The sequence below is a fragment of the Urocitellus parryii genome, unplaced genomic scaffold (genome assembly GCF_045843805.1).
Source record: "Urocitellus parryii isolate mUroPar1 unplaced genomic scaffold, mUroPar1.hap1 Scaffold_105, whole genome shotgun sequence".
Taxonomy (NCBI): Eukaryota; Metazoa; Chordata; class Mammalia; order Rodentia; family Sciuridae; genus Urocitellus; species Urocitellus parryii.
The window spans coordinates 478,828-548,360 of record NW_027551821.1 but is presented as its reverse complement, the minus strand read 5'-3'; the positions used below and the strand labels follow the sequence as shown (position 1 = coordinate 548,360).

At 46.6% G+C, this 69,533-nt stretch overlaps 1 protein-coding gene and 1 pseudogene across 1 annotated transcript; one reads left to right on the top strand and one right to left on the bottom strand.

Annotated features, from left to right (window-relative positions):
• Positions 1–17,116: 17,116 nt before the first annotated feature.
• LOC144251543 (ubiquitin carboxyl-terminal hydrolase 21-like) lies at positions 17,117–30,487 on the top strand. Its single transcript, XM_077794398.1, is given in 7 exon segments — positions 17,117–17,171; positions 17,491–17,746; positions 24,889–25,427; positions 26,544–26,638; positions 27,485–27,587; positions 28,535–29,989; positions 30,414–30,487. Coding segments are annotated over 7 exon segments (2,577 nt in total).
• Positions 30,488–41,209: 10,722 nt separating this feature from the next.
• LOC144251542 (leucine-rich repeats and immunoglobulin-like domains protein 1) lies at positions 41,210–63,925 on the bottom strand (annotated as a pseudogene).
• Positions 63,926–69,533: the final 5,608 nt, after the last annotated feature.

Here is a 69,533-nt window from a genome sequence, read left to right as displayed (position 1 = left end):
TCAAAAACTTGGCAACTCAGAGATGTCACATGCCTCAATTATGTGCATGTTTAAGAACTGTATCAATTCAACACACACTCATTCAAATGCACATTTTACTGAGCACTATACCAATACCAATGGAGGTCATAAAAGCATTAAAATACTCTCCCTATCATGGAGGATTTTATAGTCTAGTTGGAAATTCAAGACCCTATAAATAGAAGCAAACAAAAATAAGTGCATAAAAATGTAGCTTAAAAGAGAGTCACAATATTGGTGGGTGCTTAAACAACATTTTTTGGCTATGAATTAGCTTTATTATGGCTTCATTATTGCATTAGCATTCTTCAAATATAATACCATGCATAAAAAAGAGCATAATTTCATTTAGAAAAACAACAACAATAACAAAATAATGGAAAATAACTTTATTCCCAGAGAGTGTTATTAAAGTCAAAACACTGAATAAATAAAACTATACAAAGTATTCTTTCATGTAAATGCTAAAATTAATTAAAACAAAATAGTCATGTTTAGTAAGGAGAAAGATAGCAATAAGTTGTAAAAACATTGAAACTAATGTGAATAGAGAAAATCATCAAAGAGCAGCATTTGTTTTCATTAAAAAAAAAACCAAACAGTTTCTCCAATTAATACTTATTTTGAGTTTTGGTGACTGGGAAAAAGTTCCAAATAACAGAGCTAAGGAAGAACTTTTGGAAAGCGTCATCATTAGAGAGAAATGAGGAAATCACAATAGGCGACATGGTCATGTCCTGCTCTTTCGTTAGAAAGGCCTGGGGACTCATCCAACCTGAAGGCAATGGAGGAGCCTCTGCCCTGCCAAATGAAACTCTCACAGCATTCAGATCTCACAGACATTCTCTTTTCATTTCCATCCATTTTGCATCTTCTTTTTCTTTCTAATCTCATTTCTACTAGAATTTTAGCTTTTCCAGTGAATTGTTTTACTCTCTCCATCTTTCATATATGGTTTGGTTTCTTCACTGGAATTTTGGTTTCTCTTTTATTCTAAGATGCATTTCACTCAAATTTATTTCTTATCTCTAAATACTACTTTCAGATTTTAAGCCCAGTTGTGCTAATTTTCTTTTGATTTCTATATCTCCTATCAAATATATTTCTCTGAATTTAAGGTCAGAAAAGTTAGGGGTAGCCTCCATTCTGCTTAGTCTGAAATATTGACACTTCCTCTTGCAAGCTTGTGTTTTGCTGGTGATCAATACAAAAGAGAAAAAAACAGCAGAATTAATAAATTGATAACTCATTGCTATAAAATGTAAGTTCAGTCTTAAAACCAGTTCCAAAATAAAAATATAGTAACATAAATATGTACAAAAGATTTGATTTTATTATCATATTTTAACTAACTCATGTTTTCATCTAAAATATTTTGACAGGTCTCCAAAAAAATCAATCAAAGTGTACATTTATATTAACATCAGAAAACTCTTTCTATTTAATAAGATGTCATCCACTCAAACTCATTTCTATCTCTAGTGTGGTGCCTTAAGGCCATCATATTCGATAGTCCTAAGAATAAATTTGGGATGCTTTCTTGGGAACTTTTAAATACTAGAGATATGTAGAAATAATTTTGGCTTTGAGAAAAGAAGGCTATTCCTTATTTTACTATTTAGAGAGTACAATTAGTCTACATTGCTTTTCCCCTAGGATACTATAATTTTGGCAACTCTTCCATTCATTGTTCTTACCCAAGGTACACGTAGGCCACAGACTTTGAAATAGAAACACATGCTACATTTGGAGGACAAAGGTTTGTCCTAGTCTAGCCTCAGTGAAACTTACAAATGTGGGGGCTGCAAGCTGGGGATGTGGCTCAAGCGGTAGTGCGCTCGCCTGGCATGCATGCAGCCCGGGTTAGATCCTCAGCACCACATACAAACAAAGATGTTGTGTCCACCAAAAAACTAAAAAAATAAATATTAAAAAATCTCTCTCTCTCTCTCTCTCTCTCTCTCTCTCTCTCTTTAAAAAATGTGTGGGCTGCATCAAGAAAATTGGGCAAAAAAATTGAAAGAAAATAAAAACCATTCTTAGTTCACTAATGGAATGAAGAAATAACTTTTAGTGTTTTGTTTTTAAAATGGGGGGCTATCTCATAATCTCTGAAAACAAGCACAATGTCAGAAAAAATATTGCTTAATAAAACCACAGCAACAATCACAGCTTACTAACAAAAACTCTGAGGTTTATTTTTGCCCTTCTCTAATCCAAAGAGTCTCTCTCATTTTTGGAGCATAGTGCTGTCTCTGGCTAATACAAGTTTCCCTGGCCAGTGCCTCTCACGGACAGGTAATCTAAAATGGCAGAAGGCATGAACACTGTCATGCTAGGTTCTTTGCATGGCTTCCCATTACACAGGAAAGTACCTCTTATCTTCTCTGGGACTCAGTTTTTCTCCTCTTAAATTATAATAATAATTAAACTTACTTTCAAGGGTTTCTTGGGCAATTAAAATAACTAGTAGAAAGAGTGATTCTTGAACTTGGTAAATTAGTTTTCTTACTTCCCTCTATTCTCTCTGTATTAGTCAAGGTTCATTAGAAAAACAGAATCAATAGATTGTTTGCATATGAGTGTGTGTGTGTGTATGAGAGAGAGAGAGAGAGAGAGAGAGAGAGAGAGAGAGAGAGAGAAAAGAAGAAGAAGAAGAAGAAGAAGAAGAAGAAGAAGAAGAAGAAGAAGAAGAGGAGGAGGAGGAGGAGGAGGAGGAGGAAGAGGAGGAGGAGGAGGAGGAGGAGGAGTAGGAGAAGAAATAAAAGGAGGAGGAGGAGGAGGAGGAGGAAGGGGAGGGGAGGGGGAGGAGTGGGGATACAGCTTTAGTTTAGTTTTAGGCATCTGCTGAAACTGATAATTCTAAAGTCTGCAGAGAAATCCTGTGGGCTAGAGAAGAGATGATGATGTAGTTTCAGCCTAAAGGAAGTCTAGCAGCAGAATCATGCTTCTTTAGAATAACTCAGTCTTTTCTCATAAAGCCTTCAGATGATTGGATCAAATTATGACAGGTATTTTGTCTTACTGAAAGTCTATTTAAATATCAATTGAATCTAAAGAAATCTTCATAGCAACCTCTGTATGGGAATTTCACCAAAATTTCAGGACTTATTCAAGCCAAGTTGACACATAATGTTAAGCATCACACTTCAATGTAGCAAGCAGTAACCACATTTCAAGGCAAATGCAATCCATATATTCTATACTCTTGTATAGCAGAGAGTCTATTCCATTTTCTCAAAAGTAGGTGGGAAAATTCAAATCATAGGATAATGATACCCCCTTATCTTAATGTAACTAAGTTTAATTAAACATTTTATTGACCATTTTGTTAGATATTCCCCTCCTAAAATTAATTGGTATATCCCTTTATCACCAGACAATAGGAGGAAGTAAACAGTAGTATGGGAAGCGTGTGTTACAATCGTTTTCCTTATTTCTGTAATAAGCTTTCTTTATCTTAACAGAACCCGATAAAGTTTGGGAAGTCAGGAAATGTCTCACTCAGAAGATCCTATTTAAGACTGGGGATCACATAGGGCTATATGTTCATTACACGTTGGAGGTGGGCTGACAGAAACTAATATCCTAGTAAAGGAAAAGCTTATTCATGGACTCTGAGGCAATTGTGAGCCAGCAGGAGATGGGGATAAAGAGAAAAAAGAGCCTTTCCACCACTCCAACATTAAGAGAAGGAGTGGGGCAGTGGGAGGTCCTTTGGGAAAAGCTACGAAAACCTGGATTTTCCTGAGGTTTCCTTCTTTGAGGAACCAAATGTCTTTTAGGACCTGTCTGCTTTGAGCACCACTTCAGTGACTTCAGACCATTACCCCCGCTCCAGGGATTGCAATTGTTACCTGCAGATATCATTACTAGAATGAGAAAGACCAATGTTCTTTTTTTTTAGAGAGAGAAAGAGAGAGATAATTGAGAGAATTTTTTTAATATTTATTTTTAGATTTTGGTGGACATAAAATCTTTATTTTTTTTTTTTTAATGTGGTGCTGAGGATCGAACCCAGCACCCTGTGCATGCCAGGGGAGAGCGCTACCACTTGAGCCACCTCCCCAGCCCACCAATGTTCTTTTTTTACATTTTTTGTTATAAAATTGTTTAAATAATTGGAAAAGTAGATATAATATGACTACAAATACCTGTGTTCTTGCTTCTTGGCATTTAGGATCTCAAAATTTAGGACAACATTGCTTCTAAGCCCTTTCTTTAGGCAAAACAAGGAAATACATTTGAAAAGTGATGAATTCTTAGAATGTTAATTCAAATTTAATTTTTTATATTTTCATTTTGTCTCTAACAATGAGATTCTGGGTTTCTAATAACAATAACATATAACATGATATATTCCAACAGGCTTGACTTTGATTCTGTTTCTTTAAATTTATTCTCTGTTCCATTATAGGTAATAGTTTATATTTAGTTTGGTTTTATCATTATTTCTTTTTTTAATATGAGTATAATATACATGTATTCTACTTATTTTTCCTTTTTAAAAAAATGTTATAATATAGCTGTGACCCCTGCTTGTAAATATAATTATGGATATTTTCAAAATATGGGGATAAAAGGCATCTCTGCACATCATTGAAAATGACTTACTTATTGCTGGTTATACGATTTGGTATTTACCTTTGGTCTAACAATTTAAGACAAAATTACTTGTTAAGAATTTGTTTGATCACTTATATTAGTAGTTATCATGATTGTAAGGTTTATAATCTTATGGTTCTCCTTTTAAAATTTGACTACTGAAAACGAAATACTGTAATGAAAGACTTTTATAACAGCATGTGTCTAGATACAGAAATAAAGCCATGCATACTGGAAGAGGGGCAGTTATGTTCTACATGAGCTTTCATCACTGTGTCTTGGAACACTACTCACGATGTAGAAGACTTTGTCACCTAAGCTGATGAAGGCTTTATGGGTAATGCCAGTTATTTATAATTATCACTGGTGTTAGGATTTTCAGCACAAGGTGGAAGATAGCCATACAAAGAGTGGTTGTGTAAGATCAATGTGGGGAAATTGGAAATGGCACAGCATCCAAATCCAGGCATTAGTGTCATAGTCTTGGGTATTGGAATGAGAAAATTATTTTAAATCCTCAGCAGGTGTAGACACTTCAGCAGAGGGCTTGGAGTTTTCAGTCTAGTGCTGACACCTTCCCTTTGGTTGCTTTAGTCTTAGGCCCAATGCATGCTTCTGTATTTTGCTTACACCATGTTATGGCCTGCCTCTCTTTGACTTCTTGCAATATCAGTGCCCATCGTCCACTGTGTGATGCCCCAACCAGCATGGCCAAACTAGTAGGTTCCAGTGAGGGACAAAGGGGGATGAGAAAAATAAACACACACACACACACACACACACACACAATTTGCTAGGCTTTGGATTATCTGTTGAGTATGATGATCCTGTGTTTCAGTCAGGATGTCGAGGAATGTCACTTAAGTGGAAGTGGTTCCCCTTAAGAGAAGCTGCAAGTATTTATTCATTCAGCCGCCCAATAAGTAGTTTTTGAAGACTTATTCTGTGCCAGGCACTGTGATGGGTCCTGGAAATATGGCAGTAAGCAAAACAAATAAAAATACACATCTTCATGGAGCCAAAATCCACTTGTGACAGGAAGCAAACAAACTTGGAGGGTGGAAAAAGCCGTGCAAGTGAATGGAGAGGATAACCGTGTGGTTGCAGTTTTATATCAGTCTCACACATGGCATGACTGACAATCATCTGTAAGCTTTCTGATTTCAGAAGTTAAAGCAATGCATTTTTAAATTTTTACTTTCTAAAAATTTTCCTTAGTTTAGGAATCAGAATGATTTTATAGTACTCCCCCTAACCTGTGAGTGATATGTTCTAAGACCCCAAGTGAAAACTTCTGTATATAGGCTGGGTTTTTCCATGTACATTAATATTTATGATAGTTTAATTTATAGATTAGTCACAGTAAACGAGTAATAATAACAAGTAAAATAATAATAATAATAATAATAATAATAATAATACATTTTAATAGTTTGCACTTTGGGGCATTAATGGTTACTTGAACACAAGCATCTGCAATACCAATTCTGTAGTGGATATGGTTACTGAGTGACTAATGGGTAGGTGGCCCATGCAGCATGGGTATGCTATGCAAAGGAATACTTCATGATCTGGGCTTGATGGAAGGAGATGGTGAGATTTCATCACACTAGTCAGAGTGCAGCATAACTTAAAACTTGTGAATTGTTTATTTCTGGAATTTCCTATTAATATGTTCAAGTTTTATTTAACCAGTGAGCACTGAAACTGTGGATGTGGGGACTACTATAGTAAGAAAAACAGTGGAACAGAACCTGGGAGACCTGTATTCCTCCTGAAATTCTTTAACTGGGAGACTGTGTTTAGCTTAGCAGGTCCAGATGGTGACATCTCTCCTCTTCTGTAAGGTAGAATGTAGGCTGAGATGGTTTCCAGAGAGAACTTTTGGTCCAATTATGTGACTAGAGATTCTTGATATCAAACATAAAAACCAAATCTTCCTTTTCTTTTGTAGGTTTGTGTGGTATATTCCCAGGAGCCAAAGTGGTGGTGCAGGGCAGCTTCTCTCTTCTCCACCTTCCTTTCTGCAAAGGGCATATGGGTTTGGGCACTTTGCTTTGCGTCTCCTGGAGCCTTCACCAGCTGGTCTCTGTTGCATTCCCTCAGTTTGCTCCTGTGATGGAGCAAGTCCTTTAGGGAAGGGTGGCTGCAAGAAAGACAGTAACAGGAAGTAGAGAGGAACACTTATCTCCCCAGAAGGGTAGGTTGCTGGTCCGGCCTCAGGTTGCAGAGGTCAGATTGTGTGCTCAAGTGTGTGTTCCTTATTCTCCTGCTTATCAGAGTGGCTTAAGGTGGAGAGAGGGATCATAATGAGCTGGTAACTGGGTGGTGACTGGGTAGTCTTCACTGACTCTGGGGCCACATGTCACATTTATTAGAAAACATGAGCAACAAGTCAGTCTCAGCCTTTTGTGATAATGTTTCTAGTTTCCTTCTCAGAGTAAGAGATTGTCAGTTTAATAAATAACTCTGAGTACTCTTCTTCTACTGAAGGAGGAGCGATACCAAGTAAACTTCAGTTGCAATAGGAGGGGTCTCCTGAATAGAAAGAACAATGTGACAGCAGGAATTTCCAGACATTGGGGATTTATAGGTACTTAAGGAAAAAGTAGATCCTTTTCCAGCTTGTAATTCTGCATGTTTATAACCACAATTGTTATCAAAATAACTTGTTTTGAGCTCTTGGGGACTTTCTTTTTGTATTTGGTATTTTGATCTAGGTTTATTGAGACAGGAGAATAAGATGATAAAATTGGGCAACCACCTTTTCCTAAACTTTATGAGACAAAAGATGATGTAAATACAGGCATGATGAGGATCCAGGGAAGAGAGCAGTTCACATTGAAATAATCTGGTAAAGTGGGCTGTCATTGGCCTTAATCTGAAGAAAAGCATTGTACTTTTTTGGTACTGGTTTTGTTTTGTAATATTGAACCCATGCATGCTACCCTCAGCCTCATGCATGCACTCTATCACTGAGCTGCATACCCACCCCCAGCCTGATATTGAACTTATTATCCAATCTCAGTATTTTACTTCTTTGTGAAAAATTGGCAAATACTAATTATTGCAAAATCCATCTATTTACAGAAACTTTCATGTAATTCTGGTCTTATACTGATGTTGATATTTAAAGATCATAAATAGAATTTCTTCACAGATTTGTTCATTATGTCTCAACCACTAAATCCTCATTGAAACACTTTTTTTTCTTAAATTTTTGGGATTCTTTGTTGAAATTTCATACCAACATGTGCTCACCATCAATTTATGTACTATATGTATATTTGTGCTTTTTACATAAAAATAAAGATTTTTTGTCACTTTTCAAGAAAGAGCTTTTGCCTTGCCTGTAGTAGTGCCATTAGAAACAATTATTTGTATGTGTTTTGTTTCACATTAAGCATAATAATTATATAGGTATATTTTAAATGACTATATTATGCACAATTTTTATTTGTAATGGAACTATCTCTGTTTCACTTTTAAGCAGCTGGGTTGCTGTAGAATCTTTTATGCAGCTTCACTATAGAGGAAAATAATTCAGACAGTATTGCACACAACTTTCTGTGAAGACAATGCTGAAATTGTGTAAGTACCGCTTCTTCAATAGTTTGAATCATTAAAAAAAGTCTTAAGTGTTTATTTGAAATCTGTTCCTTGGCTGAAATGCTCAGAAATTTGGAGGTCTCTGTTCTGCAAGAAGTGGCTTCTGAGTCACTGCCAAATCTGGCTGTGCAGCGGAGTCCCCTGGGCAGCCCCATCTCCAGAGGCTTAAGTTGGGGTTGGGGAATGAAGAGAAGGTCTATGTTGCTTGCCCTTTCTAGTATTTTTTAACTTATAAAAAATAAGAAGTTATCTATAAAGAAAATATACAACAGAATCATGGCCATGAAAGATTTATTAACCAGGCATGGTAATGCATGCCTGTTGTTCCAGCTGCTTGGGAGGCTGAGGTAAAAGCATCAGTTGAACCCAGGAGTTCAAGGCCAGCCTGGGCAACATAGGCCCTGTTACAACTAAGCAAAAACCAAATATTTACGGCATTCCTCTCCAGACCTGTGCCCTCCCTCCTATGAGGACTTGTGGTCTATTAAACATCTCAGCAAAAAGATTTTTAATTTTTTTATGGATCAATAAAATTTTTTAATGTATTATAAATTTGCTGTAGCTGTTATGAAGGCAATGTTTTTACCTGTGCATTTTTTCCTAACTGGTTGTGATACATAAAAAACATACATAAAAACATTTATTTCTATATGTTTATTTCTTATTCAGATACTTATTAGTGCTTCTGTTTATCACTTGCTTGCTGACTGGAAATTTCCAGTCCTGCCTAGAGCCCACAGGTCCCTCATATTAATGTTTTAATTTCTGTGATTGGCTAGCTTACATGACGATCAGCAAGTTACTAAGTTGTAGGTTTTGTGCTTATATTCTTCTTGGATGGGCCAGAAAGCTGCTGTCCTCCCACAGAGGTTGAGTCTCTGTGGTGAGTGACAGTCCCTGGCCAGGTAAATAAAACTCTCTTTTGATTTGAAATTCAAACTTAGTGTGCTTCCTGGAGTGCCTCCCCATAACACATCCATTCCAGCAAAAGCCACAATTTCATTTTTCTTTATGGCTGAGTAATAAGGAATATATATATTTGTTACAATGTGTTTTTTTCCAAATTAATTTGTACAGCTTCATACATGTTCTTTTAAAATCCCAACATGATTTCTTTAAAAAGTGAGCACTTTGTGTAAAACTCCAAAGTTCATTTAGATGATTAAATTCTAAAAATATCTAATCGTTCAGCTAAAATTTTGGGGCCAACAGAGGTGAGGCAAAGAACCTCACCCCCCACACCCCCCCACCCCCCTGGTACAAAGACCTCTCCACAGGTGTGGCTGTATACTGGACCGGTAGTCAATGACGGGTAAGATCCAATTACAATGGTACCAACCTAAGACAGGAGGCTGACGCCCTGAGGTCAGCTCATCCGAAGACGGGTAAGGACCATATGTAGTATTGGACAACCTAAGGCAGGCACGGTCCCCAAGCCACATGCTTGTTGTTTAAACAGAGAGGGGGAGATGTTGAGAGCCACAGCCAAAGGGGCCCCAGCAAACTTCCAGCTGCCAGCAATCTTCCAGCTGCCAGCTGATAAATTGGCTCCTGTGTGGTGATGCTCATTGGGGGACTTCTTTGGCTCCGCCCATGAAACCCAGCCTATGGGCCTCAAGAGCAGGAGGTGGAGAGGCTGGTGTGGGGGAGAGAGGCTTGTGGAAGCCGGTGGTGGCAGTTGGGCTCTGAGGGTTTTTTCCTGAGGAGCTGTTTTGTTTGGCCTTTGTAGTTCTAAAAATAAAGTTAGTTTCTTTTGACAAGTGGCTCCTGAATTGTGCCCAGCCAGACTGCGGCATTAAGGAAGAATAACACAAGTTCAGAGTAGACTAGTAGTTACCACAAGCTGCAGAGAGAAGGGAGGAGAGATGGGAAAGGTCGGCAAAAAATAAAATAATAAACATCCAAAAGTGATTTTTAAATGAAGAAACTTCACCAAGTGAAGCAAAGCAATTTATTGAACAAGATTTTTTTTTAAGAACAATTCACAATCCAGCAGCACAAAAGCAGAAGAATAGGGCCAGAGGATCAGGAGGCATTTACAATCAGAAAAGAGATGCAAGGTTCAAAAACAAAAACTCAACTGGTTACAAAGTCAGCTTTGCAGGTTGCAAATGGTGTTTGTCTCATTGGGTCAGTTCAGACCTCCCTACTCTGTTAAAAAAGAATTCTCTTGGCTTCATTTCAATCCCTTAAATACTAAAATAGATGGCAAATGGAGGTTCACTTCACAGTAGCATTGCGGGTGGGAGGGCCAGAGAAGGAGAATGTGAACACAGAAGACATGGGCCACACTATCCCTCCAAGACTCTCTGTTTCCACATGGAATTGTAATCAACAATCCAGGACTTTTTGTTTAAGGAAATTAGACCCAGAGGAGCTTCTGAAATAATGTGACCTATCCCCCACTAACCGTCAGTCTTGATGGTTGCAAAAATGTTGCAAAAGTGTCCACGGGTATGCAGAAGACCAGCGTCTAGGGAAAGATGGATTGGGTGCACCTGACTTCATCACACACCTCCGCCCCAGCCAGACCATGCAGCTGTCTAAGCTGTTACATGGTGCTCATGTTGTACGGGTACTCTAGGTTAACATTCAGATGGCTTAGAAAATGCAGAGTCACTCCACCCCACCCCTGGAGGCTCAGGGGGCCTTCAGCATCGCCCCCTCCTCCTCGGAGGGAAGGGGTCATTTCCGTGGCAGGCCTGGAGGTCTCTAGACGTGCATGAGGCAGCTGGCCAGGGGGTCGAGGTGCCGAGGACTTCCGTGGCTAGTGAGCACACAAGCATGCCCAGGCCTCCTCTCCCAGCCTCTGCAACTGGCTCTGCGCTCAGGTCTACCACCGCGGGCAGCATGGACAGCAGCCAATTGGTGCACTCTGGCTGGCTGAAGAAATCGCCCCCAGAGAAGAAGCTGCGACTCTGTGTGAGTGCAGGCGGGTACTGGGTGCTGGGGAATGGGCGGACAGTAGGTGGGGCCAGGCGCCTTCTCTACACACTCTTCCCCGCCAGCCTCCCTGGAAACGCAGCCACTTTCAAAGTTCACATGGAGGGTTTTGGAGGCGAAGTGTGGATTTCCAGGGCGGGGTGCCAGAGTTACCACGGAAGATCAGGCTGAGGTTTCAGCAGGGAGCAGGGTCCAGCCCTCTTGTCCATGCCCTGGTGGTCACTTCCAGTGGTTCACAGCTGCTGTTGGCCCTGCGCTTGGGCCATTCAACTTTGTTATTTCAGTATTTTTCATCCTGTGAGCAGGGCCTTCTAGTTTTATCCTGTTTCCTTTCAGATGTTTCAGCATGAGACTCTGGTGACTTGTCCAAGCTGCTGTGTGTCAGCAGTGCATTTTCTCTTTGTTAAGTGGTATCCTGGTCCATGGATGGACCCATCTCATGGCTTGACCATTGACCCACTCATCTTAGTTCAGGAATCCTATGGCAAAGTACATTGAACACATTCCTTGTGACTGTATTCTCTTTGAGCATAATGCCCTCAAGTCTTGCCTTTTTCTTTAAGGATTGTTTGTTTTTGTTTTATGTTGAGTTTTGAGAATATCTTATATATTCAAAACAGAAGTACTTTGCTCAAAGTGGAGTTTATATTTTTTTTTCTTTTTTTCTTTTGGGGGGGGTATTGAGAATTGAACCCTAGGGCAATTTACAAATGATTTACATCCTCAGTATACATATTTTTAATTTTTAAGATGGGGTTTCAGGAAGTTGTGGAGGCTGGCCTTGAATTGAGCCTTAGGCCATCCTCCTATCTCAGCCTCCCACATTTTTGGAATGACAGGCATGTTCATTCAGTCTGTAACTTATATTTTTATCCACTGAATCAGGACTTTCACTGAACAGAAGTTTGTTAATGTATTCATCTTCCCTTTTCTAGGTTTCATTTCATTGTCAAATCTGGGAATGTTTTGCTTAACCATAGATTCTAAAGATTTCCCCATTTACTTTAGTTTTGTTTTCATAAATGTCATGGTTTGGGTCTAGAATGTTCCCCAAAGCTCAGGTGGCAGTGCTGAGGTGTTAAGAGGTGAAAAGTCTGGATTACAAGGGCCCTGACTTCCACCAGTGGGTTAACCCTCCTAATAGATTGATAATTTGCATGGAGCAGGCTGGTTTATAGCTCTTGTAGAACACCAGCACAGCGTGTGTGAGGCCTTGGTTTCCATCTCCAGTACCAACAATAAAACATAAATTAATGACTGGAGTGGAAGTCATGGGAGGTGTTGAAAAGGAGAAGCATGTCAGGTTGTCTGTAGAAAGTGGGTCCCAGGGTGGGGCCTGGAGGACTGTAATGTCCCTTACTGTCTCTCTCTCTCTGCCTGCTTCCTGGAGGCCAAGAGCTGAGCACCTTTCCTCTTTCATGCTCATTCAGCAGGAGGTTTCTGCAGTGGAGTTGGCTGACCACACCCTGACACCCTGAGTCAAAATGAGCCCTTGCTCCTCAGAGTTGCCCTCCTCAGGTATCTTGGTCACAGTGACGAGGAGCTGACCAACACCCTGTGCCTCTGTGTTGTGTTTTCTCTCAGGTCCGTGGCCCACTTTAATAGTTGTGACTTAGGATTGTGACTTAGCTCATTTCCTTTCGGCTAGTGGATGATGTCTGTTGCCCCTGATACCCATGGTGGACCAAGCTGCCTTTCCTTCACTGAATGGCTCTCTTGGCTTTGTGCAGAGTTGTCTGGCACATTTCTCTGGCTCTCCTGGTGCTCTTTTTCAGTCTATTGACCCTGTCTCTCTACCTCTGGTTGGTGTTTATGACTGTGGAGATGGGATGAGTCTGGAAGTCTGGTGGACCAACTCCTCAGCTTATTCTTGTTTTTAAACTATTTTAGCTGTTGTCATTCTTGTGCCTTATCAATACAAAGTTGGCAGTGATGTTGTTTTGTCCAAAAAGTCTTGATGTGAATTCCATAGGGATTTCTTTGCTCCATGTTTCCTGGTCCTAAGTTTTTTCCTACATCAAATGGTGTGGTGGCTTTTGCCTTAATCATCAAACCAGAGTCATAAGACCTGTGGAGGAGTGCCTGTTATGTCAACATACACTTCTGTTTGCCGGGTGCTTTCTTCCTGCGAGTCCCTCCTCTCATCAGTCCTTTCTGCACAGAGACTTCTTCTGACCCTTCCCTGGGACAGGTTTGCTGGTGGCAAGTCATCTGTTTGCCCTCACTGGGAAATGTCTCCCTCACCTCTTTATTCTGAAGAGTATTGCCAATGGATGGGGGATTATGAGAGCTCTTATCTTTTTGAAATTGAAAAATGTTTGCCAGTTTCCTTTGGTATTCATCTTTGTGATGAAAAGTTCATTGTCATTCAAAGGACTGGTAGTGTAGGAAATGGTTTTCCTGTGAAGAGGACTAGAGAAATTGGGCCACAGCTGGAGAGGACCATTCCATCAATGTCAAGCCTGTGTTGTTTTTCTAGGAGAGGAGAGGTTTGGTACCATGAGCCGACTGCAGGTTCCACACTCCCTAGCCTTAACTTAGAGACCCAGGAAAATGTGGAAGCCCTTGGCATGGTGGGTGGTGACCACGACTGGAATCCCAGCAGTTCAGAAGGCAGGAGGAATACCAACCCCAGGACTGCCTGAGCAACTGAGGGAGACCTTGTCTCAAAATCAACTTTAGGACAAAAACCTTTGAAATAATGAGTGAATTTCTTACTTGTTTTTACTCCTTCCTGGTGGGATTCAGGCCTGGAGGAGACGTTGGTTCGTCCTCAGGAACAGCCAGGAAGGCAGTGACCCAGCTGTCCTGGAATACTACAAGCACGACCAGTCCAGGAAGCCCTTGCGGATCATCAGCCTGGACCTCTGTGAGCAGGTGCATGCCTACGTGACCTTTCATGAGAAGGGGCTGCCACGTGGCTTTGTGTTCGACATTCAGACCAGGGATCGCACCTTTTACCTTGTGGCACAGACAAATGAGGACCTGCGTAAGTGGGTGCAGAGCATCTGCCAGGTCTGCGGCTTCCAGCGGCTGGTGCAGAGCAAAGGTACAGAGAAACTGGCCTTCTCTGGAGGCTGAGATGGCCCTTATGTTCCCAGAAATTGAACTCAGGTCCACTGGGCCACTGAGCCACATGCCCAGCCCTATTTTGTATTTTATTTAGAGAATATACTGTAGGAATATACTAAAAATAACAGAATTTTGCATTTTGAAATGGTGGTATTTATGGCATGTGAATTACATATAATTTTTTAAAAGAATTTCTTCAGGTTACTGAACACCAACCTGTTCAGGACTTGGAACCAACTGGGTGGACTGTGCCCTGAGCAGGAAGATCATCAACTCTGCCAAAATGCAGAGTTAGGTAGTGAAGAGGTACAAGGGCTGCAGTCATGCCAGTCCTTCTTGCTGTAGTTCTGAGGTCCTGTGAGTTTTGAAAGGAGGGAACTGTGTTTTCATATTACACCAGGCCTTAGAACGTGGGTGGGCAGTGGGCCTGGGGTCAAGTGCTCTCATCTTCCTTGGGATGCATCACGAGTCCATTTCCTCTATCACTTCATGAAGAGTAGCTCAGCTTTTCAGTCAGTTTTAAATTGCCTTGTGTGGTCTGTGTGGTGGGAAGCTCCTTGGTTCTCCATGCATGTCTTCCACCATGTTGTATCTGATGCTGCTGCAGATCTGCTCAGCTGACTCCAAAGTCAGTTGATTTGGGGACACGTTGGTGTAGGGACAGGTGTCAAGCCACACAGTGTTGGTGAGTTTATTGCCAGGGCAGGGACCCTGGCTTGGGTACCAAGGGCTCAGTGAGGTGAGGTTTTGCACCATCAGGAAGATTGGTAATGGAACGATTGAGTAGTTGGTCAGTATCATGGTCTTCTACAGAGTGTGTTCCCTTGGGCCCTGGGATTCCTGTTCACGAGGGGATGTTCTGTTAGCTAGCTGCAGGTTCAGATACTCCATGGAGGACATGAGTGGCATGTGAGAACTTCAGAACTCTGAGGTGTTTCCTGAAGAGAGCAGGTGATATGTCCTCCTTCTCAGAGGAGAGTCTAGTGTGTTTACCTTGAGCAGCTTTTTTTGGGATGCTGGAGATTGAACCCAGAGCCTGGTGGATGTGAGGCAAGTCATCTACCAACTGAGCTGTATGCCCAGCCCAGCAGCTTTCTTAAAAAGTGCCCAGTGGCTACAAATCCTTCCACCGTGTCACCACTCATGTTTCCCAGCTGGGAGTTGTGAAGGAGCAAGGAGTCAGCATCTGACCTCGGTTCATGGGAGAGCCCGTTTGATTAATGTTTCTGACACGAGTTTCTGGTTTTCTATTGAGGAAGCTGTACTTACTGACTGTCTGACTCTGAACCTTTGCAGAGCTGACGATCTTTCTACTGGCCTGGGCTGTGTGTTCATAGGCACCCCACTTCCATTGCCTCAGACTCACTTGAGGAGCCCCCTTGCCCGGCTGGGCCTGTCGAGAGCCTTCCAACATCTTTTCTCTGGATCCACCCCTGTGGTTGGTGAGGAGAAGCCCACACTCACACCAACCGTCCACGGTCACAGAAGGATGTGACGGCAGCTCTGCCTGGAGCTTCTCCCTGAAACCAGAGACATGATATAAGTCCAGCTCACAGGTCATAACTCACAGAGTCTAGAGCTAGCCAGGACTGACTCCAGGACGTATCTCTGGGTGACAGTGGGATTCTGCCTCAGCCAGGTAGGATATAAGTTGTGAACCTGACTTCTGCCAGAACCATTCCTGAGGGCATCAGCCCCTTTGTACTGGAAGCTCCCCCTGAACCCTTCCACCAGGTCCTGCCCTGACCCTGGCTCCCTCCTCACTGACCCATTTGGCTCAGCATTCTGAGGTGAACCTGCTGAAATTCACATCACCTCCCCAATAATAGGAGCAAGTCTTTGACAGAGGTTCTGACTCTTTCTGTCAATTGGATCAAATGCTCTCTGCTCTCACCCAGTGCTTCAGGCGTGCACCATGGGGTCTTTAGAGTCTCTAGTTGGTATTCCTGAAAGACGGTTCTGTGGAGGAAGAGATCCTGCATCTCTCAATCCCGTGAGACACTTCTGCAAGGTCCCAGCAGACACACCCTGGTATCATTCATTCCTTAAGGGAGGCATCAGGACCCACCACGACACTTGTTTCACTGAAAAGATTTTTGTGGCGTTTGGGATCTTTTTTTCTTTACAAAAATTTTGTCTTGAGGCTGGAGTTGTAGCTCAGTGGTAGAGCACTGGCCTAGCATGTGTGAGGCCCTGGGTTCAATTCTTAGCACTTCACATAAATAAATGAATAGAGTAAAGGTCCATCAACATCTAAAAAAATTAAAACAATTTGTCCATTCTGTTTTGAGTTGGTCTCTTCAGGTTTCACCTAGGCTGGCCTGAGCTTCTGGACTTCATCCTCCTTCCACCTTAGCCTCTTGAGTGCTCAGACAAGAAGATGCTCCTCCTCACTCAGCCACCTCTTTTTAACCCTTCGAGCCAACCCTGTATTTTTATTTCCTTTGCCACTTTCCAGTTCCTCATATAACCCACAAAAAAACACCCAAGATAAAGCCTGCAGGATCAGGATGAGTCCGGGAGGGACACAGTTTGACTTCAGGTAGCAGGAAACAATTTCCTGACAGTGCTTCCCTTTGTAAAGAGTCTGGGGATGATGCTCACAAAGGAGAAACAGTTACCATAACAAATATGAAGATTCTGTATCACACGTGGGGTTTGTTTCTGGGATTGTTTTGGAGGGTGCTCTTCTGTCCCTGGGGCGTTGCAGGGATAGGCGGGAGGGACCTAGGTGACATACATAGCAGGGCACATCCTGTGACCTGGTGGAGGAGGCTGATTAAGCATAGCTGGTATCAATACGGGAGTCCTCCCTGCCCAAGGCTGACCACACACCTTGGGGCTACTTCAAAGCAGAAAGAGATACATGACCAAAGAATCATCATGCTTGCAGGGAGGGCAGGAATATGTGAGGTGTGAAGGTGAGTCTGGGCGTCACCGTGATACTTAATATCTGTCCTTCTGAGGACACACTTTAGGACATGGCCATCTTCTCACCTCTCCTTATTTTTTTTTTTTGGTACTGGGGATTGAACCCAGGGGTACTCTACCACTGACACATATCCCCAGTCCTATTTTGTATTTTATTTATAGACAGGGTCTCACTGAACTGCTTAGCACCTATAGGTTTCTGAGGCTGGCTTTGAAATGTGCCCCTCCTGTCTCAGACTGCAAAGACACTGGGATTACAGGCATGTGCCACTGTGCTTGGCCCCACCTGTCCTTACTTTTTATCCACAGACTCCCTGACAAATGATTCCTCCGCCAGTCAGCGCTCCATTCCATCCACAGCTCAGCTGAACCGCTCATGTCAGCAGCACCTCCAAGAAAATAGACGCTCCACCCTGGCACACTGCAGGAAGCCCACGCTGATCACACGCAGCTCCTCTGTGGGGGAGGAAGGACGGCCCAGATGGTCCTCCAGAGCCCCACAGGAGTTCCTCCACCAGTACCTCCACCTGGACCAGTGCATGAGCCATGGCCCACAGAGTGCAAGGTAGGGATGAGTGTCAGGGGCTCCTGTGTCCCTGCCTGAGGGCTGTAACATGGGACCAGCATGCTACTGTGACCACACCATCCTAGGGGCACCTTCGCCCCTGCTTTATAGCTGTAACATGGGACAAGCATGATCTCATGACTACACCAGCCCAGGGGATCCTGTGCCCCTGCTTTATAGCTGTAACATGGGACAAGCATGGTCCTGTGACCATACCAGTCAGGGGCTCCTGTGTGCCTGCTTCATAGCTGTAACATGGGACAAGCATGATCCCATGATCACACCAGCCCAGGGGCTCCTGTGCCCCTGCTTTATAGCAGTAAGATGGGAGAAGCATGGTCCTGTGACACACCACCTTAGGGGATCCTGTGCCCTTGCTGTCGAGGGGTAACTTAGGACAAGCATGGTCCCGTGACCACACCAGCCCAAGGGTTGCTGCATGCCTGCTTTAGAGCTATGAGTTTGATCAAGCATGGTCCTGTGACCACACTGGACCCAGGGCTCCTGTGTCCCTTCTTTAGATCTGTAAGATGCGACAGGCAGAGTCCTGTGACCACACTGGTCCAGGGGCCCCTGTGCTCCTGCCTTACAGCTATAAGATATGACATGTTTGGTCCTATGACCACATTAGGCCAGGTGCCCCTGTGCCCCTGAAGAAGCTGGAACAAACATGTCCAGTGACCACACCAACCCTGGGCTCCTGTGCTCCTACTTGGCCATTGTAAACCCCAGAGGGAAGACCTCTCTTCAGGTAAGCACACAACAGAATGTCATCTAAATTAACCCTCACAGTTGCTTGGCAGTAGCAAGTGATGATTGGGTCCCTGAAAATGTCCTTTTGTCAAGGATTACAAACACATCAGGGTCTGGAGTTTCAGAACTGAAAACAAAACCTGGCTGTCTTTCCCTATGCTGGTAGGAACCAGTCCTACCATGCTTCTGCTTAGAGCTGTGCCATTTCTTGTAGTGACTGCTATCCACAAGTGCTTCTTAGATTGAAAATGTTTAAATTAAATGAAATTTAAAGTCCAGAGTCTGTCCAGGCAGAATGGCTTATGTCTGTCTTCCCAGAGCCTTAGGAGGCTGAGGTAGGAGGATGGAGAGTTTGAAGCCAGACTTAGCAACTTAACAAGGCCTCGATCAACTTAGTGAGATAATGTCTCAAAATAAAACATAAACAAATGGCTGAGGAATGTAGATCTATGTTTAAGCACCCCTGGGTGCTCTCCCTGGTACCAACAAATAACATAACATAAAATGACATAACATGCTACAAAATAAAATGAAATCCTGAGCCTCAGTGGTGACAGCCACACTTAAAGCACTTTGTGCCTCATTTGGCTTGTTCCACCTGCATGGACTCCCCGCCAGGAACAGTCCTCTGTTTTCCAGCCCCAGCTGCCTCTCACAGGCACTGTGCCTGTAGCCTGCACACACTTATATTTCCTTTTATTCCCATTGTTTGAGCAATAAAAGCCATGGAGCTGCTTGGCTCTGCCAAAGCTAGTTCTGGTTTGCTCCCAGAGCCAGCAGATCTCAAGTCATGCTCCTTATCAGTTGATTTAGAAATATTTAACTTATGTTACAAAGATTAAGGCAGATGGAGGTGGCTCACTTCATGTCATCTGTGGGAGTGTTTTCCTACACAATCTTTCTTGAGCCACCAAACCCTGGGCCTTGGTCACATTTCATGGACAGCAGTGTCCAGGGCAGGACAGGTTCCATTGCAGCATGGCCTCAGGTTGGGGATGCTGGCTGCCAGAGTAGGGGCTACACCTCCTATTTGTCCTCATTTTACTAGCTGCCAAGCCTGGCCTAGGATCTGAAGTCCTCTGTCTCAGAACCTTGAGTAACTGGATCACGTGCACACACCACTGAATTCAGCTTAGACCCCATCTGAGGGTAACTGATCCCCTGGAAAATCCCTGCACCTTCCTTCTGATGGTCCACAGCTCAGCCTCCAGCACTCATGGAGAGAGGGGCTAAGTCCAGGACGAGAGGGCCAGCAAGTCAGGGCCCCTGTACTAGGCAGCTCCCTGGTCCTGTGTCGAGGGTCCCTGGGGCTTCTGCCCAGTCATGGTGAGGTCCAGATTCAGGTTCTGTCGTTGTCTGTGATCATGTTCACTTTGTCAACTCCTTGACTTCATCTTCAGAATGGGAATAGCGAATGCCAGGCTTTCCCAGGACCATCAACTAGTCCATGACAGATCAGCCCTGTCTCCTGCTGTTCTCAGGCTGTATCCCCTCCCACTAATTGCCAAGGAGGGGAGAGTTCCAGGTTTTAAAATCACGTTTCTGTACAAGGTACTCAACATTTATGCCTTGAAACTAATGTTCATGTCATGCCCCTGAGGATTTGTGGGATGTTCCTTTTGATGCAGGAAGATGGGGGTCCTGAGACCCACCTTCCTGGGAGTGACCGACATCACTGTTGAGCTTGCTGCAGATCACACCTAGTGCAGAAGGCCCAACACGATGTTGGCACTGCACTACTCACTCCTGAGACCCTGCTCATGGGTCATAGGGCCGATGTGCAGTGTCCCTGCTGGAGCGGGACGTCAGGGTCCTCTCTGTGTCTGCTTCCTCTGTAAACCTCTGTTATCTTTCCAGCTGGAATTCACCTCCTCTCTGGATTACCCTAGTCAGATTCCTTGAAACAATAGTGAACAAACTCAAGGTCTTGTGCATGCTATGTGAGCATTCTACTGCTGAGCCACATCCCAAGCCTTTTTAAAATTTTAGTTAGGAGAGAGGGTGTCACAGAGTTGCTCAGCTGGCCTTGAACTTGAGATCTTCCTTCCCCAACTCCTTCAGTAGCTTGGAATACTGGTGTGGCCCCTACTCTAGCCAGTTTTGATGACCTTTCAGAGAAATTGAAACTTTCTGCCTGGTATTATGGATTTTATGTTACTGTTACAGCTCTGGGAAGACAGGAACTCGGGACAGATGATAGATGAATGATAGACATATGGTCCATGCCATCGAAGGAGTGTGGCAGAGGACCTGGACCTACACACAGCTGTGGCAGCATTGCTGGGCCCAACGACTCAGTCTTTCAGGATTATCAGATGCACTAGCAAACTAGACATTAAAGAGAGTCTTCTAGGTTACAGAGTTAAGACAACACACCAGTAGATGGTTGGTTGGGAAGTTATCTCAGTTTTCAAAACTGTGTGTTCAGTAGAGACACCAGGAAGCCCAGTCTGTAAGGCTGGGCTGTGATTCTCCTTTTCCAGAACCTAGTGAGGAATCTTCCCTGATGGCAGGGGGCAGATTGCAGGTGGCAAGGGGCACACCTACGTGCATGATAGTCACTAAATATAGTCACCTCCTCTCTGAGTGAAATGTCACAACCTGTGGTGAGACTTCAGGTGGTGAACCACGTGTCACCAGGGGAGGCCCATGAAGAGTGCAGTGTGACCTCAAACAAGCTGCATGTGTAGGAGCAGCAGGAGGTGGCCCCTGCCTGCCATGTGGGTGTTCCTGTCTGTGCTACCCTGGGCTCTGTCTCCTGGTGCTGCCTTCCTTATGCTCTAGCATAACCATGCAGAGTCTGGTTCTGGACATGATTGTGATTTTGCTCTGATTCTGCTCTTCAAGAGCAAAATAGCCCCCAGGGTCCATTACCAAGCCACACAGAAAAGTCTTGGACAAAGATTAACTGACACACCCAGGCGAGACAGATACCAGACACTCTCCTGCAGAAAGAAAAATGTCCATTCTCACAAGGATTATGACAACCCAGAGTCCACACAGCAGGCCCGACACAGCATTCAGGACAGAATCCAGACTTTCTCAACATACAGAGATGCAGTGATATGAAAACAGTTCTTAAAGGAAGGGGCAGAGGCCAACCAGACTCCAGCCCAGACATGGGAGTTGTCAGATGCTGCCCCTAAAGCCCTGTTTAACAGCACTCCACATGAGAAAGGAAACACTCCTGAGATTAATGGAAAGATGGAGAGACCCTCCAAAGTCTGTCCTGTGAGAGGACCCTTCAGGTATGTAAAAACAAAGACGTTCTCAGGAGAAAGAGAGCTGAGAGAGATTCCAGGAGATCTGCCTTGAGGGCATGACTGACCAGGGCACTCTTCAGGCAGAAGCAGGGGACCAGAAGGAAAGGTGGCCCCAGGAGTGTTCCTGTCACAAGACAGAGAGAGCCCACCTCCTCTAGGCCCTGCAGTTCATTTAAGCCATTGTTTTCCACACAGGACACCTATGAAAAGTGAGCAAATATGCATCATTGATGGTCACTTTGAAATAAACGCTGTATCCTTAGAGTTCTCTTCTATTGGTAAAAGTAAGAGGAGAATGGTGGCAGCGTTTATATATTCCACGGATTTGGAAAATACATATAAAAGGTAGATACCGCTAGAGTCTGATTGTAATGCACCTGTGTTCATTTCATTGAAATATTCACAAGACTGAAAATCCAGGGGACTTAATGGATTAAAACATGTATGAAAAGCACAATTTATGAATCATTGAGTGAGGCCTCCTCTGGTTTCCTTTCTTGGCTCCCTCACCTTCTGCAGCCACATGAGGCCCCCGTGACACATTGCCCATTTGTCTCATGTAACTTCGTGTCATGTTCATTTCTTCAGTTCTGGCGATTGAACCTAAAGGTGCTTACCAGTGAGTTCACCCAGCCCCTCTTTTATCATTTTTGATTTGTTCTTCTTAGTTATACATTAGATTAGAATGTATTTTGAAATATATATATGGAGAAGAACCTCGTTCTTCTGGCTGTATATGATGTATAATCACATTGATCATATAATCATGTATGCATATAGGACACCCCTTCTGTATAAATTTTGAGACAGTCTCACTATATTTCTGAGGCTGCATTGAGGTTGCAATCCTCATGCCTAAGCCACCTGAGTCTCTGGGTTTACAAGTAAGACCGCCATGCTTCAGCTTTGGGATCTTCATTTTATGAGAGACTCTATTGGCTCCAAATTTCAAAACTGATTTTCTTTTGGCATGAAAAGAGTTCCACGGTACAGCCTCCTGGCCCCCATTGATTCTGATGGGCAATCAACCTTATTTTGTTCTTAATTCTTTCTCCTTATGAATGACTTTAACTTCTTTATAAAAATAACCTTTGAAGGGCTGCAGTTGTAGCTAAGTGGTCGAATGCTCACCTAGCATGGGTGAGGGACTGGATTCGATCCCCAGCACCACACAAAAATAAGTAAATAAAAATAATGGTAATGTGTCCACCTACAACTAAAAACAATATTAAAAAATAAACTGTGAAAAGCACAACATAAGGTTGACCATCGTAATCCCCCACAGATGTTGATCTGTGCCTGGGACATAAGGAAGTCAGAGGCCTAGGGAGGCCAGGAAGCCTGGGAACAGAAGTGGCGCTTCCAACCATCAGGGCTCACGTTGACAGGAGACAGCTCGGGCCTGCACGCCTGCCAGTCTTCTTACACGCTGGTGGCTACTTCTCTATGTGACCTGAGAGCTGAGGACTTGCACTAGGCAGATGTTCTGTGGGTAGGCCTGAGAGGCCCTGCCCTCTAGAAACAGCTGCACCTTGGTGTGTTTCTGAGATCTCAGGTGCATCGAGACCCTTGAGGCCTCCAATAGCTGAGATGCTATTGTGAATATTGACTTTCTTCCACACAAACAAAATCCTATTAAGAATCCTGACATAAAGGATGAAAAAAGAGACCTGAAACTCAGAAACTTATGGTACAGTTCCCCAAACCCATATTGAAATGAAACTTTTGTGAAGCAGAAGATGTTGTGTAGGGGGACCGGGAGGTTCCCAGAGGGTGCTGCCCAGGATAAGGACTGGAGAATGTGGAACCTGACAGAGTCTTGCGTCTGTGTTCTTCCTTACCACTTGAGTTTAAAAAATAGTGATCCACACCTTTTCTAACCTGAATACAGTTCCCAAATGGGAAACTTTGCTATAGATTTTTACATTTTATGGAGAGGTATTCACCCCTCTGAATGCCTCTTCATAGACTGTGACTCATGATAGAAACCAGATCTGGGGCTTGGTTCAGACATCCCCTAGTGTACTGAATTCTAGCCTGTGAGCTGGATCCTGTGAACACTTAGAGGTGGCAGTGCTTGCTGGATGCTCTCTGACACCATATCAGGTTGCTTTCAACCTCTCAATATTTGCCTTCCAGTGTGTCTCCTCCATGTGGTCTAACAGAGCATCCAGGTAGTGTGAGTGGCTAGGGGAAGCCTGCTGTGGTGCAGGAAAGAGTGATCCACAGTGAGCAATCTGGCAGTGTGAGGGTTGTGTGGACACCCTTCTGGGGTGCAAGGATGGCAGTGTGAGGAGTGTGTCTAAACCTGCTGGGGTTTAGGGAAGACTGACCCTCAGTGAGAAAGCAGTCTGTGTGAGGGGTGTCTAGACCTGCTGGGGTGCAGAGAAGACAGCCACAGTGAGCAAGCAGGCAGTGTGAGAGGGGTGTCTAAACCTGCTGAGGTGCAGGGAAGCCTGACACTCAGTAGCAAGAAGGCAGTTTGAAGGTTGTGTGGACACCCTTCTGGGGTGCAAGGACAACAGGAAGTGTGAGGGGTGTGTCTAGACCTGCTGGGGTGCAGGGAACACTAGCCACAGTGAGCAAGCAGGCAGTGTGAAGGTATGTCTAGACCTGGTGGGGTGCAGGGAAGACAGCCACAGTGAGCAAGCAGGCAGTGTGAAGGTGTGTCTAGACCTGGTGGGGTGCAGGGAAGACAGCCACAGTGAGCAAGCAGGCAGTGTGAGGGGTGTGTCTAGAATGTGGACATCCTTTTGGGGTTCAGTGAAGAGTGACCCTCCGTCAGCAAACAGGCAGTGTGAGGGGCATGGAAACACCTGCTGGGATGCAGAGAAGGATGACCCAGCTTAGCAAGGTTCATGGGGTGGTGAGGCAAACACTGGCTGAGTTTCCACACAGTGGAGGCACAGGGGTGCAGTTCAGGAGAACATCCCACATGTTTTGAATCACGGGTTGCCCTGGTATCCTAGGTGGGGAGAGTCACAGATGAGCAATACATGTCCCAGGTAGACGTCAGAGCTGCCAGGCCTCAGCCAGCTTCCTCCAGTCCAAAGGGGTGCCTGGGGCTTTGACACCCCCTGATTCCTTTCTGGAGTCAGTTCTGCCCTTCCCTTCTTCCTCTTTCAGGAGTGACAGCTTCTCTCAAAACTCGAGGACTTCATTCCAGATGAGGAGTGACATGGCCAGCCAGAAGCTTGCCCAGGGCAGTGGGCCCTGTGTTAGCGGGATCTGTGGTCATGGCCAAGACCTCTGCGTCCAGTCCAAGCCTCGGAGGCCGAGCCTGGACTTCAGATGTCTCAGTGGCAGTTTGTCCCAGCACCTGACCTCCAACAGCCACACCACAGGCATTCCCACACGTCCTGAGAGACACAGGGAGGATTCGTCCTGCCGCACAGCACTCAGAATCACACCACTCTCAGCCTTCCAGATCCTGAAGAAATCCATGATGGAGGGACGCCACAGCACCATGGCAGCAGCTGCTCCAGGCAATCGTGTCATGGCTACGCCCTGCCAATCCCACCACACAAGCCAGGCAGAAACACCTCGGCAGAGCTGTCCATCGCATGACCCTGTGGTCAGGAAGAAGGACCGATCCTTGTCTTTGGCTGCCACCAGACCCAGACACAGAGACTTCCCTGCAGTGGACAGCAGCCTCCTTCCACAAGGTCAGTGTCAACCCCAGCTGGGTCAGGGGAGTGGGAGGAAGGACAGGGTACTCTCCGTTTGCTGGCCCTCAGCACCCAGGCCCTAGGAAGACATTTGGGTGACTGACATTTGGGATGCAGGCCTTCCATGCCACCCCAGCTGTTTCTGGGAGAAGTTCCTGGCCCTCCTGGTTAACCACAGTGCAGTGTGTCACAGGCTTCCTTGTGGCTCAAATCATAGCATTTCATTCATTTACAAACCAAACCAAAGACTTAAAAGGAAATCTACCTCAGCACAGATTGCAGGCAAACCTGGAAGTACTCATACAACAGCATGAGAAACTCAGGGTGATTTCTGAGACACTTACCTCTCTAGGGTGAAGTCTGAACTTCTCTTTGAGGTCCTTCCCCGGCCACGGGTTTTCCCTGTGTGCATTCCAGGCCTGTGGGCTCCTCATCTTCTTGAGGCAGGAACAGTATCAGGTCCCCCCATTGGCACTCCTCCTGAGAACCTGTGAACCTGCACAGCCTTCTTTCTTCCAACCTGCTGCTTAGGGGAGTTGGCAGGACAGAGCTTCATCTCCCCTTCATATGAGGCCTGAGGTTAGGACACATACTCAGCATCCTCAGGGGCAGAGATGACTCAACCCCAGGGTCCTGCCATCTGGTTTGGAGCTCTGTGCTCATGCCCCTGGCCTGGAACTGAGGCAGAGGTTTTTGAAAACAAGCTCCTGCCCCCCCAGAATTCACCTCCAGCAGGGAAGGTAAAACACACATATATAAACCTGTGCCCATGTTTTCAGTGTGGCTTGTGGGGGCTGCACGGGCCTCAACCTGTTGTTGCCCACTGTGCTGGTCGAGCTGGTTAAGCAGGATGGTAGGGTAAGAGGGGAAGTGAATGAGAGAAGGCAGAAATCAAGGGGTCTCTGTAGATTTCAACTGGGGCAATCCCTGTGTTTAGGAGGGACTTCCAAACTCTCTGTGCTGTGGCAGGATGTGTCAGAGGTGAACCATGTGCTGAAGGATCAGGGCCTGTGCCCTCTGGGGGACTAGTAAGACCCAGAGTGACTGAAGGGCATGGGGCAGGTCCATGCAGAACCAGCTGGGGCCACGTGGGTCTGACTCCCTCTGTCACAGCTACCTTCCCTGAGGCCCACAAGCACTCCCCACGGGGCATGGAGAGAGCGGGACCCTCTGCTGAGTCCAGGAGCCTTGGAGCCAGCATTCACCAGGTGAGTGGGCTTTGAATGTCTCTGCAGGCGTTTGGACAGGTGTAAGTCCACACCCCAAGAGCTGTCAGTACTCCCCACTGCTGGGAGCTCCCTCAGAGGATGCTGCCTGGGCTCATACCTCAGCTCAGGGCCCTGGTCAGTGCACAGTCCCTAGTCTGGAAGGACTGAGTCACTGGCACCTTGACTCAGCTGGTGGTCAGAGCAGGAAAGCCTGGGTGGTGCTACCCCCTGAAACAGCCTCATTCACAGAGTCTCAACAAGAATAGGAATGGTGCAGCAGAGGATGAGTCAGTGGAAGGCCCAGATGTGTACCAAGGTGACAACAAGCAGATTGGTGCCTGAGGACTGTGACATGCCTGCTGGTATGGCCCGGGCTGAGAGGGCAGCTGAGCTGATCACCTCCACTGCAGCTTGTGAGCTGTGCTGAAGGCTTCCGGGCATGCACCATGGCCCCAAGTCCACCTTTCAGGGACAGGAGTGCCCACAGGATACTTCCCCTGATCGTCTCTGGGAGGCTGGCAGGGCCTGGTGAGGCTGGAGGCACATATAGCCCATGCAGTCTGCAGCCAGAGCTGTCCATGCCCAGTGGGCCTCAGGGCTGGGTGGACCCAGCCACTAGGAGCATTTTACAGGAGACTTTCCCCAGATGCTGGATCCAGGAAGCTGGAAGAGACTTAGACAATTCCCCTATTCCCATTCCCACTTGTCTTCCTGCCTGGTCTCCGCAGGCTCCACAGTGCAGTGTGGCCAACCCAGTGGTGGCTATCTTGACTTGAACACAGATTTTCACCTCCTCCTTGTTTCTTCTGGTCAGTAAAGGCTGTTTCTTCACTGTCTTCTCTTCAGCCAGCAGGAGTGGATGTGGGCCATCGGAATCCTGCTGCATCTGAAGATGACTCCCTGCCCAGGAGCACAGGTCCCTTCACACTGCAGGCCATGCAGAGAACAGGTGGGAATTCCCAGAATGTCCATGAGCCCAGGAACCCAGGGAGCCCTCAGTTTGGCTCTCGTAGCTGCTCACATGAAGCCCTTCCGTCACACAAAGGTCTTGTAAGATCTAGTGAGATCCCACCACCCTATGTTGAGTAGAGCCTCCAGCTGGGCTGGCACGGTAAATCCACTCTTTCCTGTCCCATATCTGGACAATACCCAGGATCTATGGCTTTATTAGGTACCCTATGGATCCTGGACTTGGGGTTGGGACATTGGGTAAATCACTGAACCTCAGTCGTGTTTCTTATCTGTGAAATAGGGAACATGCCTGCCCCTAGGTTTGTGGAAGAACCCCAGTACAGGAACTGGGGTACTGCAGTCAGATATGGCCACTGCATGAGCCAGGAGGAAGGGCTCCAAGCCCCAGGTCTGCAGTTCCTGGTTCTGTAGGCCGAGGGCCACTGACATGGGTCCAGGGGAGGAACAGGAGCAAGAGCACCAGCAGAAAGAGCCGTGAGTCTGGCCAGCAGCCACTCAGTCCCAGTGTGTGGAGCTCCAGCTGCAGGGCCTGTGGAGCCACCTTCCTCCAGAGTTGGTTAGCCAGCCTGCCCAGGAGGGTGGGGAGTGGTACCAGTGACCAGCTCCACTTCAGATGCAGTCTCTTGATTCATTTTATAAAATCATAAGCCTGGGAAGAGAAAACCTGTGGTTAAACCATGTGTTTTATTTTGGATCCTGTACATGTGGGTACCATAGAAAGTAAGAAAAACATATTTGGTGAGAGACAATGAAGTGGTTGGGACCAACAAAGATGGCATGGGCCTTGCAGAAGGAGTTATCTGGGCAACATCTCTGGCCATAGCTGCTGTCTGGCTGGCAGAGGTTTGTGTGAAGTCAGGGGGGAGTGACCCTGAGCTAGAGCCTGGCCCTGTTTGGCCTTCACACCACCTCATGGTGGGACAGGTCCAGCCTGTGGTTTCCACAAGGCCCCTGGATTCTCAGCACTGCCTGAGCAGGACCTGAAACCCCCTGTCAATGTCCAATCCCACGTAGGGTCTCAGCTACAATTTGTACCCTGGGCCTACAGCAAGGATCACTGGAACCCAGTCCCTGGGCCAAACTCTATGCTATGACATTTTCCTCCCCTGCCAGGTCCCACTGATGAATGGCTCAAGCAACTGGAACTTGGATGGGGACAGACCTGGGGGCCTCATCCCCTCCAGGCAGATCATGGGGTTCCCCTGCCTGGCTCACCACCCCCAACTGTGATTCTGCCCATCCCCTTCTGGACCAACTTAGCCCATTCCGCATCTGCTCATCATACACTACTTCTGGGCTCTGGTCATGTTGGCCTCCAAAACCTAGGAAATACCTGCTTCCTGAATGCTGTGCTCCAGTGCTTGAGCAGCACTCGGCCTCTTCGAGACTTCTGTCTACAAAGAAACTTCCGTCCAGAGGTGCCTGGAAGGGGCCAGGACCAGGAACTTACTGAAGCCTTTGCAGATGTGATGGGTGCCCTCTGGCACCCTAACTCCTGTGAAGCTGTGGATCCTACTGAATTCCAAGCTGTCTTCCAGAAATACGTTCCCTCCTTCTCTGGAAACAACCAGCAGGATGCCCACGAGTTCCTGAGACTCCTCATGGAGCGACTACACCTGGAACTCCACAGACCAGGTTGCCGGGCTCCACCAATCTTGGCCAATGATCCAGCTCCCTCTCCGTCTCTCAGAGGAGAGACTCTGCTCAAAGGACCAGAGTTAAGTGATGATGATCGAGCCGACCTCATGTGGAAGCATTACCTGGAACGAGAGGGTAGCCAGATGGTGGACCTGTTTGCGGGCCAGTTGAGAAGTTGTCGCATGTGCCAGGCCTGTGGGTCTCACTCCATGACCTTTGAGGTTTTTTTTGATCTGTCCCTGCCCATCCCCCAGGACAGGTTTTCTGGGGAGAAGGTCTCTCTGTGGGATTGTTTTCACCTTTTCACCAAGGAAGAAGAGATAGAGTTGGAGAATGCCCCAGTGTGTGACCCATGTGGCCAGAAAACACAGAGTACCAAAAAGTTGACAATACAAAGATTCCCCTCCATCCTCGTTCTCCATTTGAACCGATTCTCCTCCTCCCAGGGCACCATCAATAAGATTTCACTGGATGTCGACTTCCCCCTGCAGCAGATGAGCCTCGAGGACTTCACCAGTGACAGAACTGTGAGCCCTGTTTACGAGCTTTATGCCCTGTGCAACCACTCAGGCAGTGTCCACTCTGGCCACTACACAGCCCTGTGCCGAAGCCAGACTGGCTGGCATGTCTATGATGACTCTTGTGTCTCCCCTATAAGTGAAAGTCAAGTGGCATCCAGTGAAGGCTACGTGCTGTTCTACCAACTAATGCAGGGGCCCTCCCAGTGCTGGGACAGCCCCCGTAAGCCCTGCCGTCTGTGAAACCCTTAAAACACCCTGAAGTCCCAGGGTCCCCATTGACCTGAGCTATCTCTTTTTCTGTATTTTTATTTGGGGAGCAGGGTGGAGTGGATGTGGTTCCCATTTTTATTTTTTGTACTAAAATGTACCTTTCCATCTGGAGGCTCCCTTTTCACCCAGCCCTGTGTACAGAGCTTCCCAGACTTCTGCCCATGGACAGCCCCTATAAACTCTGAAACTTAACTTTTTGTGAATAAATTAAGAAAAAAAAAAACATATTTGGGAACCCAAAGAACAATGTGAGGCTGTGCTGTATTTTCCCCATGTGAGGCTGGAGTGCCCATGAAGGCCCCATGAACTTGCTGTGTGTCTGCCTTTGTGTGCTGTTGCTGTTACTGGTCACTGATTTCCTGCTCCTGTTCTAGCAAATTCAGCTGACCTGGACTTGTGTGACAGCATCCCCAGCCAGCCTTTCTCCCAGTCACCCGGGGCCATGTGAGCAGGCATGTTTGGGGGGTTGGTGGGGGGGTGGCATGGTGGGGCTGTGGCTTACCTCAGGGTCAGGAAGGCTGGACAGGAACCACAGCTGCTGTTGGCTGAAAGACCTCCCGAGGCTGGGTAACCTGGTCTGTGAAAGGGACAGTTGTGTCCCAGATCAGGTCTTCGTCTGGGATGGAGTAGAGCTGAGGCCAGCTGGAGGTCAGAGCATGGAGCTGAGACGCCTTGTCCTTCCCCGGCAGCTGGACTGAGGTCTTCAGTTCTTCTCAGGACCTGTGCCCCCCCTCCACACACACACACACACACACACACACACACACACAGAGGATCACCAGCCTGCACCCCGGAGACAGCAAGGGAATGCTCATCCTTGCTGTGAGCCCCCTAGGGCCCAGTCCCGGTGGTTCTGCTCACTGGCCTTAGCCCAGGCTCCCCATCTACTTTGGGGTAGAGTCTGGCTGCAAGTCCTTCCTGAGCACAGAGCACCATCATTAGCTGTGGAGATCTTTATTCCAGGATGAAAATGAGTTACTCAGAAAGGTATTTATCCTTTTCAGTTTTCTTAGTTGAGAATGGGGTAATGCTGACATTAATGAGATTTATTTCTCACCACTGAGTGAAAGAACTTTGTGCACTCTATTTAAGTTACAATAAATCATGACATTCTCCTCCGTAATAGGTGAATCAGGGTACAATGACTAGACCTGTGTGAGTGCTGGACACTGTGATCTCTCATCATTCTGATGTTTTTCTTTTCCCAAATTATTTATACATATCTACTGATCAAATACAGAATTGAGGGAGATCCCCAATATGGTTCCAGCATGTCTCTATGCATAAGTCCCTACACTTCTTCATCTATGTGCTACAAATTCTAGTCATTTTCTTCCCCTGCCATCTAAGCCCCAGATCCTCAATCCAGGAGTCAGCCTGGTCCCTCAATGTTCATTGTCCAAATTGATGGCCTGGGAACTCGGAATGAACTAAGTTGAGTAGATCATAAAGCTTACTTCTTTGCTGTACTATGTCTCAGGAATTGATCTTTTGTTTCCTGCTACCCATTGACTTGAAAATTATTGTTTCCTCTATCTCTCCACACTCTCATTTTAAGCAACAAGGTAAATCTAGTTTGTTACCGTATATTGGACATAATTTGAAGATAGGGTGAGTTTTTCACTGTCTCCATTGAAGATGGATTCAAGATTGTCAATTTTATAGACATCTTTTATAAGGAAACAATATAAAAAAATTATCATATCTAACACATATGACTGATGACTGAGATTATGTACAAATTATTTGACATGCACATGCTTCCGTCTCTCTCGGGTAAAGCTTCATGTGTGATACAAGAACTTAAACACTTCAGAGTAACATAAACTATGTATTTTTCATTTTTGCATCCCACACATGATTTTCCAAAGCACTTTGCTCATATTTGGTGCCAAATACTGTGTCCTTTACTCAAGTTTCTTTTCATACACATCATGTATTATAAAATTCTTCCTAACACTTTGATTTAAAAAATCAATAACAATATATTCAAACATTTCAAATTAGCCATATTTTTCATAGGTATTTTTAAATTAACAGTTTGAAATTTTAGCAAAAGTGAGGTGCTAAGCAACTCAGTGAGATCCTGTCTGAAAAGAAACTATAAAATAAGACTAGGGATGTAGCTCAGTGGTTGAGTGCCCTTGAGTTCAAACCCTTGTACCCCCCAAAAATGTAAAATGCTGTTTTCATATAAGTGGACTCTCCTAGTTCCAAAGCTTCAAAAATATTCAGGAGAGCATTTATTATCTAAATACTAAGTGATTTTCTATGATATACCTTATTTAATTTTAAAATGTTTATTGAATTTCCTAAATAAATATTGCTCAACATTAATATAAAGTTAAAAAATGTAAAATCAAAAAAGTGTTGATGATTTTAGTATTTTATTTTCCTTGGCTCAATATTTTAAACATGCAATCCTTTCAACATTGTGTTAATATATTTTCTCTCAAGAATTTATGTATATTATGGATGTATAATTTTTTTCTATTCAAAATTAGCCAGGTGTTTCTTCCTCTGTACAGTGGGATGATAGTACTGACGTCCTCATCATATGATTAGGAGTAAAAATTGAGAGAATTCCTGCCAGGCTACCAAGAAATGATAGTGATGGTGATGATGTTATCATTGTGGTTATTTTGATAACAATTGAGTATTATATTTGTGCGTGTGTGCGTGTGTGTGTGTGTTTGTGTGTGTGTTACTAGGGCCATGAATATGCTAGGTGAGTACTATATTATTGGGCTAAGTCCCCAGTCTTTTTTTTTTCTACATATTTTGAGATGGCCTTGCTAAGTTGCCTAGAATGGCCTCAAACTTGTTATCTTCTTGCCTCAGCCTCCTGCAGAGGTGGCATTATAGACATGCACCATCATGCCTGTTTGGTATTACAGCTTTTAAAAGTTTTCATTTGCTATCATGAACACTAGGTCAGAGATCTATATGACCTTGAAAATATGATTTTGGATGATTGTGTCATATCTATATTACATACTACAATTGAATCTTTTATTTTTTTAAATTTTTTAAGTTAAAAGTGAAAAAGGAATGTTGGGTTTTTCCATCCTCAGATGATTTGTAAATCAGAATAAAACATCGACATTTTTAAGGAACATAGTGATCCTTTACTGAACTACCTGCTCTTTTCTCTACACTGTCCTCCAGTTCCAAAGAAATACATGATTTCTATAATTTATTCTGAATTCTATTTGAAACTGCTAAGAACTATAATTGCTTTAAGTGATTAGCCACAAGCTGTGAAAAGTTGTTAATTTTTAAAGAGCAAGGATTATCCCTTAATATAGGTTATAATGAATAATGATTTAAACTATAAGGAAAATTTGCTTGTTGTCAGTCATCTAGAATTCCCCTCCTCTCCCTAATTTTTTATTACTCTGAAAAAGGCATGTTAAAGAGAACTTTTAGTTTTTAAATTGTTAGGATTTATGTAAATATCTATAAGTATTCTAAACCTGAAAATTTTCTTGACCAAAGAAGAAATACATTAAAAGTAGAGACGTCTGATTAAGGTTCATGACTGCATTCATTTAGAAAGTATGTGGAAGACAGGGAAAATGTTGGTATTCAATAATTAAAACACTGAATATGGCTTTTCTTTTCCGGAGAGGGGCACAGTCTTGTGCCACGCTCTTCTCACTGCTGATCCTTGGCTGCGTTTGGGAAGGGCCTGTGCATCTTTCCAGCTGACAGGAGTCTGCGAAGGGACCTTGGATCGCAGGACTCAGGTCCTCCAGTGCCCCTGAGCCAGGTGAGTCTCCCAGGACCCTGCCCACTGCTGGTTTCCAGGTGGAAAAGGAACGGGGCCAGGGGCGGCCACTCTCCAAATCCTCTACCCTCCCCGTGCGCTGCCACCCCTGGTGCAGCCTGCGGGTCTGGAGCTGGAAGGCAGGGCCAAGTGAGGGCAGGGGCGGAAGGGGCGGAAGGGGCGAGGTGAGCAGGAGCTCAAGGGCGGGGCCTGGGGGGCGGTGTCTCTGGGCGGGCAGAAGCCTGGCTGCAGGAAGCAGTGCTGCCGCTGAGGCCTGTGCTGTTGGATCCACCCACCAGCAGACACGTGGAGAGAGACCTTAGGACCTGGTCAGGCTCTGGCCGGTGGCAGGGCGCCCTGTGGAAGGGGCAGCAAGGAGGCTTCTGGAGCCAGAGCCAGGGAGGTGGGGAGGCTAGCGGCGGGCTCGAGAGGTTTAGTGGTTTTTAGTGTGGCTCCATGTCTTCCGCGGACACATTATTCTTCTCTGGCTCTTGTACACCCATGGTATTGTGAAATTAACCTCCATTTGCAATTTATTTATTATTTAGATGACTGAAATCCTTGCTAAGAGAATTATATTGTAATTAACAGAGAGACCCGACCAATCACAGCAGGGAGGTTTGTCCTGGCCAAATGAGACAAACACCATTTGCAACCTGCAAACTTGTAACAAGTTGAGCTCTTCCAGCAGTTTGCATCTCTTTTGTGTCTGGAAGTGCTGACTAGTTCTATGCCCCTTCTACTCTTCTGTTCTTTTTTAAAAAAGACTTGTTGAATAAACTTTTTTTTTTTTTAACTTGTGCAAGATGTATCATTTACCAGTGAAATTAGTATCTAATCTAAAAATTTATTAATTTAGATATAAGTGTATCTTTGATGTTTGAAATGAATTTGCATGCTTAAGAAATCTATTAATATTAGAAATAAAGCAAGAAGGGAAAAGTAGATCTGAAATAGTTAAGCTACAGAAATTTATGTTGAAACCAGTCTTTAGTTTTAAAGATCCTATTACTGACTTTGCTAAGTTTTATAACAAATGTCATGCTGGTCGAATTCACATTGCATGATTTATCATTTTACATATTTCTGTGCTTGGGATTGGACCCAGGGCTGTATGCATGCTAGGTAAAGTATCAATGAGCTATACTTCAGCTCCTAATATTAATTTTTAAAAGATTCTGTTCATTTCAGCTAACATTGTTTTATACCTCAGTGGTAGTTTCCAGTATCTTATGTTATCCTTAGCCAGATGATAATATCACTGGGATCTGAGCCATTGTTGCTGTTGTAAACAAATTGAAAAACAAAAATGAGAATTTATTCTAATTCAAAGCCTACAGGGCTGTGGGGTGGAGCCAAAGTCTTAATTAACAACCTTATGACTCCGTGTAGGGAGGGAGTCAATTCCTGGGACAGGAAAACCCTGGAGGCAGGGCAGGTTCTTGGTAAGGATGGAGGGCTCTCTGGTGGGCTGCAGAGCACCTCGAACATGCCTTGGTCTGCTGCCTGGGTTCAGTAGGGCCGCGGTACCTCATCTGCCCCCATTCCCAGCTGCCTCCACCACTGCGCATGGCCCTTGTCTATGCCCACGTGCTTTTGTTCTGCATGGACACCAGACACTCCAGAGGCAGGTGCTCTCACTTCTTGGGGCTCACCAGGGCAGAAGTGGAACTGCCTCCCTGGGGTGAGAGAGCAGACAACATTCTGGCATCTCTTCCAAGGGTTTCGTTTCCACCTGGTTCCCTGCCTTCTACCAGAGCCCAGTACCACGTGGGCTCAGCCTCTTCCCCACAGACCAGTGGGCTTCATTCATGCCCTCTGGATGAGTGAGTATCTGGGCTCCACTTTGTGCTTTGAGAGTTGACTCTTTAGTCCTTCGAAGTCCTTCTAAAAGATCAGGGGTGGAAAAAATGCCTTGTGAGCTCTAAGATTGGCTAGTGCCAGGGAGGCTGGATAAATGCTAGCTGGGAATATTTTAGCTCCAGCCTCACAAAGATGCCTCTAACTGACACATTGTGTTAAAAGGGTTTGCCAGTAGAATTGCTTGCACTTCCCATCTCTAGAAGATTGGCAAGACCAAGCAGACATTTGTACTAGAGCAAAGGAGTCTTCTCTGAACCACCTATCTATGCCAGCTCTAAGGCCAAGGAGAGGATAGTTTGCCCCAAGAAGAGTCCTTACAGTGTCAGGTGACAATTGTGGTTCTTTGTGTTTCTTCTTTGCAGAAACAAATCCTTCCTCAGCCTTTCACTGTTTAGGACATCTATGAGCACTGGGAACAGTAAGTCTGGTTGGGCTGAAGGGTTTTAATAGGGATACCTCAGAGCAATCTTCATGGAATAAACTAAATCACTAGTCTGGTGTGAAACAGCTCACTGGAGACTTGTTTCCTCCAGGAAGCCATGTCACATCACATGTGTGGGTGTCTGGCAGTGGGGGGGGCATTAAGGGGTTCAATCATTGAAGAATAAAAATGTCTCACAAGCTTGTTAAAGACCAACTGAGAACTGTAAAAGCACTTTACAAAAGCAGTGAGAATGCTGAATACAAAATTTCATCTACACTGTGTTCTCATCACTGATTTGACTCTCATCTTCCAGAAATGTCATGCCATCCAGTTGGTATAGGCATTTCTTCTTGTCCTACAGAACCACAGAGCTCAGCCAGAAGCTGAAGTCAGAGAAGGCTCCAGCCCTGAAAGCCAAGAAAAGCTAAGGGTTTTACATCACCATTGGTTCAGAGAGCATGGAGGAAGAGGAGGAGGAGGAGGAGGAGGAGGAGGAAGAGGAGGAGGAGGAGGAGGAGGACGACGACCCCTCCTCCTCCTCCTGCATGTGGGTTGTTGCTAGGGGACTTAGGCCACCCAGTTTGGCCCCCATCCTTGGTGCTAGTGGGGATCCAGCTGGTTCTAAGTAGTGCCTGCATGAACCAGCACCTGTCAGAGACAGTTCATTGCTACTGTTCCTTAATGTTACTGATCACTCATGGTTATGTTCAAGACCAAATGAGAACTATAAAAGCACTTTAATAAAGGATTGAAAATGCAGAATACAAAATTATATTCTGCACCATTGGGAAGGCCGGTGGGATAGTGGATTTTTGGGGTGGGAAACCCTCCTAGGTTCTCCCCTAGTGGGAGTCCTGGGAAGACCAAACCTTTTAATGGGAGAGATTTAAAAGCCATAACAGATCTGATGAGCCTTTTAGCTATGGCAAATAACTAGGGATGCAGGGGTAAACCCCCCAAACCAGGTTGGTCCATGTAGCATATCAGCTGCCCTTCAGAAGTACCCAGAAACTGCATTTTTTTTTACAAATCTTGATGGGGTGGAAAGAAGACCACATTGTCAGAAGTGCTGTGGAAACACTATAGAAGGCTTCTCTCAGACCTGTCTTCTGTGTGGACCTGGGGGGTTTCTCAGGAGTACTGATCTCCACCCTCATTATGGAATTTGCACACTGGTTTGAAGGGCTGTGCAAGGCACTGATTTCTGAGCATTAGCACAGTGATTCTATACATGCCACTGTTTTCCCTTCTCCTGACTTCAAGTCTCCCTGAGCTTTCACAGCAGCAGCCATGACTCTCCAGAGCAATGGCCATGTCTCCTGGGCATGGTGTTACCATTTTTTTTGCTTACATAAAAGACAGTTTCCTAATTTTTTCACCTTCTTGAATTCTTTAATACAATTTTTTTTTATTTCAAAAGAAAGGCAGGATTCATTATAAAGTCTACATTATACTATTCAGAAGTATATGAAGCAGCAGGATCAGAAGTTCGAGGCTGGCTTGCTAACATAGGGGGACCATGTTTCAAAATTTTAAAAAAGGCTGTTGCTCAGTTGTAGAGCACTTCTGTGGCAACCCTCACAACAAAGGAGGAGGAGTTTAATTGAATTTAGAATGTTGGAAAATTGCTTTGAAAAAGAAAAAGAAAAAAATCACCCATACTCTCTCCATCTATAATTAAGTAAATTATTATTTTACTTATTTATTCTCAGACTGCTTTGAAATGATCACACTGAATATATATATATATATATATATATATATATATATATATATATATATCACTTTAACTTCTTAATTTATAAATGCAAAACAAGTACACTTTGAACTAGAAAAAGCATATACAAGGAACCTGGAAGATTTATTTTTCTCCTCTTCTGCTTCCTTTTGTTCATTGCATGTGTCTATTGGTGGGTGCCCTGTAAAACTTCCTCTCTTCTGTATAGGCTCAAATGAGTGTTCACTATTGAAAGCATGAGTACAAACTTATGCATTAAACAGAAATGGTCAAATTTCTTAATGACTGCCTAAGCAAATTTTTACTTTACTTTTTCATGCTGGGGATTGAACCCAGAGGTGGTGAGCCACTGAGTCACATCCCCAGCCAATTTTTATATTTTCTTTTGAGAAAGGGTCTCACTCAATCTGCATAAACAGGGAAGGCCTGAGTCTGAGCACTCTGGGCTGGTTTCCTCTGCAGGCCATACCTCTGAGCTCGGTGGGTGGTCTTGCAGCCTCTTTCACACTTGGCATTTTCAGTTTCTCCTCCAAGGTTATGTGAACCAGGAGCTTCTCTGAGCCAATTCCCAGGCCTCAAAGTTCACTATCAAGGTACACAGACTCTTTGCTTCCCATATTCTGGAGAACAAAGATGACCCAGATGGCAGACTGGGATCTCAGCACGAAGGAGCCATCGTTCCCCTTAAAACAGGTAAGTCAGGGGTGGTAAGCCATGAAAGGAAAAGGCAGTGAGCCTCTTTTGTCCTCCTGTAGCAATAATGCCACCAATATGGTCCAGTCTACTACCATGATCTCTCCAAATGAGGGGTTTTGATCTCCAGTGAGACAGAGCAACACTCCTCAAAGTGCAGGTAGGGCCTATCCTGACGTGTCCGCTCCCACGCTCTGGCAGCCCGGGAGCCATGTGTATCCAGGAGGGGAAGCTGGTTGCAGCTAGAGGAGAACATCTGCCTAAAGGAAGCAGCACCCTGACTCGTGAAGTACACATTTCTCTCTCCAGCCAGCCCTTCTGACTTTTCTTCCCAACACACACAATCCTGCTGTGGATTATAGGCACTAAAGGTGACTCAAACAAAGGCTGAGCTGGCAATGGACCAGCCCAAAGCAACTCTGACACACTGTAAAGCACTGACTATCCCCTGGCCACCCTGGGCTTCTAGGTATGTCTCAAGCAAGCTCTGCCGAGGGTGACAACTCCAGGACCTGGCAAGGTACGGCACACAGAAGATGATCACATGGCCTTTGGAGAGAAGATTCAGGGGTCTGTGGGCACAGTCAGGCTCACAGCCCTCAGCCAGGTGTGACGTGGATGCTTACCTGTACCACTCCTCACGTGAGTACCTCCAGAGCCAGTCCACTGAGCTTTTTTGAAGAGCCCAGCAGATAAGACTTGATGCATGTTCAGCCCAGAATGGTGTCGATCTCTGACAAGGTCAGAGGCTGCGGTCTGAGGCAGTGTCCAGACCCAGGCTTTGATCTTCAGATACAGCTTCACCGGCTGTCCCAGCCGCAGATTGTTTGCTGACTTTCCTCCCCAGTGTTCTTTGTGTTAGATGTGGGTGTGACAAAGAGACAGTTGAGAAGAGGGTGTAGAAGGATTTCTTTGCCTGTGTCGTCACCACACAATTATAAAATGCTAAGCAGAGGTGTGGAAAGTTGTAAATAAAGGCGGCACCAGAAGTCACTCTGCCAGGCAGTGAATCTGCTTATCAGTCACCACTTGTGTATTCAGTGCCCCCCACCCCAAGGAGCCTAGAGCCCAGGACTGGAAAGGCCAAGGGGCTTCTGTGTCGATGGATTGGGAGTTGAGTGTCTACAAGCCCTTCACTTTTATTTTAAATCTGCAATTTGTTACGGAGGGACCTTGTTATTCATCCATTTACTCATTTTACAAGCAGGGAAACTGAGTTTTTGAGAGGAGCTAGGTCCTGGGTGGAATTACGTACGTTGGTGGTAAAGTCAGACTCACAGACCAGACCTTCTGACCCTGCTCTGGTCAGCCTGCTAAAAGACTCCTTCTCCCTCCCGGTTTCCCTTTCATCTCACAGGTAGAGAGGGCCTCACTTAAACATTCTGGCTTCGTAGCCTTTTACCCACCCTTATTTGAGTGGAGGATTTGAGTAAGAAGGCAAAAGAGCTCTAAGTTGAATGTAAGGTCCATGTGTGAGGAAGGCATGAACTTTGGAGCATGTTTGGGGCAGAGTGACCCCTGGACCTTGCCCTCCTGTCTATAGCATGGTAAAAGGATGAACATTTTCCCTTGCGTCCTCTCAGCTCTCACCATATGATATTTGTCCCAGCTCCCAATGGTCTGCGACCCCAAGTCCTCTCTCAGTAGATGCCACCAAGGAAAGCAGCAAGAAAGGCTTGAAACGGGAGTTGTCAGAAGACCAGTCAACCCCCAAGATCAAGAAGAAGCAGCAGCCAGAGATCAGGGAAGGCTGAGAGGGAGCTCTTTTATCAGAAAAGCCCTCCATGCCTTCCAAAGGGACATCAAAGGGAGACGAAGCAAGTGGCATCCGAAAGGAAAAGAAGGGGAAGGAAGGAATCTTGTGACCCCCAAGGGGCCCAAAACAAGCCAGAGGGGAGCTGGGGATGGTGAAGGTCAAGGTTGGAGATCCAAATGTCCCAAGAAGCAAAAGCAAGAAGAAGAAATCTGATAAAGGTAAGTAAACCCATGTCCTTAGGCCATGCTGAGTGTGTCCGGGCCCCTCAGACAACTGTTGGTTTTCCACCCACGCAGAGGAAGATCCTTGGGAAGTGCTTTGTTCAGGGTCTTGGGGGCAGCTAGTGGCAAAGCCAGGAAAGAATCCGAAGCACCTGGTTCAATGGGGAATGCGGCTCCCCAAAGCCCAGCAATCTCTCTTCGCACCTAGTCGTCACATTTCCAGCTTCAGGCTTCCAGTAGGCCCAGGCTCAGGCTGCATCCTGACCATTGCAGAGAATGGTATCCTCTACCCTGTGCCCCATGTCAGATTTTGGAAGAGCCTATTTCTACGTCCAGCTGTGGGGTGCTTATTGGACCAGCACGCCAGAGTCCTTTTCGTCTCTCTAGACTTCATTTTCTCATGTATTGATACCTCTGCTGGGGTCTGCACTCAGTGGGTCCTTGTAGGTCTTCTTGCCTGCACAAGTACCTAGAGAACCGAGGCTCAGAGTAGCAGTCTTCTCCTGGTCACAGGTTTTCACTGGCTCCAAATTGGCCACCCTTAGCACACTGTGGGCCTTGGAGTTTAACCAGTTTGACACAGATTCATTGTGAATCTCTTCTTCTTTCCTCTGGATTATCTATGGGTGTCTTCCATCGAATGGCATCTGTTAGCCTGGGAGGGTTCATCTTTCTGGGTGCCGACGACCAGACCCGCTGCCGGCTGTCAGACGTGGGGAAAGAGGGTTCCTGAGCGGATGCCACTCGTGCACTTCCATGAAGGAAGGGGCCCCCGCGAGAGCCCTGCCTTCTGGGCAGCAGCAGAACTGTGCTGAGGCCCAGAGCTGCTGCGACTGTGGCCCTGGTACCCAGGGTCAGACTGGCTGGAGTTGTCATCAGGGTGCCCCAAAGAAGAAAGTGTGTCATGGTGGGACTCTGAACAGCCCCCCAGAACCCCTTAATGAGTGTGCCTGGCAGTGCCACAGCCAGCCTGGCAAAGCTTGCATTTGATATGTATATGATCTGTCATTTCCTACCACCCCATGGTGGATGCTGTAGAGAGACTGTTACAATTTGAAAAGAATGACAAGGGGAAGGGGGGAGTGGGGCGGCGGCACAAAAGCTGTGCATGTGGGCATTTCTCCCTGGGGTCAGTTCCTGTGGGGTAAGGTTAGAGCTCTGTTTAAGAAGCACCTGTGGCAGGTGCAGACAGGCATTCTTCCTGTTAACCAGGTGCTATGTTCAATGGCCCTCAGGTGGCACCTAACAACACATGGTCCAGTGACCCATGTGGTGTGAGAGAGGAAGTGGGCATCTGCAGCTCCAGTGGCTAAATAGGGGCGTGCAGTCCCTCGGGAAGGCTGATCCCTACTCCACTGCTCTGCCTCAGGCTCAGACGCGGCCTGGACCAGTGCTGGAAACAGCAATGCTTCCTCTTCCTTAGTGGAGTCATCGCTGGAATGAGAGAAGATGAGATGGAAAAGTCACTGCACTTTGGATTTTATGGCTTTACGAATGAAGTGCACGTGTAGAAAAATTCAGAGAGAAATCATAGGAATCTAACTGTCGTGTCTGCCCTGGAGCCATAGTACAGGATCCTGCCTTGCCTAAATTTCCCCCTATTGGGGAAAATATCAAAAGCAGAATGACTGCATTGATAAGGTATCTCTGGAAAAGAAGGAACGAGCCCAGCCATATGCTCAACAGTTATAAATCAACCTTTCTTAAAGACACTTCAATGCCATTTGTTAGACACTCCAATATTTTACATGATTTTCAATATACATTGTACCAAAATTTCTATAGATAAATAACTCTGTACATAAAAGTAATTCTTCCTGTTTCACATTGCCTCTCAGAAGCAGCAGATTCACATATTTTGTGAAAGTAACATTAATAAGTTAACTGTTGAGGACAAAACTCTAAATGTGCTTATCTTCTGGAAAAATGTTAACCTCTGATAGAACATCTTACACAGGTAGCCATTTGGCTAATATCTCCCCTTCAGCCTTTTGGCTAAAGAAATGTACTTTGAGATTTTTTAAGGACCTTATTTGTTTCAATGTAATTTTCAGTGAATTGGCACTCATAAGATGGTTAGCTACAGGGCTCAAAAGTGAAAACTCTCCCAGGTCTAGGGCTGAATCTTATGTAGTCTATGCCTAGTCCCGTCTGTGTGAGGGAAGGGTGTGGACAGGCCTGCTCTGGCTCCTCAGCAGAAATAGCCCTGAAGGGTGAGAACTTGATCTTTTTTATCCCCCAATGTAATATTATATTGGCAGAATTAAAACGTCACTATTGAAAAATGCACAGCTACCAACACCAGCAGCCTTTGCCTTAATAAAAAGCCTCAGCTAACAATCCGGCAACATGGATAAGACCACATTTGCTTTTAACAAAGAATGAAGAAAGAAAAGGAAGAAAGCCTAAATGTTCTGACCCATGGTGTGTGGTGGATTAGCAACATTCACTCCACCTGTCCCCAGGGCCCACTTCCAGGGTGATGAGGAGAGTCTCCTCGGTCACCCTGGCTGGGCTCCTGGCCATGCAGTGCACTTGGCTGCTTGCTGACTCTGGATGTGGGGTGAGAGCGGAGGGCCTGCTCCTTGGAGAAACTCTCCACGTCAGCATTGCAGTCACTGCACCCAAGAGAGCTGCTGGGCTGTGAAGGAGAGAGCGAGCCAGATCAGAACCACTGCCAGCTCATCTCCATCCCGCACACAGAACAGGCCACTCACTCACATCCAAGTGAGGTCCTGCTCCCCGACCAAAACCTTCACGGAAAAGTCTGGGGACATGCCACACTGTTAGTGGAGATGGGTCTTCCATGCTCACATGCGTAAGATCAAACTAATCTCGGACTTAGAGAATGTAGTCGCACTACTTTGATCACAGCCAAAAAATGAAGAAGAAAGCAAAAGCAAACCCCAACAGTTGAATTAGGTACCATGCAGGGTTAAGAGTTTTCTGAACAACTAGAAGTTTAACCTCAAAACAGCCCTGGTGAACAGATACTAAGTCTCCCTATGTTGCTTATTATTCTGGAAAATTTTTGCTCAGATTTACTGTATCATAAATAGTATCTAAGAGACACTTCTAGAATTAAAAGGGCACCAGGCCAGACCTTCCTGTTTATATAGTAAATTCAGAGAGAGTACTAGATGGAAATGTAGGCATCTCCCCTCTTCATTTAGTGAGTAGGTCAACCCAGGTTTTGATTTCAAAAAGGCACTCTGATAAAAGCATCACCTACCCATCTCAGGTGGACCAGGTGCCCGGTAGCTTTCTGTGTCCATGTTCCAGGGCTCTTTACTGTACCTGACACAGAGCTTGGGCTGCCTGCGCGTGATGCTGTGAACACCAACCTCTGGGAAGAGGCCTCCATCTCTGAGACACACACCTGCAACAGACTCCCCGGTTTAGAAACTGCTTAGGATGTCTCAATGAGCCTTAGGAACAGAATGGGCAGAGCTGCTGCTGCAGTCTTTCTATCAATGGTGGGTGGAGCTGGCAATGGGCCTGTTTCCTAGTAACATTTTCCCAGCAAGCAGTCCTTCAGCATCCACAACCATGTTAGAGGAGCAGCTCTCACGGGCTCGGGCTTCAGCCCAGCAAGTGCTCATGATCTTCCACCCACTAAAACCGCGCCCCTCTAGAGTGCTCTCCCTCTGACACAGAATACAGAGCATATCTGGGTACAGCCCTTGGACTCTCATCCCTTGGTATCCATGAGGGGCCGGGCCAGAGCCCCATGAAGATACCCAAATCCAGGGATGCTCAAGCCCCTTGTATACAATGACACACCATTTGCACATTACCTACATATGTCACCCCATATGAGTCACCTCTAGATTAATCATCATGTATACAATGACACACCATTTGAACATTACCTACATATGTCACCCCATATGAGTCACCTCTAGATTAATCATCATGACTAGTAAAATGTAACTATATACATGGCTGTTGGACTCTATTTTAGGGAATAATGACGAGGAAAAGAAGGCTGCATGTTCGTGCAGCTTCTCTGCCCTGAATATTTCTAGTGTGTAGGTACTCGAACCCACAGACACCAACAGCCAACTGTGCAAGCAGGGCTGGGATTCGGGGCCTGGCTTGTCCCTTGCAGCTGTTCTTACAGCAGTCCTACCTGGTCCCGACTGGGACACTCACTACTGATCCCAGGGGGTGACTTTCCTGAGACACAGGGTGTTAAAACCTCTGCAGGATTTGACAGACCAGGGCTGAGCCAAAGAGCAGAGGCCTTGGCAGGGCAGCCACCTTTTCACCTGATGCTGCCCATCTAATGCCAGATGCCTGTCTTGGGAGGAGCTAGAGGCCATCTCTACCCATGGGGGACAGTCACCCAGAGCCCCACCTCACTGTAACAGAGGCCTTACCGTCACTCTCGATGTCCTCATTGGCCCGGTGGCCACCATCAGTCCTGACCACAGTTTCTTGCTGGTCAGAAAGGGTCCCCTGAGAAGAGAGGTAGCTTGGAACACTGGTGGCACAAAGGTTTCATCTGAAAGGAGATAAGACAATGAAATATCAGGGTTGCAGTGACAACAGATGCATTTGCATATTCAATGTGAGGCCTCAAACAGGATGCCCTGGAAAAGCCATCGAAGCTGCTCAGAGACCAGGTGGAGCTGGTGCAAGAGAAAGGCCCTCCCAGACCTGAGACTTACCTGAGCCCAGGTCGAAAGCAGGGAAACCAATGTGAGGACCACAAATATGGAGAAGAGAGACAGGAAGGGGACCGAACTAACAAACCAGAGCACTGTGAGTTTCAGGGACAGTCCACCATGTGGCAAGCAGCAGGACTTATGAGGAGGATATCAGCAGGCAGTTTGTTAATATTTTTTTAAAGAGAGAGAGAGAGAGAGAGAGAGAATTTTTTAATATTTATTTTTTAGTTCTCGGCGGACACAACATCTTTGTTGGTATGTGGTGCTGAGGATCGAACCCGGGCCGCACGCATGCCAGGCGAGCACGCTACCGCTTGAGCCACATCCCCAGCCCTGTTGATATTTTTTAGTGTCAACTGTCATGGCTTCTCCTGACCTGAAAATAAATGCCACCATGCTCACCTGTGTTGGTGACGCTGTGCTGCTCGCTCTTCTTCCTGATTTGGTAGATGATGCACACCCACACCAGAGACGTCAGAAGGATGCTGCACACCAGGGCAATGGTGAAGACGCTCATGGTGGTCTCGTCCTTCCTGGTAGATGATGCACACCCACACCAGAGACGTCAGAAGGATGCTGCACACCAGGGCGATGGTGCACATGCTCATGGTGGTCTCGTCCTTCCTGCAGCCAGGTGTGGGCAAGATGCTCAGCTGGCTGTGAGTGCGCTCTGTGCCCAGGATGTTAGATATCTCTCAGGTGTACGGGCCTGCATCCTCCACCACCATGTTCTAGACCACCAGCAGCTGGTTGCCGGGTGAAGTGGCGCCTGTGGGTGAGGCTCAGTGGGCGGTTACCCTTGAGCCAGGTGATTGGGGTGAGGGGCTGCTGGCCAACTTTCACTGGAGGGCTACCATCTCCTCAACAGACACCACGCAGTCTTCCAAGGGTACCACCAAGGGCAGGGGCTCTGCCAGAGGTCAAGTGACCTCACACTCACTCTGGGGCCTCAGTGCTGTGGGTCTGCTTCGTTCTCTAGACATGGCACAATCCCACCAGAGAGCTTCTGTCAGAGCAGCAAATTTTCAGATGGCTGATCTCAGGTCACAAAGATGCTCCTGTTCCCAAGCTGGCCTGTGTCCCTGTTCTTGACTCAGACCACACCCCTCCTGCATGCTGTCTGGTCTCCAGTTGCTCAAGGCTCTGGCATGGCACTGGCCTTTAGTATTTTTAAAGAGATAGGGCCAGATGTGGTGGCACACATCAGTAATCCCTACAGGTTGGTAGGCCAAGGCCAGGAGGGTCAGGTGTTCAAAGCCAGCCTCAGCGAAACCGAGGCACTAAGCAATTCAGTGAGACCAGGTCTCTAAATAAAATACAAAATATGGCTGGGGGTGTGGTTCAGTGGCTGAGTGCCTCTTGGTTCTATCCCCAGTACCAAAAATATTTTTCTTTAAAAAGAGGAAAAATCCTAAAATCAGCCCCAAATTTCAAACAGTAGAAACACCTTCCAATAACTCCTAGGCTCCAAAGAGCAACTCCACAGCGCTTGCCCTAGGTGCTGTTTAAGACCCCTACACACACACACACACACACACACTCGGAATACATCAGGGATGGAACCTAAGACAGTCCGGGTGACATTCGCCGACACAGACACAGAGCCTGTTGAGTTCTGGGCAGTGCAGCTGTAAATGCCCATTTCCACATCAGTGATGAGAACACACGTCGTCTTCTGGCATGACATGCATGCGATGTTCCCGAGCCACAGGGAAGTCTCAGCCTCTGTCCTTCTGCCAGGCAATCTGGGGTTTGGGATGGCCCGTGGCAGCACACTCAAGGGGAGCCCAGGTGCCTCTCCGGATGGTGATGTCCTGGGGCCTTTTGGTAAATGATGGCAGCACTGGAAAACAGACACAAAGGGGATTAGGGGATAGCTAGCTGCAAATGCAGGGGATGCCTCTGGGGAAGAGATCCCCAGTGTGCGAGGGCCACAGCTCGCTCCCTCCCCGACCTGTGCCTTCACCAGCCCACGACTCTGCTACAGCCAACAAAGAGCAATGAGCATCCCAGGGAAAGAGCCAGCGTCTCCCCACCATGGCACGGCACTTCCTCAACCTCTCCGCTCCAGCTAGCGATAGAGTCTCAGGCTGTGGCTGACATTCTGCCTCCTGCACCTCATAGGGTGAGGGGTCATGCAGGTGGAGTTGTGGCCTAAGGCTTTCCTGCATTCACAAGCCACCAGGAGAGAGGCCAGCAACAGGAATACCTGCTCACGAAGCTGGAGTCGCAGAGAGAAGGTCCATGCCTCCCTGGGGCAGCTCGAGGGCCACACAGTCTGAGGGCTCACTGGCGCAGCCTGTGGGATGCCAGAGTCAGGGTCCAGCTGCACAGCAGGCGTCTCCACCATTCCTGACCAAGCTGCTCTGGTCAGCCAGGCACGTGGCACATGCCTCTCATCCCAGTGGCTCAGGAGGCTGAATCAGGAGGATCATGTTCAAAGCCAGCCCCAACAACGCAGCAAGGCCCTAAGCAACTCAGAGATACCCTGTCTCTAAAGTAGAGAAAATGGCTGGGGATGGGGCTCTGTGGGTAAGCACCTGGGGACCTCTTTTACCTGGTATAAATAACGACTTCCCTGGCAGGGAGTCACTTAGCGGTCTGAGTCTTGAGGTGGCAGTGGGGCCTCTCTCGGAATACACCAAGGCCACCCTGCCAGAGCGAGGTCAAGTTTGCTCTGTGTCTGTGGGGCTGACTGAGCACAGCGCACCACCACTTCTGATGACCCGCGAGTCAACTCTGTCACTGGCACTTTAAGGATCGGAAAATCTCCCCAGGTTCCATGGTGAGGGCACGTGCCCACTCATGCTCCTCCCGTCCCCCTCCACAAACAGCAGCCCTGAAGAGAGCCGCTCCGACACGCTGGTTCCTGAGTACAGGACCTCGTGCCACCCTCCAAGACACGGGTCCTGCTCTCTGCTGTCTTGAGAGGTAGCGACCTGCCCCTGCCCAGGATGGCCTGTGCCTCCACAGCTCTGCCACCCACTCAAGGGCACAGCTTCCCCAGGATCTGGGTTTGTGTAGAACCTGGAAACTGGACCACATGGTTCCCGGAGCACAACAGACAGAAGTGCAAGGCTCAGCTCTGCTGCTCACCTCACATCCCAAAAGTCACCCGAAGCCAAGGAAGAAGGGTGCTTTAATCTGCAGAGCTTTCTCCCGGCCAAACCCAGGGAACAGTGTGATCTAATTCCACTCCTGCCTCCGTCCTCTCTGAGGTGGACAGCAGTCGGAATGAGGTGCCTGGGAGAGACCAACAGGGGCACTTCCATACCGTCCACCGTGAGCCGGGCCTTGTGAGAGTAGGCGGAGCCAAGGTGGTAGGTGATAAGACACTGGTAGTGGCCCTGATGCCCCAACGTGGCAGGCCGGAGGTGCAGGATGGTGGTGTACTCCATCACTCCCCATCCTGCATGCATACGTGTCTGCATGCATACGCAGTTCTCTGTGTCTGCGTCGACCAGAAGCTCATTGTCTTTCTTCCAGGCAAACGTCTGGGGGGTTGCTGCTGCTGACTGCTGAGCACGTGAACTGGAGGTCCTTGCCCACTGTGGGTGATGATCTGTGGCTTTGGGAAGTCATTTTGGGAGAAAAGGGCCACCGTGAGGAGACAGGAGCCAGCTGCTCTCATGCTGGCACAAACCTGGGCCAGACGCTGTGAGAGCCTCGCCAGGGACACCAGACCCCACTCGGGTGAGGCCATGAGCACATCCTGGACTAGAAATGGGCCCACCGTGCTCGGTCATCTAGCCTCCAGAAGTCTCCGGGAGGCCCGTCCCACTGCACTGCTGGCACTCACACTCAGCACACAGAGGTGACACTTGTTGTGGCTGCACAAAGGACTCTGGCAGGATGCCTTCCAGAATGTCAGGACTTCCAGAAATCTGAACTCCCTTAAAATGATGAAAGTACTGACAAAATGGAAAGGATCAACTGTGCTGATTTCTGGGAAACCAAACACAACGATCCACTGGGTGTGGACTCAAGAAAATGGAGTCCTCTTAGAAAGAGATAGGAGCTCTCTGGTGTTGTGAGTTACCCCAAGTCCCACCTGCCCCCACCCCTCTCTGTGACAGCCTTGAAACTCAGCAGTTAGCAACCATTGAGGCGGCAGGTGGAGCTCCCCCCAAAGCCCCATCAGAGCAGTGTCACTGTGTGACCTGTCAGGCCACGACCTGGAAAGCCCCACGCATGAAGAAGCCACCACAGAAAGCCCTGTCCCCAGGCTTCTGATGAAAATAGTGGCCACTGTGTAACAGAGCCACTGTCCAAGGTGACTGTACCAGTCGGGGCGGACAGGACAGTGGTCAAGAAGCTGAAGGAGAGTCAGGCGAATGAGATGCCAGCAGCAGGCCCTGTGAGGTCCCCCAGAATCCTGGGAATCAGAAAGGCCACATCCACGTACAGGGCTATCCACGCACCCTGGAAAGACCCAGGGGAGCCCTCACTTCTTGCCTGGGCTGGGCTGGCAGACATGCACAAGGAGGAAGTGAGGGTGTGGCCCACCGTGCACACACTCGGCCTGGGTGAAGGACTCAGGATTGCTGATGGGGGTGACCTAAGGACTTCTGTGTCCAAATATTGGCTACTCACTAGTAAACCAAGCAGGAACTCAGGGGGTGTACAGAGCAGGCTCCACAACAGTCGTCAGGAGAGGCCCTAAAGGAACGGTGACGGAACAGCAAGTGCTGGGGGAGGACAGGAAGATCGGACTCTGGACTTGCCACCTCATTTCATCTTTTTTTTTTTTTTTTTTGAGCTAGGTCTGGAACCCAGTGGTGCTTCACCACTGAGCCACATCTCCAGCCCTATCTCACTGGGTGGCTTAGGGACTCACAAACTTGCTGAGGCTGACTTTGAACTCAAGATCCTCCTGCATCAGCCTCCTGAGACAGTGGGATGGGGCCTGTGCTATCGCGTCTGGCATATTATTTTATCTTAAACACCCAATTTCAACCATCAATTATGAAACAGGAGAAAAAAAGTTAATACAACCTGTCCCTGAGAAAACTGAGACCTTGGACTTATTAAATAATATCAGCTCTTATAAAGATACTAGAAAAATTAAAAGAATCAGTGTCTAAGAGAATTAAAGCATGACAACACTTTCTTACTCAAGAGAAATGAACAATGAACAGAAAACTTAAAAATGAACCCAATACAAACCATGGCATTTAGAAGTATAGTAACTGAGATCATAAACCCACCCCAGGGCTGGGGTCGAAGCTCAGTGGTAGAACACTTGGCCACATGTGTAAGGCCCTGGGTTCAGTCCCCAGTACGACATTTAAAAAATCTAAATAAAATAAAGGTATTGTGTCCGTCTACAAATAAAAATATTTTAAAAAAATCTACCCTAGAGGGCTCAGGAGCAGTACTGGGCTTGTAGATGAGTCCGTGAACTTGAGACAGCAGAGATATCCAGTGGGTGGGAAACAAAAAAATGTGAAATACACAGAACTACAGAGATCTGTACAAGAGCATCAAGCATGACAACACAGAGATAATGAGAGTCCAAGAAGAGGACCGAGGAAGAGGGAGAGTATGTTTGCAGCTCTGATGGACCCAAACATACGAAACTGGGTGGAAAACATGCACCCACATATCTGAAAAGTTTAATGAACTCTTAAGCAAAATTCATTCAAAAGGCCTAGGTGTGTCATAGTCAAGCATCAAATGCCCAAATCAAAGAATCTTGAAAACAGCACAAGGAAGACAACTTACCACATGCAGGGCATCCTTGAAACCACTCGTAGCTTGTTTCTTATTAGAAACCAGGAAGGTCAAAAGGCAGTGGGAGTCATATTCAAAGTACTTAAAAAGTCTGTGAATCCCAGATCCAGCAAAACTATCTTTCAAAAATAAATACGAAATTAAAACATTCCCAGATTATAAAAAAATATCCAAATTGAGAGAATTTATTGCTACCAGACCTGTCCTACAAGAAATACTAAAAGGAACTGGGCATCATGGCACATGCCTGTAATCCCAGTGGCTCATGAGGCTGAGGCAGGAGGATCATGAGTTCAAATCCAGCCTCAGCAAAAGTGAGGTGCTCACCAACTCAGTGAGACCTTGTCTCTAAACAAAATACAAAATAGGGCTGGGATGTGGCTACTCACTAGCAAACCAACCAGGAACTCAAGGGGCAGTACAGACCAGGCTCCACAACACTCATGCAGGAGAGAACCTAAAGGGCCTCAGTGGTTGAGTGGCCCTGGGATCAACCCCCAGTACCCCTCCCAACAAAACAAAAGAGTAAATGATGAAACACTCTGATCAAAAGGCAAGGAGAGCCATAATGGATACACTACCTACAAGAAGTAGTTTAGATCCCAAGACAATTAAACAGTCACCCAATGTGAGACGAAATATTTTATCATGTAAATGAGGAAATCAATCCATCAGGAAGACATAAAAATTATAATATGTGCATCTAACTGAGATTTACAAAATGTAGAGCAAAACATCTCAGAAATGAAGAGAAGAACAGACAATATAACAATAATAGTCTATTTCCAAAGATGGCCAGATAAACTAGGCAGAATGACAAGGAGGAAGAAGACTTGAACTACAGTATACATCTAACATCTACATCTAACATATACCCATGGAACACACTCCACCTAACAACAGCATAATATTCTTTTGAAATGTACATGGAATGATCTCTAAGACTATATTTTAGGTCAAAACATAGGTCCAATAAAATTAAAAAAATGGAAATCACACAAAATATCTTTTTTTTTGATGACAGTGGAATGACTTTTAAATCAATAGTGAAGAGAATATTTGGAAAGCAACCTGTGGAAATTAAGCAGTGCACTTCTACACAGTAAAGAAATCACAGGGACCCTGGAAGATGCTTTGAGTTGAATGAAAACTAAACACATCATGTTAAGTCTCGGAAGCTGTGCCTAAAATGATGCTCATGGACTTATTGCTGGAAATACCTGTATTAAAGAAGTTTAGGATTGATAATCCGGTTTTTTAACTGAGAAAAAGAAGAATAAACTCTGCTCACAGCAAGCAGTAAGAAGAAATTAATAAGGGTTTGAGCAAAAATGAAAGTATGAGGACCGGAAAATGAGAAAATCACTGCAAAGCAAAAATTGGTTCCTTGAAATTGAAAAACCTTAGCTTGACTAGTGGGCAGGTGAGAAAACACAGAAGACACAAAACTGGGCACCCTATTACTAACTTTCTGTCAAGCCAAAGGGATACAGGGAACACTCTAGCTACAGTATACCAGGTAATCAGACCACCTGGTTGAAATGCTCAATCTCCTAAACTGACTCAAGAAGAAACAGAAATTTTGGATCAACATTAAGGAGACACTTTAGAGTTTAAGAATTTTTAAATGTACAATTTTAAAATTCCTACCAAAAAAAAAATCTCAGACTAAAGTGAATTCTACCAAACATTTAGAGAGAGAGCCAATCCAAAGCATCCAAAGCATTTTTTCTTCCTTTATTTGGACAAGTAGATGTGAAGAGAATATCTTCCAACTCATTTTATACAACTATTACTCTAACAACAAAACCTAAGAAAAACATCACACACAAACCAACAACAACCTAGAGAACAATGTCTGAGTATCGATGCAAAAACTTAAGCAAAACTCCTAGCAAACTGAAATGTATGGCACCTAAAATGAATTTCATACTATAATCAATTTAGGCTGAACCCAGGAAAGCAAGGTTTAACATCCAAAAATCAATGTAATAGACCATTGTCAATAAAATAAAGATGGAAAAAAACCCACACATTCATTTCAGACACACACACATATAACATATAACATATAACAGACAGAATCCAATACCTTTTCATATTAAAAATGCTCAAAAATTGGGGATAAGAAGGGAACTTATTCAACTACATAGAGTTCATCTTTGAAAACCCACAGTTAATATCACACTTAGCTGGGCTTGGTGGTGTGCGCCTGTAATCCCAGCAGCTTGGGAGGCTAAGTCAGGCATAAAGCCAGCCTCAGCAAGGACGAGGCACTAAGCAATTCAGTGAAACCCTGTCTCTAAATAAAATACAAAAGTGGACTGGGGATGTGGCTCAGGGGTTGAGTGTCCCTGAGTTCAATCCCTGGTACCACTCCCCCACAAAAACTATTGTAAATGGATTTTTTGTTGTTATTTAGTACCTCACAATTGCTGAGGGTGGCTTTGAACTCGCAATTCTCCTGGCTCAGCCTCCCAAGCTTCTGGAATTAAAGGGATGCACCACTGAGCCTAGCCCTAAAAATATTTTTTAAGAAATTTTTGCACAACTGTCAAGAAACTGAAAAACAACAATCACGATTAACAGAGTAGGAAATGATATTTACAAATCATAGACCTGATGAGGGTCTCATATTCAGAATTGATAACTCATAACAAAATAAATAGTGAAGTGAATATGGACAAATGTCTTGAGTAGCTATTTTTCCAAAGAAGCTATGCATGATCCAATAAGCATCTAAAAAGTTGTTCAACATCATGAGTCACTGTGGAAATATTAAGACTACCATGAGATTCCACTTTGTTCCTATTAACAAATCTAAAATTAAAAAATAAAAGATAGCACATGTCAACAAGCAAGAAGAGAAATCAGATCCCATACATTGCCAGTTTGTTTGTACAATCCTGAAGCCACTTTGAAAAAAACATTTTGACAGTTCTTTGGTCAAACCTAGAGCTCCCATATGTCCCAGAGATTTTATTCCCAGGTGCAATCCCAAGAGAACTCACATAACGAACCAATGAATGAATGTTCACACCCATTAATCATCAAATCCCCAAAGTACGCACCATCTAATATTCACCATCTGATGAAGGGATGAAACGAAACCTATATCCATACAGCAGGATGTCATTCAGTAACAGAAAAGAAACTGATGCTTTAAAATTTGCTCAGGGGCTGGGGCTGGGGCTCATCGGTAGAGCACTTGCCTAGCATGTGTGAGGTGCTAGGTTCAATCCTCAGCACCAATAAAAATAAACAAATAAAATAAAGGTATTGTACCCAATTGTGACTAAAAAAATATTAAAGATAAAATAAAATAAAATTATGCTCAGGGGTCGGGGCAGCTCAGACCCCAGATTCAATCCCCTCAGTGGGGGAGAAGACCAGGCAAAGTGAGAAAGGAAGAGTTCCACAGGCCACATACCGTCCAACGGCTTTCATGTTACCTGTCCAGATTAGGCAGGTCAGGTACACACGTGGTTTAGTGACCGCCAGGGTTGGCTGGGTGCCAGGAGGAGAGGGAGCACCTGCTAAGTGTGGGGTGGTGGTTTCTTTCAGAGGTGATGAAAATGTTATAAGTCAGAGAGTGGCCATGATGACACACACTTAGAATATTCTAAATCCAAAGTTCACATTTTAAAGAGGTGAATTTTATGACATGTAAATTATATTTATCACACACACACACACACACATACACACAAAGTTTTACTGAATAACAATTCACCTATGCTGCAACTTGCCCCTTACAAGTTCACAACTGAATAGTCTGTAGTGTATTCATGTGTGGGTGTCATCATGACTATCGTCAATTTTAAAATATCTTTGTCAGTGACAAAGCACCACAGTCTACAACCAGTCACAGGGAACATCCAGGAAAGGGAGATCTATAGAGAGAGGAAGTGCCCTAGGAAGTGCTCCAGCCTGGAGAAAGATGGAGGGGGAAAGCAAGTAGCTACAAAGTGCTTCTCCTCAACACAAGGCTCTTCATGAGAATGCTGCCTGCCCTCTTTGGTTCTTAACAATAAGGATTGGGCCTTTTCCCCATTCCTACCCTCCCCACCCAAATCAAGGGTCCACCTGGAGTGGCCTCAGGACTGGGATGAAGTCAGGGCACCATGATGACCACCCTCTGGCCTCTGACATCTTGTAGGCTGTTCTCAGAAACCTCAGTCAGACCTGTAGGGGGCTGACATTACAGACGGAACTTACTGGTCCCAGAATCAGTGGTGTGTGAAAGGAGGCGAGCTCATCACTCTGCCTGGTCCATGACAGAGCGGAGCTCCTCCAACCCCGGTTACGTGGCACCCCACCTCTGAGCATCCATCAGTGCCTCTGCTCGCTCAAACCCACCCCAGCTCATTCAAGAATCCCTTCTCCATGCAGACTTTTCACTTTAGGCAAACACATGTGAGAATGTGTCCCTGAAGTAATTAAAGGGGTGATCACCCACTTTTTAGAAAAGAACGCATTTGACATTACATAGAGCAGCAGTTAGCCCCTCACAGCCTGCAGGCTGCTGCTCTTGTGCCAGGACACATTCCATGGCACACAGCCTCACCTGTTCCTCTATGTATTATTCATGGCTGCTTTCTGCTTTAACAAGCTTGCCAGGGATTTGCTTGTGGCCCAGAGTCCAAAATATTCACGTCATCACCCTTTAAGAAAAAGATTGTCACTGAGTGTGTTGGTGCACACCTGTGACACCAGCAGCTTTGGAGGTTGAGTCAAGAGGATCTCAAGTTTGAGGCCAGAACTTGTTTTGTTTGTTTGGGGCAGGGGATTGCCCTAGTGATACCCTGTCTCAAAAAGGGCTTGTGATGTGGCTCAATGGTTAAGCACCCTGAGTTCCATCCTCAATACCGCCCCATCACAAAAAAAAAATAAAAAAGATATTGCCTACCTTTTGATCCCAAGCAAGCATCACTTCTTTCGCGGGGGCAGAGAGTAACTGGGGATTGAAATTGAACCCAGGGACACTTAGGCACTGAGTCCCATTCCCAGCCCTTTTGACATTTTTATTTAGAGACAGAGTCTTGCTGAGTTGCTTAGAGTCTCAATAAGTTGCTGAGGCTGGCTTTGAACTTGTGATCCTCCTTCCTCAACCTCTTGAGCTGCAGGGATGACAGGCGTGCACCACCAAGCCAATTTCCCCATGTATTTTTTTTAAAGAACGATTTAACTTACATTCACCCATCAATGATCATAGCTGTTAGAAAAAGTGAGCATAAAGCAATTACAAGGGTCTGTTACTCTGGAAGTTCTTCCTCAAGCTCACAAAGGCCCCAGGAAGCCCAGGTACTTACAGCTTCTTAAGATTCCCCATCTTGATAAAGGTGTCCAGCTGCACAGAGCTGATGGCACGCTCTTCCAGGTCCCTGAAACACAACACAAGGACTTGTGCCAAGAAGCCCTGGGTGCTGGGCTGGGGTTGTGGCTCAGTAGTAGAGCCCTCACCTAGCATGTGCAAGTCCCTGGGTTCGATCTTCAGCATCATATAAAAATAAAACAAAGATATTGTGTCTATCTACAACTAAAAAACCATAATAATAAAATATTAAAAAAAATAAACCCCAGGTGCCCTTCCAGCCAGCCACGTGTCTGAGCCCGGAGACTCAGAGGTTTCCAGGACAGCCTTGGCTTGAGGTGACCCACAGGTGATGACTTCACAGGAGGTGGCTCTCACACATGTTGACACAGCACGTGAGGTGACACGCGGACCCAGCCAGTCTGAGGGGCAGCACAGAGGCTGGTGTAGCCTGCTCAGCAAGTCAAGGCTCTCCCAGCAGAACATGGGTTCAAACTGGTTCAAAGAGGAAACAAACCAAAGCACACACACTCAAGGCAGCTACCCCAGGAGCACTGTGAAGGTCTCAAGGCTGGCTGGCCCCCTTCCTCCCAGGGCTGTGGAGGCAACCACAACCATGGAGAAGTTCCCAGCGGGGTGGTGTATGTGTCACTCTGCTGGCTGGCCTGGTGGGGGTGGCAAGGAGGCCAGGGCCTGGGAAGGAGTGGTGCAGTGGCGACACAGGCAGCGGCAGGGAGGAAGGTATTGTCCACACACCAGCTGCATTAATTGGGAGCACACCAACTGGCCATATGTTCTGTGACTGCTCTGGCAGGGGCAAGATCAGGGCCAGAGTTGAAGCAGCTGTCACTTCTAAATAGCCTGTTTCTCAGTTTACAAAGATGCCATTAAATCACCACCAGACTTGGCTGCGGCCACCTTTGGCAGGCCTGCGGGACAGGCAAGGTCTGGCAAGATACTCACAGATGCTCCAGGCATTCCAGCCCCATGAACGCTCTCTTTGCCATGGACTTGATCTTGTTCCCAGTGAGAGTCCTGCAGTTACCAAACCTCCAGGAAGAGAGAGGGTGGGGGAAAGGTGGGGAGAAAGAACACACGATCAGCGCCATGCTCCCTGGTCAGCCTGTCTGGTGAGAGGCAGGGAAGCTGACCTGTGCTGAGATCCCAGGGAACATACACAGCCCTACCCCTTCCGAGAGGAAGCACTGTTCTCTATTACAATTCAGTAGCAAGGACAGGCTGAAGGTGCATGCACTTTAGGGCCTACAAAGGCCCCCTGCAGATTCCATCTCACTCCAATCAGAATGGCACTCATCAAGAATACAAGCAATAATAAATGTTGGTGTGGATGTGGGGAAAAGGCACACGCAGGCATTGTTGGTGGGACGGCAAATTGTGCAACCACTCTGGAAAGCAGTCTAGAGATTCCTCAGAAAACTTGGAACGGAGCCACCATTTGACCCAGTTATCCCATTCCATGGTTTATACCTGAAGGACTAAAAATAAGCATTCTACAGGGACATAGCCACAACAGTGCTTATAGCAGCTCAGTTCACAATAGCTAAGCTATGGAACCAACCTAGGTGCCTTTCAATAGATGAATAGATAAAGAAAATATGGTGTACATATACAATGGTATTATTATTACTCAGCCTCAAAGAATGAAATCATGGCATTTGTAGGTAAAAGGATGGAACCAGTGACTATCATGTTAAGTGAAATGAGCCAATCCCCCAAAACAAAGGCCGAATATTCACTCTGATCTGTGAATGCTAGCCCAAAACAAGGGTGGCTGGGGAAAAAATATAAATCCATTGGATTAGACAAAGGGAAATGAAAGGAAGGGAGGGAGATGGGAACAGGAAAGGCAGTGGAATGAATGGGACATAACTTTCCTATATTCATATGTGAATACATGACCAGTGAAACTCCATATCAGGTACAACCACAAGAACGGGAAGTTAGACTCCATGTATGTGTAATATGTCAAAATACACTCTACTGTCCTGTATAACTAAAAAGAACAAATAAAAGCCATTGGAAAAAAGCCTCTTGCAGCAACAAGCGGAAACCACTTGTTGGGTCTGGCCCTCTGTCTCCAAGGGCCTCCTGAAGGGGGTGGGGGTGAGGCAGGCAATATCATTACAGGAGACAGGCTGGGCACTGTCTCAGTGAGAAGGAGCAGAGGGGGTAACGAAAGCTGTGGATCTGAAAACTGCTGCCCACTTCTAAGACCTATGTTCCAGGGATAATGGTTCCCAAAAGAGGTAAGAAGGGGTCAGGAAAACAGGTGTCTTTCAGGGTGGCTCCCCAGCTCTTTGCACCTGAGATGCACCCTGGCAGCCAGCGTGTGGCTGTGGTGAGCTGGGTCCTTGCCCTCAGCCTGCAGGAGATGCTTTGTGCTCTGTTTTTTGAGCAAAACCCTAGATTTTATATGATGTCAACCCATCAGACACAGGTCCCACCAAGAACCAGGTAAGAAATCTGCCATACAAAGGCCAGTTCTACCTCCCACTAGAGAAGGCAGTGAGCAGCAAGTCCCCCGGCAGGGATGCCAAGAAAGGGGAGGTGAGCCCTCAAAATCAAAGGTGGCAGGGCCAGGCCATCGCCAAGTGTCTGAGCTCCAACCTAACTGCCACAAGGCAGAAGCAGCAGGTGACCTCAGGATCTTGGACGGGGAGACTGCCACACCTGCTCTGCAGACACCACCAGCCCACAGGTAAATGTCCCCCATTTCATCAGAAATAAACTCCTCCCCTGGGGGCCTCCATTCCAAGGGCCCCAGCAGTCACTCCACGTTCAGCCTCAGACAAAGCCAGCTCTGTTTCCCGTCTCCTTTGGAGGGCAAAGAGCAAATAGGGCAGAGACTGCTGTGAATGCCCTTCTCTCTGAGGTGGTATGCATGGACATGACAGCAATCTCACCCCAAAAAGCACTTGTACAGCCTCACAATTAAGATTTCTATTGTAAAACAAATAAACCAAATACAGAAATCCTGGTGGCTTAGCTTAGGCTCTGTCACCACAGAACCAGCAGCAAATAAGAGCTCAGTGGGGCACCAAACCCCAAGCAAGGCTGAGGGCACTGCCAACTTCTCCAGTTTCTCAGATCCCCCCAGGCTGAGGAATGTGCACTCCAGGTCCTCGTAAAAACGAATGGAGCTAATCAGCTAAATCTGCAAACTAGATCCAGGAAAAAGCCAGGCTTTATTTCAACTAAATATCAGTCACGTTGACCCCTTTTACATCGAGGCCAGGCTATTATTTCTAATGGTGACAATAGCAATAAAATGAATTCTTGATTTTGCAGGGCCAATTGTGCTGTGGGTGCATTAAAACAGGCCTGTATCTTCTCCCTGCTGGCATGTGGGGGATGGGTGGCGCTCCAGCTAGACCTGGCAGTGGTTCCAACAGACAGCTGCTGGGTGGCAAAGGGAGCGAGGCTTTCTGCTGGGTGGATGTTCTGTCCCACAGCCAGGGATACCAAGGAAGAATGGCTAGCCTCTCATGAGTCTCCTGCCTAGTCAGTCATGGGCTCCCAGAGGCTGAATCAGTGCTTGCCCAAGCCACAGTGGCAAGGCACAGGGGGACAGTGCAGTGGTGCTCTTGTCCCTGGGACAATAATGACAGGCACAACCTCCTTTCCCCTGGAATCCATTCTGAAGGCCCTGCCCACCAGCTACAGGACTTCCTACCTCGTGGGAACCCAGAGGCTCTGCATCTCCCCAGACTCCCCTTTACACGGACCTCTGCTCCCAGCCTCCCAAAGAATGCCCCAGACACGGGCGTGGCCACAGGCAGACCCCTGCATCACCTGTCCCCCTATGTCACTACAGTCCAGTGACCTGCCTCTCCTGGGGTCCAGAAATTCCCCCTTCTCTCCTCACATGCTGCCTGTGCAGGTCCCCAGCAGGTGACTCCAGAGCCATTTTGGAACAGGATCTCTGGAGAGTAGGACAATCCCAGGCAAACTCGGGGGAAAGAAACACTCTAGCGGCACCAGGAAGCTCCAGTTTGAAGAACAACCTGAGCTCAAAACTCGGAACAAGGATGGGAAAGGCAACGTCCTCCCAGTTGTCACAGAGGGCTCTGCTGCCCCCACGGCTCTTCATAGGAAATATCTTCATGAGGCCTGGCCTGTGCTGAGGTAGCAAGGACCCCAGGAGAAGCTCCCCCGCAATCAGAGGCAGATCCAGCAGACGAGCCTCTGAAGCTCTCCAAAGGCCAGCCCAGGCCACCTGGCAGGGACTCCTCATGGCTCCTCTGTGCCTCTCAGGGGAGCCCTGCAGACTGGGGCCAACCCATTCAGAGGGGGCAATGTGGCATGGTGGCCACATCTTCCAGCACGGCCAGGCCACAGAGCTCCCAGTGACATGCTGAGGAACCCAGCAGGGGAGGGGATCCAAGCAGCACAGTTTCCTCCTTAAACAGTCACTCAGCACCAAGCACAGAGGTCATTCTGGAGCTGCACACAAAGATCTGCTTTTCTCTTTCCCTTATAATGCACAAACCTTCACACACCACGATCACAGACCAGGCTGAACCCCAGGTGGCTGTCACACACCTACAGCTGTCATCAGATCGTGACAATCTCATTATCACCTCTATCTCTTCCCTTTTGTCATTTTCTAATCCAACTGGATTATTTCAAATCCAAATCACAGGCATCAAATTATTTTATTTTATTTTTATTACTTTTGGTATCAGGGGGTTGAACCCAAGTGTGCTTAAGCACTGAGTCACATCCCCAGCCCTATTTAATGTTTTATTTAGACACAGGGAGTCACTGAGTTGCTTAGGGCCTTGCTAAATTGCTGAGGCTGGCTTTGAACTCGTGATCCTCCTGCCTTAGCCTGAGCCACTGGGATTACAGGTATGCATGACCACACCAGGCTAGAGCCCACTTTCTGCTGCAGGACTCAGACACAGGACAAGGGAGCTGTCAAAGGGGGATCCAGTGCATGCCAGCACTCAGAGAGCCAGGTACTCAGAAATACTCACAGCTTGCTGAGGCTGCCAAGGCCTGTGAAGGTGCCCCTGGCGTCCTGTACTGTGCTTGAGGTCTCATTACGGTCCAGGTTCCTGGGGAGAAGACAGCAGGAAACTCTCAGTCACAACCCTCGCACCACTTTGTTTTCATTAGTTCTACCTGACAACAGAATATAATATGGCATAATCTTTAAAACATGGAATATAATTCGTTCTAATTCAGTCCCCAGTATTCCCCCCTGCCACTCTCTGTGGGGACAGGATAACAGCTTCAGACTGGTTTCAACACAGCCTAAGGCACCCAGGTGCACCCTAGGGGCCTAGTGTCGTGTACGGTCATGAGGACTGTGGCTCTGAGAAGCAGGCCCCGCTCTGTACAGCCTGCAGCATGGCCAGGGTCCCACGGCCTTCCAACACAGCTGATGCACACCCCAGATAAGCAGCTTCCCCACCAGGCCTGGGGGCAGGAAGCAGTACACACCACATGACAGAAAGCCCAGTTTGTACTCTGCCTGCACAGAGTGGACATCTTTCCCTGGCATGAAGGATCAGTTGAGAAGTTCCTTGAGGTTCTTTCTTCTCTAAATCAACCAGATCCCTTTTATGGACATGACCAATAATCTGGATCAAGTCATGTAGAAGAAAAAAAAATCAGCCAGCAAAGAAAGGGACGCTGGCCCTGTGCTCCCACATGCTGGCTGGTGAGTCTGGGGCCCAGAGCCCATCTCCTCATGAGGCCGGCACAGAGCTAGACATTGAGCCAGGGAGGACATCTGGGTGCTGAGTCAGACTTGTGACCCCCCCACCCTGGGTAGGAGAGATGGGGCCGACTCTCCAGGCCAGGCTCCTCCAGCAGAGCAAATCCCAAGGCCAGTGACTCAGCCCCCTTCCCAGCTTCCAAGGGCAGGTCACAGTACCCAGGCGAGACACCACCCCTGGTGGCCAGGCCCTGTTCTGTATGCACTCTGCCATCTTCACCTTTCCACCAGGCCCTCGTGCCTGCCCTTCCCTCTCCTGAGCCCTTGCAGAATGGACAGGAACAGAAAGGAATGCTCTTGGCTCCAAGGGGGACCTGGAATGGACAGTGCCAGTGGGGAGGGGGCTCTGGCTGAAGGTGAAACACTCCCTGTGACCTTGCCACAGTTCATGCCTATTATCTTCAGATAGCATGAACCCAGGCCTGGGGCTGCGGCTTTGTGCACTTATGTCCTCACTCCTGCTGCCAACCTTTTCCTCTTCCTCTGGCCTTCTAAGTCTCAAAGCCTGGTCTAGTTATCTTGGCCCTGCAGGACCTCAGCTTGAATAGCTTGGCCTGGGGCGCTTTGGCTCCCCCAAGCAGTGACTCCACATTAAAGCCAGTTCCACCAGGTGCAAGTGCAGAGGGACTTCCTGCCCCAGGTGCCTGCAGCAAGCCCCTCTCCACTGGGAAATCGTGCGTAAGAAGGAGGCTCCACCACTGTCTGCTAAAAATCACACATCCCTCTCATCCCTCTCTGGGGAATTTCTGCTAACAGTTTGGAAACTATCTGAGGCCAACAATCAAAAAGTTTTATAAAAATCCCAGAAAAGCATTCTGTGGCAAATTCTGGCAACTCACCTAACGGGACACTTAGAGGGACATGGCATTGTCACCCCCACCTGGTGGAATGACTCCTTAATGAGGACAAATAAAGACATGGAGTCCTCAACTCCACCTCGTTTGGAAATGAGGCACACCAGACACCAGGTGTGACAAAGGAGTTTTGAACTAGCTAGTTTTTGATCTAGTTTCTCCATTGGCTTGGAGAAAAAGACATAGAGGGTTTAAAAAGTGAAGCCAGGTGCAGTGGTGTACGCCTGTAATCCCAGCAGCTTGGAGGCTGAGGCAGGAGGATTGAGAGTTCAAAATTAACCTCAGCAAAAAGTGAGGCCCTAAGCAACTCAGTGAGACCCTGTCTCTAAATAAAATATAAACAGGACTGGGGACATGGATCAGTGGTTGAGTGCCCCTGGGTTCAATCCCTGATACCCCCCAAATAAAAAGAAGATGATTGCAGGGACAGTATGGCAATGGCTGCCAACCTGGGATGCTCACCTCAACAGCAGGACCCAGCATCCTCACAGGCACAATGTGCAGCTTCTGCTTGGTAACACCATGCTTTTGGGTTTAACCCCTCAGGCATCATCCCAGGGTCACAAGACATTCTACATCAGCTCTGCACACACAACACATCAGCTTGGGGTCCAATTCACATCCAAAGCCAGTGAGAGTGGAGTTTGGAGAATTCCCAGAGAGGCCTTCGGTGGCCGGCTCTGCCTGTTCTGCTCCCCCCCCAGGACCCTGGGGCTCTGTCACCCCCACAGCAAATGCCATACAAGATGTGCAGGTTCTTGAGTCCCTGGAATGCGCCCTTGGTGATGTGGCTGATGGGGTGTGGCTGGGGCGCAGAATCCTCAAGCTGTCCAGCTCAGGAGGGCTCTCCTCATCCAGCCACCTGAGGTTGTTGAAGGACAGGATCCTGGGGAGGTGGAGGGGCACATGTCATTATCGGGCCTCACAGAGTTGCTTACAACAGCCAGTGGGATCTCAGTGGGCAGGGAGTATCTCACAGTGGACATGCAGTGAGATCATCCACCTGGTCTAACAACAAGGATGGCTGTGCAGGTCCTGGTGTGGTTGAACTGTGGGGATGGCACAAGGTCATGCAATACAAATCCTTCCTGCTGGTGTCCATGCTGGTCCTGATTCAGGCTATGAAAAACCTTTCTTGGCAGAGGATTGACACCCAGGACATGCCCCTTATGGGTTGGATGCTGCCACTCCACACACTGGACAGCAGAAGGCGCCACACATCACTGCCTGGGACAACCACTCCAGCGTCTCTGCTTCAGCCTGGAGGCTCTGGCCTGAGTGTCACATCTATCCTTCTTGTGAGCAGGAAAGGACACACCCCAAATCATCCACTAAGCCTGCATATAAGACTCAAACTTCCTCCCAGTCACTCCTGCATTCCTGACACAACACTGGTGCTCTAACTTGGCATATTAGACACCTCTGGTTGAAAAATGGGAAGTTTAGGCTGGGTCAGGAAGAAGAAAAATAGTATCAGTGAAGATTAATGGGTTTTTAAAGGGGGCAGAGACCAGCATTCTTTCCCTCCTGGAGAAATAAGTCATGATGTGTGTCAGTCTCAGACCCCGGCAGGAGACCAAAATTATATCCTCATCTGCAATTATGGAATTTTGCTTAGGGGAGGGGCGGGAAAGCAACCTTCAGCTTGGCTCTGAGGTGACATGAGAATAGGGCAAACTTCTAGGACTAGTTAAGGCACACGGCAGCGACCTCTGACCCCCTCTAAAGGGCACAGCACACAGCTGTGCACAGCCAGAAAGGGGAACAGCAAACTCAAAACCCCGCCAAAGCTCCATAACACAGCTGCTCCCAGGAGCCCACACACCCTCTGCCGAGTCACAGGACTGTTCCTCACCTTAGGAACTAGACAGGCTTAGGACTGTGGGACTCCACACCTGCCCTTCTTCCCCAGGGCTCCCAGCCCAGGACAACAAAGAACCATGTGTCCCTGGAGTCCCCTGGTGCAGTCCCAGCCTGAGCAAAGAGCTTGACATCCGACACCCAAAAAAGACAATGCAGCAGCCTGAAGCATCAGGAAGACTAATCTAACACCCCAACCTGAATTGCAGTGAGCAGGAGGGAGAGGCAGGGTGCTGCTTGGCACTCGCTGTGACCACAGACCCAATGAGAGCGAAATGCCAGGTTAGCTGAGGGATGTGCCTGGGTACGTGACAGGGGAGACACACCATGGGAGAGACGGGGTCAAGATTCGAATGCGAGGGCAACATGAAGATCCTAGGCCCCCGCAAGCCCCCGCGAGTGTGTGCAGCACCCTTACTCTCACTCACGTTAAGTGATTTTTCTAGGCAAAGCCTACGAAAAGTGGGAATGAGGAGACAACCCTCCCAAACTCTCTTGAAAAATAAGGAAACACAACTGGACTAAACTAGAGCATTATTAAACTGAAAATGTTCACCTAGGGAGGAACCCAACACAAGTGGAACTCTAGAAATGGAATGCAGACACAGAAACATGCCCAAATCTTCAGACCCCATGGCTATGCAGCTCTGGCTGTGCACGCAGGATGGAGGGGTGTCACCACCACTGCATGCTCTCAGCATGGGCAGGAGTGAGCTCAGGTGTCCTCAGGCCTAGCCTGGCCTCCTGCCTGGGGATCTTCCAAAGGGATGAGGGAGCTGTACTCCTCTGCACACATCTACCTCCTCCACCAAGCACAACACAAAAAGGAAGGAGCCAGGTCCCTGGGGGTGGCAGGACAGGGAAGGATGGGGGGAACTTTTGAGAATTTTTTTTCTTTTTTTTTCATGGTTCATGGGTGAACTGTTATTTGGCAAATTATCTGTGGATAACAGGTTGGGAGGAGAGACAAGTTGTTATTACTATTTTAATTCAACATGGACAAAAGTATCCCAAGGTCTTATGAAGACGCCTAGCTTTAGGGACAAAGATATGTTGTGAGGAGTGGCTGAGTGGCTTGGGGCTCAGAGACAGGGAGCATGTCCCATTCTTCAGGTTAGAGCTCAGACATCCATTCCTGACCCTGGTGCCCAAGTCACCATCATTTACTGACTTCTTCCCTGTCTCCCTCATGGAAATGAAAGTTCTGGAAGTCATTGGCTGACGACCCTCCTATGCCCAGAACAGCACTGGGCATGGAGCCAGTGTGCAGTGAAGCCTGGGTAGGTAGATGGTGGGGAAGCATGGAAAGAAGGTGACCGAGGCACCATGGTGAAGACTTGTAAGGGGAGGGAAGGTGACGTGTCCAGATGACCCCTGACTTAGGGTGGTCAGACTGAAGGATTTTTTTACTTCACAGTGATGTAAAAGCACAACTATACATTCTGCTTTTCACTTTGGTACAGAATCCAACAAATTACATGAGCTATTTAACACTTTATGAGAAATAGGCTTTGTATTTGATGGTTTTGCACAAATGCAGGGTAATAGAAGTGTTATGAATAAGTGGAGGAGAACTTAGGCTAAGCAATGGTGTTTAGTATCTTAGGTAGTAAATACAGTTTTTATTTATGGTAATCTCAACTTATGATGAGTGTATTGGGAAGCAACCCCATTGTAAGTTGAGGAGCATCTGTAATTACAAATAAGACTTCTGGGGCCCTTTCTGATAAGCCAGGTACGGGGATATTCCAGGGGAGGGTATAGGCCTACTCATGATTATCAAGCACTCAGGGAACTTGCAAGTTAGATATTGTGTTTTTTTATTTAAACAAAACTTTTTCTTATAAAATATACATAACCAAATTTACTCTCCTAACCATTTCTAGGTGTGCACAATAGTTGCATTAAGTACTTTCACAATTAGTTGCATTAAGTACTTTCACAGCCATCTCCAGAACACTTCTCAAGTTCTTAAACTGAATCTCTGCACCCATGAAACAACTACTCTCTGCGCCCCCTCACCTGGAAGCTGCCATTCATTCCACTTCTCGTCTCTGAGTTTGCTGAGGAACCTCCTCTGGTGGACTCATACCACAGTATGCAGTGACTGGCTTAGTTCACTTGGCATAGAGTCTGCAGGGCTCGTCCACGGTGCTGTGTGTATCACGACGTCCTTCCTTGTCAGGGCTGGATGATATTCTATTGTATGTCTGCTTTCTTTATAGAATCAGAGATGATGGTTGGCCCATGAGTAGCAATAAGGACACGGTACATGGAACCAGGAGGGCTGAACACCAGGAGCTAATCCCCACTCAGGTTGGGGCCTGGGAGAAGAAGGTACGTGGAGAGGAGCAGGAGTGATGAGAGGACCCTGGACCCCAGTGAATTTGACCCTAAGCTGTGACAAGTTCTCTAGGGCCTGGAAGAATGAGGACATTGGCTTCTGGTTCTCTGTGCCTGGTGGTCTTGGTTAGTCGTGGACCCGTTCTGTTTTGAGAAGTCCAGAGCATGCCAGTCTGCACCTTAGTTCTTCTCCTAAGTTCCCATGTGAGATGCAGCACTGGCACGTTCCTTCTGGTAGCTGGTTCTCAGTGCTATTTCTGTGTTGTTGAAATACTCACTTTTCCTCACCATGACTTGGAGAACTGAGTACATTGTTGCCTTTGCCTGGTTTCCAGGAAGCAGAAAAAACACTGGTGAGGACTACAGGACTTGGAGTTTTCTGCCTGAATCATTCCAAGAATTGATTTGCTTATGCAATAATTTGATTTGTTTTACTGTAGATTTAAGACTTAGGTGGACTGTCTTTTCTGATTCCCAAAAGAGGACTTAGAGGCACAGCCGGGGAGGGTATGCTCCCTGGTGAACATGGCTGCAGAAGCGGAGGCTCTGAGAAGCTCACAAACCTTTTGTAGAGATAATAACACTCATGTCTTTACTGATCTGAGTTTGGCCTTCTGACCTTCAAATTGTGTATTTGTAGCCTCCCATGTGCAGAGTTTTAGGCCATTTGCTAGCAAATCTGTCCCATGGGTCTTGAAATGAAAGAAAGCAGGAAAACAGGAAAAGAGAAAGGAGCTTTATTGTAGTGGGAGGGTCAGGAAATGGGCTTCCTTGGGCTGGTGTGCAGGATGTTCAAGCAGAGGAGAGGAGATGCACACCCCGCCCCCTGGTGCACAGGGGCATGTCTGCATCTTGGGAGGTAAAATGTGTGTACTCAGCCTTGGTATCTGTGGGTTTAGCATCTGCAGGCTCAATCAACTGCAGATCAAAAATATTCAGAAAAATTTATTTCTGTACTGAACATGAACACACTTGTTCTCATTATTCCCTGAATGATATAGTATAACAGCTATTCACATATCACTTAAAGTGTATTAGGTATTATGAGTAATCTAGAGATAACTTAAAGTGTACAGGAGGGTGTGCCGGGTTATAGGTCAGTACTGTATGCCATTTTATATAAGGGGCTTGAGCATCCCTGGATTCTGGTGTCTCTGAAGGGTTCTAATAGCCATCCTTTACAGATACTGAGGGACAACTGTAGTTTGAAGAAAGCTTACCTAATAGTTCAAGTTTGGAAAGTGAAAAAGAAATCCTTTTGAAATTTTAAAGATCACAAAAGGAAGCTGAGATAATTTTGTTAATCAAAACATTGTGTATGTTCTTAAAAATGGAGAGTCATAGGAATTATGCCTTCTAGTTAAATATTCTCCTTTCCTTTCTCAGGCTTTCTACATTTGTTCCTCTCAAGAGCACGGCAGGAGGTGTAATTGTCAGTCTTTGGAGAGGGAGGAGCAGGGTGCAGGAGCTTGGCCATTTGCAGGCAATCTAAGACACCCGGGTGCTGCTCCGGAGGCTCAGCTGTAGGCTGAAAGTACACTTTCAGAATGTTCAGATGCACAGTCTCTTATCTGCTCCTTTGACGTGGCTTGTGTCTTGTTTTCTTGTATTTTGTATCACCATTTGTTTTGTATTTGGAGAGAGAGTTTTATTGAGGAGGAAATGTTCCAGGGTATATCAGATTAGCATCTTCCTGAATTCTGTGCCAGGGTGGCAAAGAATGGATATGCCAACTACATTGTTTTTCCAAGCCCAGAACATACTGGGTGCTTCAAGGAACATCTGCAGACAGCCCAGCAATAGGACAGTTAGAATTTTTTAGGTCCACACTTAGGTCAGGTAGCATGAGTTGGCACACTGTTTTTAGTTGCTCAATGTCGCCTTAGGACAACACTGGCTGGAGATTCCCATGTGCAGCACAATTCCCCAAATGGCTGAGGGGTACCTGCTTACACATCTATTATAGAGTTCTATCAACAGCCTCTTTTAAACTTTTTTTAATTTTTTAAATTTTTTTGTTAGTTGCTCGTGACAAAATACAAAAATGATCTTGACATATCATACATTTGATTCAAATGGGGTATGAATTCTCATTTTTCCACGTGTACAGGTTGCAGGATCACATTGGTTATATGGCCACGTATGTTTATCACCAGCCTCTTAATGTTTTTAAATAAGGTCATGTTGCTTATGCACACAGAATGACATTCACTGAAGGTCTCCTCCTTCCATGAGAGGTGTCATTTATAGTTACCTAAAAAGCAGGTGGATGCCAAGTCTGACCTTTAGTACAATTCGAGGTCAAAACTGATGTTAAAAAATACCTTGGGGCCTGATGCATTGCTGGAGTCCCAGCAACTAGAGATGAAGTGAGAGGATCACATGAACCCAGGATTCCAGAACAGACTGGACCACATAGTGACACCCATTTTAGAAGAATAAAACCCCCCAAACCACAAAACCTTAAGCCTGGAGTGAAATCTTACAGGTCGTCTAACTTCCTGACT